Source organism: Hyperoodon ampullatus (genome assembly GCF_949752795.1).
Source record: "Hyperoodon ampullatus genome assembly, chromosome: 1".
NCBI classification, from domain to species: Eukaryota; Metazoa; Chordata; class Mammalia; order Artiodactyla; family Ziphiidae; genus Hyperoodon; species Hyperoodon ampullatus.
Genome location: NC_136914.1, coordinates 35688328 through 35760416, shown reverse-complemented (window position 1 = coordinate 35760416; position 72089 = coordinate 35688328). Strand labels below are relative to the sequence as shown.

The 72089-nt window shown below is 40.1% G+C and overlaps 1 protein-coding gene and 3 pseudogenes across 4 annotated transcripts; 2 read left to right on the top strand and 2 right to left on the bottom strand.

Moving 5' to 3' along the window:
- Nucleotides 1-6881: 6881 nt before the first annotated feature.
- LOC307057297 (protein enabled homolog) lies at nucleotides 6882-8627 on the top strand (annotated as a pseudogene). The gene is made up of 3 exons: nucleotides 6882-7793; nucleotides 7836-8346; nucleotides 8395-8627. The product of its transcript is annotated as a protein enabled homolog (transcript).
- Nucleotides 8628-36266: 27639 nt separating this feature from the next.
- TRIM60 (tripartite motif containing 60) lies at nucleotides 36267-37139 on the bottom strand (the record flags this gene model as incomplete). Its single annotated transcript, XM_079710425.1, is given in 5 exon segments — nucleotides 36267-36317; nucleotides 36441-36626; nucleotides 36628-36777; nucleotides 36781-36950; nucleotides 36953-37139. Coding segments are annotated over 5 exon segments (744 nt in total).
- Nucleotides 37140-52098: 14959 nt separating this feature from the next.
- LOC307057280 (tripartite motif-containing protein 60-like) lies at nucleotides 52099-53480 on the bottom strand (annotated as a pseudogene). The gene has a single exon. The product of its transcript is annotated as a tripartite motif-containing protein 60-like (transcript).
- Nucleotides 53481-57190: 3710 nt separating this feature from the next.
- Nucleotides 57191-63188, top strand: LOC307057272 (transcription initiation factor TFIID subunit 7-like; annotated as a pseudogene). Its single transcript has 2 exons — nucleotides 57191-57219; nucleotides 62146-63188. The product of its transcript is annotated as a transcription initiation factor TFIID subunit 7-like (transcript).
- Nucleotides 63189-72089: the final 8901 nt, after the last annotated feature.

Here is a 72089-nt window from a genome sequence, read left to right as displayed (position 1 = left end):
GAGGTGAGAGATGAAGGTGAGGGAAGAGGAGGCAGGTATAGCTCCAGGATTCTGGCTTAGACACTTGTTACAAGTGTCATTCTGTTAGGGAACACAGATGGGGTAGAGAAGATGCTAGGTTTTCCATGCGTTGATTTAAAAAAATCTATTTAACTGAAACTGGAGATAATCTAGGAGACTATGTAATCTAATTTAATCTTTTTATAGATGAAAAAACTGAGATTTCAGAAGAGCTAATTTGAATTACATTGAACAGTGCTCTTTTTGCAGTTCTAGGGTGCCTGTAATTATAGAGAAGACTATAAAAGTAAAAGGCACATCTCCCCGATTCTGAGGTTGACCTAGTCATCCCTAGACCAACCCCCCCCCGCAAAACCAAAGAACTCGAGTGGTCAGATTGGCTCTCAGGTCAAGTGGAAACTCCTATCTATTTGGGGGAAGGATTTGATGTCCAGTGTAGATTACGACTATTCCAATATTTTCAGGCTCAGCATTTTAATTTCAAGAAACTTTACCTATCTATCTATCTATCTATCATCTATCTCTCTGTCTATCTATCTATGTGGCTTGTCGGACCTTAGTTCCCCAACTAGGGATTGAACCTGCACCCTTGGCAGTGAAAGCAAAGAGTTGTAAACACTGGACCACCAGGGAATTCCCAATTTCAGGAAACTTTAGACTATGGTGATTTGGGGCCAGGCCTGGTTGGATTTTTTTTTAGGTGGAATAATTGGGCACCTGCATTGTAGTATTTTATTCTACTTAAAAATAATCCCAGATTGAATAGCTTCAATTGCCATCAGAGATTTTCATTGGCTGATTTTGGAATATTGTTTAAACATAAAGGAAAGCTTGGGTAAAAGTAGAGGTTGTATAGGGTGATGGTTCAACTCTCCAAGAATTCCACTGAGGCTGTAGGATAGTGAGGTCAGCAAACGTGGGTTCAAATCCTGAGCTTGACTTCTAAGTAGCCATGTGATTTTACGTGTTTGGTGAACTTCCCTGGGCTATAGTTATCTCATCTTTGAAATGGGGATAATGATGTCACACACACAGAATTGTCCAAGGAGGTAAATCTATCACCCAGCCTGGGAGAGGAGGCTCTTAATTGCTCCCCTTCCCCACTGTAAAATACTTATTGGCCGTTTACTCACTAGCCAGGTTGGTGTTGAGAAGGTACTGAGGGTCAGTTTTAACCCTTTTCTTTGGTCTGATTCCCCACTCTTTCTAACCCTCATTTCCATTAAAAAGTGTAGATTTCTGGCAAGTGAGAATGGTGGCATGGGGGCAGGGGCGGGGAAGAGTGTTTCTGAAGCAAGCATGGGAATATTCTCAAAGGGAATAGGAGAGAGGCTGGTGAGCCTCAGCAGTCCTATGGCAGAGCCCCAGCGTGATAGCAAGGGCTCAGAAGAAGGCTTTAGAGTGTGTCCAGGGAGGGTGGCTCACTGCCACAGTCAGGATTTCTGTACCCTGCAAAGGAGAGAGCCATCGGTCTTCAAGGTCCTAGTTTAGGACCACAGGGTACCATGACAGTTGACAATTGGGAGTCTTTCTGCATTTACCTGAAAACAATGTAAGCCTCTCTGATTTTGGTGTGACCCTTACAAGTAGCACAGTTGATGGCTGAGACGGATTTTCCCATTAAACTATTGAGAAGTGGGATCAGAGTTAGCATAATATCCAAGAAGTACCTTGCAAAAGAGAGAAGTAGTACTTATTTCTCACAATGGTCAATGCCAAAATTCATCCAAGTGCTAATTTTAGGGAAGTGTGTTAAGAGCCAAAGCAAGTTTATTGTGAAAAGAGGAAAGTTGTCCGTACATTTTGGGCCTCAGTTATTTTACTGAAGTTTCACTAAAGGCTTTCTCCTAGTCTATTGAAACTTGCCACTTGACAAGCTGGAATAGGTATAACTTAATCAAAAGAATAAACAATCTGTTTCAAAATGAGTTAGAAGATGACTATAACGGACTCTCCATCTTCTAGTGTCATTCTCTGCTAACATAATAGGGTCTAGGTAAATCCATAAACACTGGCGATTCACAGATACTCTAGTAGAACTAAAGTATGGAGAGGACTCCAAGTTACAATATTCAATATAATGATGTTTTGGAAAGCAGACCTTTTTTTTTTTTTTTGGCTGCACCATGTGGCATTCAGGATCTTAGTCGAACCCGTACCCCCTGCAATGAAAACACAAGAGTCTTAACCACTGGACCACCAGGAAAGTCCCTGGAAAGCAGGCATTTTTGACTCTGATATGTATTTACGTCAACTAACTGTAGAATACACATTTTGATGTATATTCTACATTTAGTTCTGATTCTCCATATTAGAAGAAGTTAGTTGATGGGAAAGAGGGAGAAATTTATTGTAGAAATACCTTCAGATGAAATTTACTTATATGTTACAGAATCTATAGTATAACTTTCCTTAAACAGAGTTCCAGATACTAAAAGAGAAAAAGAAAAAGACCTTGATCACATAATCCATTTTCCTTTCATTTGAAGGTTAAGCTATGTTCTGTTCAAAATAAAAAGATAGAAACACCAAAAGTTTAAGTTTGATCCATTTATTATTGTTGCTACTTATGGGTATATTCTCCCAATTCTCTGCCTCAAATCCCAATGATGCTTTTATCCTTGCAACATGTGTTCATCTCTAATTTCCTTGTGTTGAAATGTTTGGCATTGGAATGTGAGGTATTTCTCAGAAAACAGTAGTAATGTGTAGGCTGGAATGTTTGAGCAATAGTTCTTCTATCACATGAGATTCATTATGAAATACCATTAGATATAGTCCTTCATTGTATTTAGCGAGTTTGAAGTTTCCATTTTGATGTAGAATAGAAAAGGAAATGTGAATTATATAAAATTTAAGTGTAATTAAAAATAAAAATATATCTTAAATATTTTTAGTACAAACCTTGCAGAGCCTTCAATGAACCACAAAATCTTGGGAATTATTGTAAAACTGTTTCTCTTTTTCTTCATTTTTTCACAAAATCAGTTCCTAATATATTTCTGTGTATTATATGAAATTAGGACCTGCCAGAACCTCAAAAGGTCGTGTTGAAGAAAAAAAGGTAATTAGGAAAAGCAGAAGTCCAAACATTAAAATTCTGATTAATATTAGATGAAATCAACTTAAACTTTGTAAATCAGTTTTCAAAAGATCAAGCACTTATTTTTCTTTCATTTTATATCCAATAACTGCATCAAACCTAACATCAATCTTTCGTTTTAAAATTGCCAGGAAATGCTCAGGAAGGATCCTAAAAGAAAGATACATGAAAATCATTAGGAAATTAATATTAAGTACATTTGTAAAATATCTTTAAGAATACTTATATTTATCATATATCTTGTCCATGTTCATCTTAAATAAGATTAAGAACATTTACTCTGAGTCACTATTATATGTTCTTTCCAATGAAATCCATTTCCTTTTGAAAAGGAAAAGGAAGGAAGTTTAGCCTTCTTTAGGGTAGGAGTGACTTGAAAGATTTAGTCTTCAAAATAAATATACTTGAATATTCGTCAAAAGATCTAAGATACAAGGTGTATAGAACTGAATAGTTCAGATGCTAAAGGCTCTTAGAAAAGAAACCTGATATTGGAAAGGAAATATGAATAGGAAATAATTTTATACTTTATAATCCAGAAACTATTAAAATGTTCCACTAATTCTGCTTCCAGTTCTGGAAGCAGAATTGCTAAAAGAAAATGCAAACAGTATACTTGATTTTGAGCATAATGCTGAACAAGTTAACAAAAGGGTTTAAATTCCTTACATGTAAACGAAAGAGTTAACACATACCCCAGAGTGTTCTTGTGAAGAATCAGTGTGTTACCATAAATGCCTTAAATGGTGATGGACACATAGTAGGTTTAATTTTTTTCTCCCCACCCTATACTTAAGAATTTTGAGGAACTTGTCACATTCCAATGAGTCTGAGAGAAACTAAACAGAATATGTAAGTCAGTGTAACTATATACAGATATCTGCTTAGATGGCATTAAAATAAGGTTTGGAAATTGAGCACCAAACATTCATAGTCGGAGGAAAATCAGGGCAATATTAATAACAGTGATAATTACAATGATAGTAGTGCATAACATTTATTACTTATAATATACTATAATATTTTATAGTATATACAACATATATACTATATATAGTATATATTATATTACTTATATAATATAGTATACTGAATATTTTAAATGTATTATTTTGTTTATTCCTCACAGCGCTATAAAGACTTGTTGTCTCCATGAAGAAACTGAGCTTCAAAGAAGTTAGATAACTCATCCATGTTCATGTAGCGAGCAAGTCAGAAAAACACAACTTCATCTAACTCCAGAACACAAACTGTGAGTCTCTATGTTAAAGGTCTAGGTAATCTTTATTTAATTAACAAACATTTTGGTGCCTCCTATGTGTCCATCAACTCTTCAAAGTGCGAGGATATAGTGATGAAAACCGGGCAAAATTCCTTCCCTCAGAGAGTTACCTTCTAAAAGGACTGTGATCACCGAGAGCTTACATAATGTGACAAGTCAAATGTGAAACACTTCACAGGTTTTAATTCATTTATTCACCAAGAAGATCCTTGAGCTTTACTACCTAAACCTTTAAGGTAGTTTCAACCATAGTTCCTAGAAGAAGGGGCTAAAAAGCCTGACACAAGCCACTTAATGCTTTTGATCTCCTGAATTTTTTTTTTAAGGCTTTAGGTCAGTAGTTCTCAAAGTATGATCTTTGAACCAAATGCCTGTGACAGTTGCTTGTTAAAATAGAGATTCCTGGATCCCAATTCAAACATCCTATATTAAAATCTCTAGAGGTGAGATTTTTCTATTTTTTAATTTATTTTTATTTTTATTTTTTTGCACTACGCAGGCCTCTCACTGCTGTGGCCTCTCCCGTTGTGGAGCACAGGCTCCGGATGCACAGGCTCAGCAGCCATGGCTCACAGGCCCAGCCGCTCCGGGGCATGTGGGATCCTCCCAGACCGGGGCACGAACCCATGTCCCCTGCATCAGCAAGTGGACTCTCAACCACTGAGCCACCAGGGAAGCCCTATTTTTAAAATTGACTTCCCAAGTGATCCATGTCGGGGAAGCCTGACTTTAGGGACAGACAGGAGGAGGTTTTTTTCTTTTCCTGACCAAAGGCACCTCTTCACTTTACCCTGACCAGACTCACTGCCACACAGCCTTCCTCCCAGAAAAGTAATGGGGTAATGTGCTATGATGAGACAGTCTTTAAACCAGCAGTTTCCAATCTTGGCTGTACATTAGAATCACTTAGAAGGTTGTATCCCTCAGAGACCAGGCCACAGACCATTTAGATCAGACCATTTAGATCAGAATCTTGGGAGCAGGTATCAGGCATTAGCATTTTTTTAAATCCCAGGTGAATTCCAGTGGGCACCAAAGTTGAAAGCTACTGCTCCCAAGAAATGTTTCTCAAATTTGAATATGCATACAATCACCTGTGGGTCATATTAAAATACAAATTCTGATTCAGGAAATCAGGAGACTCTGCATTTCCAACAAATTCCCAGGTGATGCTGATGCTGCTGGTCCATGGACCACATCTGAAGTAGCAAGGCTCAAGGGTCTCTAAAATTATAAAAGATTATTTAGCAATACCTATGCTTCAGTATAATTTTGCACAAAGTAAGAGCTCAGTGATTATCTGTTGTATATTTAAATGAATATCTAAAACCTGACTATGGTCTCCTCCAAAATCATTGTCCCATAATTCCATTATGTAATAATGCTTAAAAACTATCCTCCTTCATATGCATTCATTTATAAGACAGGACTTCCAGAATTATACAAATTTCTTTCTTCAAAAAAAAATACAAAAAACTTTAAAAACATATGGAAATTATTCAGTTCCTTTACCCAATTGCTATACCAATCTTGCTTGAACGATTAACAAATGTGGTTGTAAAAATGGATGGATTCTTTAAGCCTATTATTTTTATTAATTTAATTACATTTAATTGTACTTTTTTTTAAAAAATTAATTAATTAATTAATTTATTTATTTTTGGCTGTGTTGGGTCTTCGTTTCTGTGCGAGGGCTTTCTCTAGTTGCGGCAAGCGGGGGCCACTCTTCATCGCAGTGCGCGGGCCTCTCAGTGTCGTGGCCTCTCTTGTTGTGGAGCACAAGCTCCAGACGCGCAGGCTCAGTAGTTGTGGCTCACAGGCCTAGTTGCTCCGCGGCATGTGGGATCTTCCCGGACCAGGGCTCGAACACGTGTCTCCTGCATTGGCAGGCGTATTCTCAACCACTGCGCCACCAGGGAAGCCCCTAATTGTACTTTTATCAAATTCCTGGTTTTAAATCTGAGTAAAAACATGTAATAGATAACCTTTATTTATAATGCTGACAAACATCACTGTGGCTTACCTTTCCACCACTGTTAAAAAGCTTATAGAAGATGGAATAAAGATGATTTTCTGCTCAGTCAGGATCCCATCTACCAGCTTGTTTACCACTGCCTCAGGTTCCAGGGTGGGTCCCAAACTGAAATCAGAAGCAGTCTTCAGAAACAAAACATTTCAATGACTTTTTAGCTTTGATTTGGTGCTAAGGGAGTAAGTTAAGTTACCATACAAACCATAACATAACTGACTTGTAGCATCTAGCCCAACACAGATGCTCAAAAATGATAGCTGTTTTAGCATTAATAATAACAAAAACAGGAGGAGTCTTTCAAGATGGTGGAGTGGAAGGACCTTGCGCTTACTTCCTCTCATGAACACACCAAAACCACAACTAACATCTGAACAACTATCAATAAAAAAGACTGGAACCTACAAAAAATCTTCTACATCTAAAGGCATAAAGAAGAAAGCACAATGAGACGTGAACAGAGTATCTGTCAGGCAAGAGCTGCTGTGATGGTTTATGATGATGCCAATAAAAAGTGGGTGCCAGCTGGTGGTTCAGTCGGGTTCAGCAGAGTTCATATATATCATCATACAGGCAACAACACATTCAGAGTGGTGGACGGGAAGATTCAGGACCATCAGGTCGTGATAAATTGTGCCATTCCTAAAGGGTTGCTAGACAGGTGTCTGGTCTCAACTTTGGCAGCAAAGAAGATGCCAATGTCTTCACAAGTGCCATGACGCATGCCTTAGAAGTGTTGAATTCACAGGAAACAGGGCCAATATTGCCTAGACAAAATTCACCTGCCCAAGTTCAGAATGGCCCATCACAAGAAGAACTGGAAATTCAAAGAAGGAAACTACAAGAACAGCAACGACAAAAGGAGCTGGAGCAGGAAAGGCTGGAGAGAGAAAGAATGGAAAGGGAGAGACTGGAGAGGGAGAGGTTAGAAAGGGAAAGGCTGGAGAGGGAGCGACTAGAACAGGAGCAGCTGGAGAGGGAGACAAGAAAGGGAACGTCAGGATTGTCTGGAGCGGGAGAGGCTGGAGAGGTTGGACCGGGAAAGGCCAGAAAGAGAGCGGCAAGAGCAGCTAGAAAGGGAGCAGCTGGAATGGGAGCGAGAGCCAAGAATGGCAAATGCCGCTGCCCCTGCCTCTGTGGAGACGACTCCTCTGCTTCTGAGCCAGGCTCGCAGGCAGCCTCTCAGCCGCGGAATCTCCGCCCCAACAGGGTATTGTCTTGGGACCACCTGCACCTCCACCCCCTCCTCCACTCCCACCAGGTCCTGCCCAGGCATCAGCCATGCTCCCTCCGCCCCCAGGGCCCCCTCCACCCCCTCCACTTCCGCCCCCAGGGACCCCCTCCTCCCCCTCCACTTCCGCCCCCAGGGCCCCCTCCACCCCCTCCACTTCCGTCCTCAGGGCCCCCCCTCCGCCTCCTCCACCACCTCTTCCTAGTCAGGTACCCCCCTCCCCCCCACCTCCTGCTCCTCCCCTCCCTGCAACTGGAGTTTTTTCGGGATCCATGTCTGAATACCGTGGCCCTTTAACTGGACTTGCAGTTGCAATTGCTGGAGCAAAACTTAGGAAAGTGTCACGGATGGAGGATGCCTCCTTCCCAGGTGGAGGGAATACCACTGTTGTGAATTCGACCTCCTCTAAAACAGATACGGGTGGTGGAAATGGACCCCTTCCATTAGAGGGTATTAATGGAAGAAACGAGTGCCCTGCTGGCCAGGAGGAGAAGAATTGCTAAAAAAAAGGGATCAACAATAGAAACAGAACAAAAAGAGGACAAAAATGAAGATTCAGAGCCTGTAACTTCTAAGACCTCTTCAACAAGTACATCTGAACTGACAAGAAAACCTTGGGAAAGAACAAATACAATGAGTGGCAGCAAGTCACCTGTTATTTCCAGATGGGATTCTCCAAGGTAAAATCAGGTTGTTTTTGACAACAGGTCCTATGATTCATTACACAGACCAAAATCTGTGCCCTTGTCACAGCCCAGTGCCAACAGAGTCCAGATGGAGGGACTGGACTATGACAGACTGAAGCAGGACATTTTAGATGAAATGAGAAAAGAATTAACTAAGCTAAAAGAAGAGCTCATTGATGCAACCAGGCAGGAACTGAGCAAGTCAAATACTGCATAGAGAATCAAACTAAGGAGAGACAGGACTTTAATCCGGAGAAAGGAAAAAAAAACCTACAAAGAACAACTGTGTTAACAACAAAACCCTTACATTTTGTGAGCTGTAAGAAGAAAATGGAGACAAACAGTCGGAAGGAGGGAAAAACCAGCATACTTTGAAAGACTTCAGGCACTATTACTCTGGTGGTAAGCTATTTCCCTCCCATTTTGCTGCTTTTTTCTGACCTTTACAACACGATGGAAGAGAGTCGTATAGGAGTTCCTGTATCAGTTATGCAGAAAATACTGAATTCGTCAGGCAAGATCACCATGCATTGAAATATTTTCATGTCAAGAGAAAATTGCACATTTTCCACAATCCATTGCTAAAATAAAGAGGAGAAAGGCTTGAGAAATTTTTTTCAGAGAATGGTGATGAGGAATTTAGCAAGTTATGCTTTTTTATTGTAAATGTTTCTCTCAGGTTTGTCTTCCTATCATATTTGATATTCCATGAATAATTGAGTTCAGCCCTATGTAGGTTAAGATCATAAAATGTGGAACAAATGGAATTGTATGTGCCTTCAAAGGGTGATATTTATAAGAAAGTGTCCTAAAAATGATTTGTTTGGAGTGAGGAATTTTAGAATGATAGGAAGTCTCTCGAGTTTAGCCTTCATGCAATTTTGTAGATTCAAACATAAAATTTGTCCAGAATTTAAAGATTTAGATGCCTTCCTAAATTGTTACAATGCTTTACCAAATCTGTGACTCCTACATAACACAAACCAGTGGTCAAATGTAAAACAGTATATTGTAGATTTACTGTAGGTTTTCAACCTTTTTTAGATTTATGCATGTGGACATTTTTATAATGTAATTACAACACCACAAAATTAGCTTTTTAAATTGCAGACGGTAATGCATGTCAAACTAATATGTAGTGGCCTTTTCAAGGCCTAGTCCCAGGGAAAACATTTTGTAGAGTATAGGGGAGCGGGAGGAAGGGAAGGAATACTTTTTTATTTAAAGTTAATTTCTGCACTATCTTCGTTCTCAGCATGAATAATAATGAGGAATATTTTGTGACTTTTATTGGTAAATATGTTAACAGCACCAAGTACTTAATCTTTTACATCATGTCTTCAGCTATTTGTGTTTTGTTTGTTTGTTTGTTTGTTTTTGTGGTACGGGGGCCTCTCACTGTTGTGGCCTCTCCCGTTGCGGAGCACAGACTCCGGACGCGCAGGCTCAGCGTCCATGGCTCACGGGCCCAGCTGCTCCGCGGCATGTGGGATCTTCCCGGACCGGGGCACGAACCCGTGTCCCCTGCATCGGCAGGCGGGCTCTCAACCACTGCGCCACCAGGGAAGCCCAGCTATTTGTATTTTAACTTGAGTAAGTTCAAAGGTCTGAAACATGATTCTGAGCTTCACATGAATTACATCTTACTGTGGAACTCAAAAGTTCCATCCCTGAATTTGGCAGTTATTACCTAGGCGCCCTGCAGTTATACAGGTGTTTAGGTACACATTCCTGACTACAAAGCTGCTTTTGAATCTTGTTATGTTGAAATACTAGAAAAATAACAACGATGGCAGCAATTAAGGTCACAGAAATCATTAAAGGGAAAACAAGGGGGGGGGTCCCCGCATAATTTTCTTTTAATAAATAAAGTGAGACTTAGGTGGTGGGAAGAAGGAACTAGATACTCACCACCGTGTGTGTGAGTGCGTGTTTGTGTGGGCACTCACGTGTGTGTATGTTATCCACTCCCTTTTCTTTGAAACTTCTAAGATTAAAATAGGGGAGGGCTTCCCTGGTGGCACAGTGGTTGAGAGTCCGCCTGCTAATGCAGGGGCCACGGGTTCGTGCCCTGGTCCGGGAAGATCCCACATGCCGCGGAGCGACTGGGCCCCTGCGCCATGGCCGCTGATCCTGCGCGTCCGGAGCCTGTGCTCCGCAATGGGAGAGGCCACAGCAGTGAGAGGCCCGCATACCACACACACACACACACACGCACAAAAAAAAAAAAAAAAATAGGGGAGAAATCCTGTATGTTGCGATGATAGAATTTTTTGAAATTTTAGGAAATCAAAATTCTCCAGGCTCTCCATCTTGATTTATGCTTGAGTTGTTATGTGCCATATTTGCTTTGAAACCTTTATCAGTAGTTTTACTAAAATTTTGAAGAAATAATCCACTTTCATTTGCTTTCTAGATTTCTTAATCTAAGTTCGTAAGACAGAACTTGTTGATAGCGTAGTTAGAATTCTAAGTGCTGCAAGTTTGCAGCCATTACCACTCAAAGAGGTTTGAATGAGGGAATTTTTTTCCCTTGTTAAAATAGTTCCTGTTTCTGTAGAAATTTCATTTTTAGATCTGTGATGGATAAGCTATCATAATTCAAGTATATAGTTCTTTTTTTCTATCAACTATTCATTGTCATCCAATAGTGAAGACATTAAAGATGCAGGCAAGCTTATGAAGTACTACTTTCTAAAAGAAATAGGAGGCATTTTCATCTTTATTTTTGTACTTTTGGTTATGCAAACCCTTTGATGATACAAATGTTTATGTCCCCCATAAATCTGGTCAGAAATCACTTTTGATTTTGTTGATTAAGTTAAACAGTCTATAGTAGGATAGAGTACTGGGTACAAGTGGTCCAAAGTAAGGTAAAAGACTATGGTAAAAATGCTAGATCTTAAAAAAGAAACTGGTTTATGCACTAAACGTTTTGTGCCTTGGTCTAATATTAACATGATGTCTGTGTAAAATGACAAAAAGAACCAGTGTTGAATCATGTTTTATTTCCTGTCGTTCTGCATTATCCCAGATTGCTAAATGTGTTCTTTCCAAGAAGTTTGATTGAATTACTGTATACATTTACTGTCCTATGTGACAGTTTTGTCATTGTTAGAGATTTCAGTAATTAAAATGGGAAACAGAAGCTTAGGTTATTTTCCTTATCAAAACTGTATTCCTTGGAGCCACAATATTATGATGGTTTTCGTGCTCTTGTATATTGGATGTCTTAAGCTGAGTGCAGTTTAGGGGATCCTTTCTAATTACAGGAAGGTACTTCTTTCCTTCAACACTGTGATCTGACCTGTGACAAATCTGTACTATACACTATGTAAATGGCTAACAAGTCAACTGCAAACCAACTGAATGCACAAATCTTAGTGCTGGTGCTGAAATCTCTTCAGAATAGTCATCATGATCTCAAAGTTTGTCTCAAAATTTGCAAGCATCAACTGTCAATCAAAACTGAAGATGAAACACTACTGAATGTTGAATTCTCATGCTTTAGGTGTACTTCCTTATTAGAATTGGTTCTCTGCTATTTATACTGTACTGTTTCATTTAAATTTCCTACATGCTAACTTCATTTGTGTGATTGAAATAAAATTACAGTATATAAAAAAACCAAACAAAAACAAAACCATTTATTTAGTGCTTATCATGTACTACACACTGTGTTAAACAATCTACATAAGTTATCTCACTAAAGTTTTCCAACAACCCTATGAAGGAGATACTATAGTCCCTATATTGCAAATGAGAACTATAGGAGTAACTAGGACTCAAAAATAATTTAGCTAGATTAGGACTGACAAATTTCACTTTTAAATTTCTAGAAGTCTTGGAAAAGAAGTCAGATGCCATTATACAAGTTTTATTATCCTATTAAGACTATTTAATGAACAATTTCTAGAGTATCAGAGTAATTAAAATATAGGAATATGCTCAGCTCTAAGTCCTTGATCTCCGTATGTAACCCTTATATATATTAGGTCTTGATTTAATTTTCAGCTTTTTTACTTAGTTCCATGTTACATCTTTACTGTGTAAACATCCTGGTATATGTACTATTGAGTAGCAAGTAGTCCCTAAAAAGTGGCCTCTGTTATCTGGGTGTTAGAATAAGGGCACTTAGGATGGAGTTGCACAAGAGTTGGTCCTGAGTTTTTTTTTTTTTTTTTACATCTTTATTGGAGTATAATTGCTTAACAATGGTGTGTTAGTTTATGCTTTATAACAAAGTGAATCAGTTATACATATACATCTGTTCCCATATCCCCTCCCTCTTGCATCTCCCTCCCACCCTCCCTATCCCACCCCTCCAGGTGGTCACAAAGCAACGAGCTGATCTCCCTGTGCTATGCGGCTGCTTCCCACTAGCTATCTACCTTACGTTTGGTAGTGTATATATGTCCATGCCTCTCTTTCGCTTTGTCACAGCTTACCCTTCCCCCTCCACATATCCTCAAGTCCATTCTCTAGTAGGTCTGTGTCTTTATTCCTGTCTTACCCCTAGGTTCTTCATGACATTTTTTTTTCTTCTTAAGTTCCATATATATGTGTTAGCATACGGTATTTGTCTTTCTCTTTCTGACTTACTTCACTCTGTATGACAGACTCTAGGTCTATCCACCTCATTACAAATAGCTCAGTTTCATTTCTTTTTATGGCTGAGTGATATTCCATTGTATATATGTGCCACATCTTCTTTATCCATTCATCTGATGATGGACACTTAGGTTGTTTCCATCTCCGGGCTATTGTAAATAGGGCTGCAATGAACATTTTGGTACATGACTCTTTTTGACTTATGGTTTTCTCAGGATATATGCCCAATAGTGGGATTGCTGGGTCATATGGTAGTTCTATTTTTTTGTTTTTTAAGGAACCTCCATACTGTTCTCCATAGTGGCTGTACCAATTCACATTCCCACCAGCAGTGCAAGAGTGTTCCCTTTTTTCCACACGCTCTCCAGCATTTATTGTTTCTAGATTTTTTGGTGATGGCCATTCTGACTGGTGTGAGATGATATCTCATTGTAGTTTTGAATTGCATTCCTCTAATGAGTAAAGATGTTGAGCATTCTTTCAGGTGTTTGTTGGCAGTCCGTATATCTTCTGTGGAGAAATGTCTATTTAGGTCTTCTGCCCATTTTTGGATTGGGTTGTTTGTGTCTTTGTTATTGAGCTGCATGAGCTGCTTATAAATTTTGGAGATTAATCCTTTGTCAGTTGCTTCATTTGCAAATATTTTCTCCCATTCTGAGGGTTGTCTTTTGGTCTTGCTTATGGTTTCCTTTGCTGTGCAAAAGCTTTGAAGTTTCATTAGGTCCCATGTGTTTATTTTTGTCTTTATTTCCATTTCTCTAGGAGGTGGATCAAAAAGGATCTTGCTGTGATTTATGTCATAGAGTGTTCTGCCTATGTTTTCCTCTAAGAGTTTGATAGTTTATGGCCTTATATTTAGGTCTTTAATCCATTATGAGCTTATTTTTGTGTATGGTGTTAGGAAGTGATCTAATCTCATACTTTTATATGTCCCTGTCCAGTTTTCCCAGTACCACTTATTGAAGAGGCTGTCCTTTCTCCACTGTACATTCCTGCCTCCTTTATCAAAGATAAGGTGACCATATGTGCATGGGCTTATCTCTGGGCTTTCTATCCTGTTCCATTGATCTATCTTTCTGTTTTTGTGCCAGTACCATACTGTCTTGATTACTGTAGCTTTGTAGTATAGTCTGAAGTCAGGGAGCCTGATTCCTCCAGCTCCTTTTTTCTTTCTCAAGATTGCTTTGGCTATTCAGGGTCTTTTGTATTTCCATATAAATTGTGAAAATTTTTGTTCTAGTTCTGTGAAAAATGCCAGTGGTAGTTTGATAGGGATTGCATTGAATCTGTAGATTGCTTTGGGTAGTAGAGTCATTTTCACAATGTTGATTCTTCCAATACAAGAACATGGTACATCTCTCCATCTATTTGTATCATCTTTAATTTCTTTCATCAGTGTCTTATAATTTTCTGCATACAGGTCTTTTGTTTTCTTAGGTAGGTTTATTCCTAGATATTTTATTCTTTTTGTTGCAGTGGTAAATGGGAGTGTTTTCTTGATTTCACTTTCAGATTTTTTCATCATTAGTGTATAGGAATGCCAGAGATTTCTGTGCATTGATTTTGTATCCTGCTAGTTTACCAAATTCATTGATTAGCTCTAGTAGTTTTCTGGTAGCACCTTTAGGATTCTCTATGTATAGTATCATGCCATCTGCAAACAGTGACAGCTTTACTTCTTCTTTTCTGATTTGGATTCTTTCTATTTCCTTTTCTTCTCTGATTGCTGTGGCTAAAACTTCCAAAACTATGTTTAATAAGAGTGGTGAGAGTGGGGAACATTGTCTTGTTCCTGATCTTAGTGGAAATGGTTTCAGTTTTTCACCATTCAGGATGATGTTGGCTGTGGGTTTGTCATATATGGCCTTTATTATGTTGAGGAAAGTTCCCTCTATGCCTACTTTCTGCAGGGTTTTTATCACAAATCAGTGTTGAATTTTGTCGAAAGCTTTCTCTGCATCTATTGAGATGATCATATGGTTTTTCTCCTTCAATTTGTTAATATGGTGTATCACGTTGATTGATTTGCATATATTGAAGAATCCTTGCATTCCTGGAATAAACCCCACTTGATCATGGTGTATGATCCTTTTAATGTGCTGTTGGATGCTGTTTGCTAGTATTTTGTTGAGGATTTTTGCATCTGTGTTTATCAGTGATATTGGCCTGTAGTTTTCTTTCTTTGTGACATCCTTGCCTGGTTTTGGTATCAAGGTGATGGTGGCCTCACAGAATGAGTTTGGGAGTGTTCCTCCCTCTGCTGTGTTTTGGAAGAGTTTGAGAAGCATAGGTGTTAGCTCTTCTCTAAATGTTTGATAGAATTCGCCTGTGAAGCCATCTGGTCCTGGGCTTTTGTTTGTTGGAAGTTTTTTGTTATCACAGTTTCAATTTCAGTGCTTGTGATTGGTCTGTTCATATTTTCTATTTCTTCCTGATTCAGTCTTGGCAGGTTGTGCATTTCTAAGAATTTGTCCATTTCTTCCAGGTTGTCCATTTTATTGGCATAGAGTTGCTTGTAGTAATCTCTCATGATCTTTTGTATTTCTGCAGTGTCAGTTGTTATTTCTTTTTCATTTTTAATTCTATTGATTTGAGTCTTCTCCCTTTTTTTCTTGATGAGTCTGGCTAATGGTTTATCAATTTTGTTTATCTTCTCAAAGAACCAGCTTTTAGTTTTATTGATCATTGCTATCGTTTCCTTCATTTCTTTTTCATTTATTTCTGATCTCATTTTTATGATTTCTTTCCTTCTGCTAACTTTGGGGTGTTTTTGTTCTTCTTTCTCTAATTGCTTTAGGTGCAAGGTAAGGTTGTTTATTTGAGATGTTTCCTGTTTCTTAAGGTGGGATTGTATTGCTATAAACTTCCCTCTTAGAACTGCTTTTGCTGCATCCCATAGGTTTTGGGTCATCGTGTCTCCATTGTCATTTGTTTCTAGGTATTTTTTTATTTCCTCTTTGATTTCTTCAGTGACCACTTCGTTATTAAGTAGTGTATTGTTTAGCCTCCATGTGTTTGTATTTTTTACAGATCTTTTCCTGTAATTGATATCTAGTCTCATAGCATTGTGGTCGGAAAAGATACTTGATACAATTTCAATTTTCTTAAATTTACCAAGGCTTGATTTGTGACCCAAGATATGATCTCTCCTGGAGAATGTTCCATGAGCACTTGAGAAAAATGTGTATTCTGTTGTTTTTGGATGGAATGTCCTATAAATATCAATTAAGTCCACCTTGTTTAATGTATCATTTAAAGCTTGTGTTTCCTTATTTATTTTCATTTTGGATGATCTGTCCATTGTTGAAAGTGGTGTGTTAAAGTTCCCTACAACGAATGTGTTACTGTCGATTTCCCCTTTTATGGCTGTTAGTATTTGCCTTATGTATTGAGGTGCTCCTATGTTGGGTGCATAAGTATTTACAATTGTTATATCTTCTTCTTGGATCGATCCCTTGATCATTATGTAGTGTCCTTCTTTGTCTCTTCTAGTACTTTATTTTAAAGTCTATTTTGTCTGATATGAGAATTGCTACTCCAGCTTTCTTTTGGTTTCCATTTGCATGGAATATCTTTTTCCATCCCCTTACTTTCAGTCTGTATGTGTCTCTAGGTCTCAAGTGGGTCTCTTGTAGACAGCATATACATGGGTCTTGTTTCTGTATCCATTCAGCCAATCTGTGTCTTTTGGTGGGAGCATTTAGTCCATTTACATTTAAGGTAATTAGCGATATGTATTTTCCTTTTCCCATTTTCTTAATTGTTCTGGGTTCATTATTGTAGTTCTTTTCCTTCTGTTGTGTTTCTTGCCTAGAGAAGTTCCTTTAGCATTTGTTGTAAAGCTGGTTTGGTGGTGCTGAACCCTCTCAGCTTTTGCTTGACTGTAAACGTTTTAATTTCTCCATCAAATCTGAATGAATCCTTGCTGGGTAGAGTAATCTTGGTTGCAGGTTTCTCTCCTTCATCACTTTAAATATGTCCTGCCAGTCCCTTCTGACTTGCAGAGTTTCTTCTGAAAGATCAGCTGTTAACCTTATGGGGATTCCCTTGTGTGTTATTTGTTGTTTTTCCCTTGCTGCTTTTAATATTTTTTCTTTGTGTTTAATTTTTGACAGTTTGATTAATATGTGTCTTGGCGTATTTCTCCTTGGATTCATCCTGTATGGGACTCTCTGTGCCTCCTGGACTTGATTAACTATTTCCTTTCCCATATTAGGGAAGTTTTCAACTATAATCTCTTCAAATATTTTCTCAGTCCCTTTCTTTTTCTCTTCTTCTTCTGGAACCCCTATAATTCGAATGTTGGTGCGTTTAATGTTGTCCCAGAGGTCTCTGAGACTGTCCTCAATTATTTTCATTCTTTTTTCTTTCTTCTGCTCTGCAGTAGTTATTTCCACTGTTTTGTCTTCCACATCACTTATCTGTTCTTCTGCCTCAGTTATTCTGCTATTGATCCCATCTAGAGTATTTTTAATTTCATTTATTGTTTTGTTCATCATTGCTTGTTTCATCTTTCGTTCTGCTAAGTCCTTGTTAACTGTTTTTTGCATTTTGTCTATTCTATTTCCAAGATTTTGGATCATCTTTACTATCATTATTCTGAATTCTTTTTCAGGTAGACTGCCTATTTCCTCTTCATTTGTTAGGTCTGGTGGGTTTTTATCTTGCTCCTTCACCTGCTGTGTGTTTTTCTGTCTTCTCATTTTGCTTATCTTACTGTGTTTGGGGTCTCCTTTTTGCAGGCTGCAGGTTCGTAATTCCCGTTGTTTTTGGTGTCTGTCCCCAGTGGCTAAGGTTGGTTCAGTGGGTTGTGTAGGCTTCCTGGTGGAGGGGACTAGTGCCTGTGTTCTGGTAGATGAGGCTGGATCTTGTCTTTCTGGTGGGCAGGTCCACGTTTGCTGGTGTGTTTTGGGGTGTCTGTGGACTTTTTATGATTTTAGGCAGCCTCTCTGATAATGGGTGGCGTTGTGTTCCTGTCTTGCTAGTTGTTTGGCATAGGGTGTCCAGCACTGTAGCTTGCTGGTCGTTGAGTGAAGCTGGGTGCTGGTGTTGAGATGGAGATCTCTGTAAGATTTTTGCCACTTGACATTACGTGGAGCTGGGAGGTCTCTTGTGGATCAGTGTCCTGAAGTTGGCTCTCCCACCTCAGAGGCACAGCACTGGCTCCTGGCTGCAGCACCAAGAACCTTTCATCCACACGGCTCCTCAATTTGGGATGATTCATTGTCTATTCATGTATTCCACAGATGCAGGGTACATCAAGTTGATTGTGGAGCTTTAATCCGCTGCTTCTGAGGCCGCTGGGAGAGATTTCCTTTCTCTTCTTTGTTCTCACACATCCCGGGTCTCAGCCAAAAAGGAATAGATGCCTCCTGTGTGTACTCTCTTCACACCTCGTCAACAAAGGGTAGAAGCCGTAGTGCACATCAGGGAGATCTAATCTAATTGGAGGGTCTCCCTAAGGAAGCGATGTCTGCGCTGAGTCCTACTCTCAGACCACCTTGTCTGGGTCCAAGTGTGGAGCTTGCTATGGTCCTGAGTTTTTAATATTAAAAAAAATTATTTATTTACTTTTGGCTGCGTTGGGTCCTTGTTGCTGCACGCGGGCTTTTCTCCAGTTGCGGTGAGTGGGGGCCACTCTTCGTTGCAGAGCATGGGCCCCAGGCATGCGGGCCTCAGCAGTTGTGGCTCGCAGACTCTAGAGCGCAGGCTCAGCAGCCGTGGCGCATGGGCTCAGCTGCTCCGCGGCACGTGGGATCTTTGCAGACCAAGGCTCGAACCTGTGTCCCCTGCATTGGCAGGTGGACTCTTAAACACTGCGCCACAAGGGAAGTCCCTAACATTTTTTTTAATGACTTAGAAAAAAGATACATAATCAAATTTATTCATGAAACTTGCTAATGTCACCAAACTGGGTGACTAACATTTTGGGGAGGCAGATTTTAAATGTGTACCATTAGTTGAGAGAAGTGAGGCAAAAAAAATTGGATGAGATTCTTTAGGAACAAATACAGAATAGTTCATTTAGAAAGAAGAACATGTAGTAAAGTAAAACTGGGACAACTGGAAAGTGTAGTATTGTACTTAAAAGTGAGCACGATAGGGCTTCCCTGGTGGCGCAGTGGTTGAGAGTCCGCCTGCCGATGCAGGGGACACGGGTTCGTGCCCCAGTCCAGGAAGATCCCAAATGCCGCGGAGCGGCTGGGCCCATGAGTCATGGCCGCTGAGCCTGCGCGTCCGGAGCCTGTGCTCCACAATGAGAGAGGCCACAACAGTGAGAGGCCTGCGTACCACAAAAAAAAAAAAAAAAAAAAAAAAAAGTGAGCATGATAATTGGATACATGAAGGAGAGCAGAGCTTAAAACATACATGATATAATCTTTCATTCTCAGCATAGGTCAGTCATTTATTAGAATACTGTGTTCACCCCAGCACCCCGATGCAACAGTGTTACATATGAAAAGCTTGGAGATGTCACTGCAGAGGAAATATAATAATGAAAGCGATGGCTTTTGGCTCAATAGAGGCAGAAATGAAAGGCAATGGAAACTTGACGAAGACTAAGCAGCCCGTTAGCCTGTGGGATAAGAAGGTAATGGGTGCTGAGGAGGGTGACTCTAGAAGTTGAAGGATACTTGTGCCTTGAGAAGTGTTCAGAGGGAAATTCACTTTCAAGCATATCGCTACCAGACTTCAATATCCCCAAACTCCATTAAAGCTCACAAACACCTGTGTAAACAGTATAGCATACTATCTCATTCACACTGTGGCCTTGCTAACCTACCAATCAAATGGTGTTGCATTTACTGAACTTTCCTTAGTTACTTGATTTCTTTACCTAAGGTCTTAGCCTCTGTCAGAAGAATTTTCATTAGACTTAAAGGCTGTCCAATATCATGATATTAAAAAGACCAAAAGAAAAGTCTTCCAGAAAAAATTCAATTTCTTGGCAGACTAAAATCTTAATCATTAAAATATCAGTATGAGGAAATATTTTATTCCCTGATAGTCTAATTTTAACAAGAGTTGCCAATCCTATTAAATAAATGTAGGTAACGGATTTTGTAGAAACTATCCCAAATCACTTCAGGCCAATCTGCTGGGGTTGAGAAGAAGAATCCATGTAGGATCATAAGAAGGGAGAAAGAGTACTTTCAGGTAGAAGAACTGTGTTTGATTATCTAATATTACCACTTAAGTAGCTGAATAATTTTGGGTATGACATCTCTACTCTTTAAAGCTCAGGCTTTTGTTTTTATGTTTAATCTGAAAAATGGAGATAATGCAGTGTATTAATGCAGTAAATGTGTAACAACTGGCTCTCCTGGGGACAGAATTACCAGTTTTGTAGCATTTTCCAGTTTCTGTGATATAAATACTCCCACCAAAATAGCCAATTTCAAGCTACCAACATGGTGTCACTGAATGAATATAAGCCAGCTTTAGCACTCTGTGGGTAACATGATGGTTAAATGGGAAATGTACATATAAGTACTTATACAGTTATACTATACAAATGTTACTTGTCACCTTCTTATATAACATCTTTTTTTACGGTACTAGCCAATGAAAACTAATATCTTTCTGTAGCACACACACAAAAACTAAATTTTTAGAGAAAGTAAATTTTGTTATGTATATTACATATAGGAGAGTAGACGTTTTAAAAGGATGAATCAGAGCATACAATTATTGTTAATCTAATAAATCCAGATTATGCTGCATTATTTATACACTAACAGAAAAGAAAAAAATAACTTATTTAAGGGAAAAGCACTTAACTAAAAATTGTTCGTTTATCTAATAAGGGAGCCCCAAAATAGATGAAGCAAAAAATAACCAAATTGAAGGGAGATATGGACAGTTTAAAAGTAAGAGTTGGAGACATTAATCCCACTTGCAACAATGGATTGAACAGCTAGACAGAAGATCAGCAAGGAAATATAAAACTTGAACAACAGTATAAATCAACTGGACCTAAGAGCGTCTATAGAACACTTAATCCAACAACAGTAGAATATGTATTCTTCTTAAGGGCACAAGAAACATTCTCCAGGACAGATCATATATTAGGCCACAAAACAAATCTCATTAAATTTAAAAATACTGAAATCATAAAAAGTACGTTCTTCGACCACAGTGGGATGAAATTAGAAATCAATAACAGTACACACCAATGTTCACTGCAGCATTATTTACAATAGCCAAGATATGGAAGTAATCTAAGTGTCCATCAATAGATGAGGGGATAAAGAAAATGTGGTATATAAATACAACAGAATATTACTCAGCCCTTAAAAAAAATCTTGCTATTTGCAACAGCATGAATGGATCTAGAGAGTATTATGCTAAGTGAAATGTCAGACAAAGAAAGACAAATCCCATATTATTTTACTTATATGTAGAATCTAAAAAACAAAACAAACAAATAAACAAAATAAAATGAAAACAGACTCATAGATACAGAGAACAAATAAGTGGTTGCCAGAGGGGAGGGAGAAGGAGTGGGGACAAAATAGGTGAACTGGACAAACCTCCAGTTCTAAAATAAGACATACCGATGTAATATACAGCATAAGGAATATGATCAATAATATTGTAATAACTTTGTATAGGAACAAATGGTTACTAGACTTATCATGATGATCATTTCAAAACGTATGTAAATGTCAAACCACAATATACTACACCTGAAACTAACATAATAATGTTCATCAGCTATATTTCAGTGAAAAAAAGAAATTAAGGACTTCCCTGGTGGCACAGTGGTTAAGAATCTGCCTGCCAATGCAGGGAACACGGGTTCGAGCCCTGGTCTGGGAAGATCCCACATGCTGTGGAGCAACTAAGCCCGTGCACCACAACTATTAAGCCTGCACTCTAGAGCCTGCGAGCCACAACTACTGAGCCCGTGTGCCACAACTATTGAAGCCCACATGCCTAGAGCCCGTGCTCCGCAACAAAGAGAAGCCACTGCAATGAGAAGCCTATGCATTGCAAGGAAGAGTAGGCCCTGCTCCCCACAGCTAGAGAAAGCCCGTGTGCAGCAACAAAGACCCAACCCTGCCAAAAATAAAAAAATAAATTTATTTTAAAAAATTATGTTAAAAATATAAAGCTAGAAGGGACTTCCTTGGTGGCACAGTGGTTATGAATCCACCTGCCAATGCAGGGGACATGGGTTCGAGCCCTGGGCCAGGAAGATCCCACATGCTGTGGAGCAACTAAGCCTGTGCACCACAACTACTGAACCCATGTGCCACAACTACTGAAGCCCGTGCGCCCAGACTCCATGCTCCACAACAAGAGAAGCCACCACAATGAGAAGCCCACTCATCACAATGAAGAGTAGCCCCCGTTTGCCGCAACTAGAGAAAGCCTGCATGCAGCAATGAAGACCCAAAGCAGCCATAAATAAATAAATAAATAAGTAAATAAATAAATAAAATAAAATAAAGCTAGGAATAATGAGGCTTTTGGGGTCAGGGACCTAGGTAAGAATTCTAGTCTGCAGCTCTGGGACTGTGTGACCTTGGGCAATTTTCTTAATTTCTCCAAGTTTCAGGTTCTTTCTCCATAAAATGAGCATAGTAAAACTTATCTTGCAGATTGTTATAAGGATTAGAGCTGGGGTAGGCAAACAATGGTGTGGGTCCAAATCTAGCCCTCTTGTTTTAAAGATTAGAGATAATTTATGTTAGGTATCCTAGTAGGGTACCTGGTATCTAGTAGGCTTTCAATAAATGCTTTTAATAAGATGATTTCTTGATATCCAAGTTTATTTAACAAAAATAACTCTTAGCTGTCAAAAAAATTACTTGGAGCACCTGATTATACTTAATTCCAATAAACTCATTATATTATTATGCTGCATTATAACACAGTAAACCAGTTTCTTTGCAGTATGTTAGATGTGTAAATATAACCAATGAACTACATCTTTGAGGTGCTTTAAAAGAGAATTTAAGTTCCAACATTAATATAATACAAATTACTTTGAATTGGTCATCTAGAGGTTGTTTCCTTTTCCCTCGAAGGCTATCCTTCTGCATAAAAAGGAAAGTTTAGTCTGAATCTCAGTTCTGCCAATTTAAGTCAAGTTACTTTATCTCTCTAAGCAAAGTATTGTTGTGAGGTTTAAGAAAATTACAGATTTTATATAGGGTCCAAAATATAAACTAAAGTAAGAATTTTTCTGTTCTCTAACTAAAACTAAGTTTCTATATTAAAACTAACTTCACCTTTGGCATCCACTCTAATATCAGCTTATCTTCAAAGGGCTTCGTGTGGCAGGACAAGCCCCAGACCCTTCCTTAGCCAGGTTATATTACTGTGACTAGGCTAGAATCAGGCCAACTTCTATTTATACTTCCCCTCCCCACCCCCCACAGCAAGCGTCCCAATGATTTTTTAAATTGCACTAGTAGAGCTTTGCCAGGAGAGGGCACCCTTGCCCACATGAAGGTTAACTGTGTGCCGGATTCTTCTGGGGGCAAGGGTAAAAGATTCAATTATAATTAAAAAACATATTCAATATAATGTCTGTTTTTAACTGCTTAAAGACAGTCTAAGTGAAAAACTTGACTCAAATATATTATTTTATTGTCTAAATATTGGCAAATTTTATCCTTGGGGATGGTACTCTCCTCCTCCTTGGATAACATCTTTCAGTTTCCTCTTTTTAAAATTAATTAACTAATTAAATAATTCTTATTGAGATACAACTGACATATCATATGATATAAGTTTAAGGTGTACAACTAGTTGATTTGATACATTTATATATTGCAGTATGATTGCCACCTTAGCATTAGCTAACACCTCTATCACATTACATGGTTATTTCTGTTTTGTGATGGGAACAATTAAGATCTATCTTCTTGGAGGAGCTTCAAGATGGCGGAGGAGTAAGACGTGGAGATCACCTTCCTCCCCACCAATACATCAAAAATACATCTACGTGTGGAACAACTCCTACAGAACACCCACTGAACGCTGGCAGAAGACCTCAGGCTTCCCAAAAGTCAAGACACTCCCCATGTACCTAGGGTAGGGCAAAAGAAAAAAGAATAAACAGAGACAAAATAAGGACGGGACCTGCACCAGTGGGAGGGAGCTGTGAAGGAGGAAAAGTTTCCACACACTAGGAAGCCCCTTCGCGGGTGGAGACTGCGGGCGGCGGAGGGGGGAAGCTTCAGAGCCACGGAGGAGAGCGCAGCAACAGGGGTTCAGAGGGCAAAGCAGAGAGATTCCCGCACAGAGGATCGGTGCCGACCGGAACTCACCAGCCTGAGAGGCTTGTCTGCTCACCTGCCGGGGCGGGTAGGGGCTGAGAGCTGAGGCTCGGGCTTCAGAGTTCGGATCCCAGGGAGAGGACTGGGGTTGGCTGTGTGAACACAGCCTGAAGGGGGCTAGTGCATCACAGCTGGCAGGGAGGGAGTCCGGGGGAAAAAGTCTGGACCTGCCTAAGAGGCAAGAGACCATTGTTTCAGGTTGCGTGAGGAGGGGGGATTCAGAGCACCACCTAAACAAGCTCCAGGAAAGGGCTTGAGCCACGGCTATCAGCACGAACACAAGAGACGGGCATGAAACGCTAAGGCTGCTGCTGCAGTCACCAAGAGTCCTGTGTGTAAGCACAGGGCACTATCCACACCCCCCTGGGAGCCTGTGCAGCCCGCCACTGCCAGGGTCCCGTGATCCAGGGACAACTTCCCTGGGAGAACACATGGCATGCCTCAGGCTGTTGCAGTGTCACGCTGGCCTCTGCTGCCGCAGGCTCGCCCCGCGTTCTGTACCCCTCCTTCCCCCGCCCCAGCCTGAGTGAGCCAGAGCCCCCTAATCAGCCTCTCCTTTAACCACGTCCTGTCTGGGTGAAGAACAGACACCAGAGGGTGACCTACACACAGAGGTGGGGCCAAATCCAAAGCTGAACCCTAGGAGCTGCGTGAACAAAGAATAGAAAGGAAAATTTCTCTGCGCAGCCTCCAGAGCAGCAGATTAAATACCCACAATCAACTTGACGTACCCTGCATTGGTGGAATACCTAACAATGAATCATCCCAAAATTGAGGTGGTAGACTTTGGGAGCATCTGTAGACTTGGAGTTTGCTGTATGCGGCTGACTAGTTTCTGATTTTTATGTGTATCTTAGTATAGTTTTTAGCACCTGTCATCATTGTTGGATTTGTTTATTGGTTTGGTTGCTCTCTTTTATTTTTATTTTTTTACTTTAAAAATATTTTTATTTTAATATTTTTTATTTAATAACTTTAATTAATTAACTTATTTATTCTTCTTTCCTTTTATTCTCCCTTCTGAGCCATGTGGATGACAGGCCTGAGCCTCTGAAGTGGGAGAGCCGAGTTCAGGACATTGGACCACCAGAGACCTCCCAGCCCCATGTAATATCAATCGGCGAGAGCTCTCATCTCATCTCCATCTCAACACTAAGACCAAGCTCCACTCAATGACCAGCAAGCTCCAGTGCTGGACACCCCATGTCAAACAACTTGCAAGACAGGAACACAACCCCACCCATTAGCAGAGAGGCAGCCTAAAATCATAACAAGTTCACAGACACCCCAAAACACACCAACAGACACAGTCCTACCCACCAGAAAGACAAATCTAGCCTCAGGCACCAGTCGCCTCCACAAGGAAGCCTACACAACCCACTGAACCAGCCTTAGCCACTGGGGGCAGACACCAAAAAAAACGGGAATTACGATCCTGCAGCCTGCAAAAAGGAGACCCCAAACACAGTAAGTTAAGCAAAATGGGAAGACAGAGAAACACACAGCAGATGAAAGAGCAAGGTTAAAACCCACCAGACCAAACAAATGAAGAGGAAATAGGCAGGCTACCTGAAAAAGAATTCAGAGTAATGATAGTAAAGATGATCCAAGATCTTGGAAATAGAATGGAAAAAATACAAGAAACCTTCAACAAGGACCTAGAAGAACTAAAGAGCAAACAAAAAATGATGAGCAAGAAAATAAATGGGATGAAAAATTCTCTAGAAGGAATCAGTAGCAGAATAACTGAGGCAGAAGAACAGATAAGTGACCTGGAAGATAAAATACTGGAAATAACTACCACAGAGCATATTAAAGAAAAAAGAATGAAAAGAATTGAGGACAATCTTAGAGACCTCTGGGACAACATTAAAGGCACGAACATTTGAATTATAGGGGTTCCAGAGGAAGAAGAGAAAAAGAAAGGGACTGAGAAAATATGTGAAAAGATTATAGTTGAAAACTTCCCTAATATGGGAAAGGAAATAGTCAATCAAGTCCACGAAGCACAGAGAGTCCCATGTAGGATAAATCCAAGGAGAAACACGCCAAGACACATATTGATCAAACTATCAAAAATTAAATACAAAGAAAAAATATTAAAAGCAGCAAGGGAAAAACAACAAAGAACATACAAGGGAATCCCCATAAGGTTAATAGCTGATCTTTCAGAAGAAACTCTGCAAGCCAGAAGGGAGTGGCATAAAGTGATGAAAGGGAAAAACCTACAACCAAGACTACTCTACCCAACAAGAATGCCATTCAGATTTGATGGAGAAATTAAAACGTTTACAGTCAAGCAAAAGCTGAGAGAGTTCAGCACCACCAAACCAGCTTTACAACAAATGCTAAAGGAACTTCTCTAGGCAAGAAACACAACAGAAGGAAAAGACCTACAATAACGAACCCAAAACAATTAAGAAAATGGGAAAAGGAAAATACATATCGCTAATTACCTTAAATGTAAATGGACTAAATGCTCCCACCAAAAGACACAGATTGGCTGAATGGATACAGAAACAAGACCTTTATATATGCTGTCTACAAAAGACCCACTTCAGACCTAGGGACACATACAGACTAAAACTGAGAGGATGAAAAAAGATATTCCATGGATATGGAAATCAAAAGAAAGCTGGAGTAGCAATTCTTATATCACACAAAATAGACTTTAAAAGAATGTTACAAGTAACAAAGAAGGATAATACATAATCATCAAGGAATCAATCCAAGAAGAAGATATAACAATTATAAATGCACCCAACATAGGAGCACCTCAATACATAAGACAAATGCTAACAGCCATAAAAGGGGACCTCGACAGTAATACAATCATATTAGGGGACTTTAACACCCCACTTTCACCAATGGACAAATCATCCAAAATGAAAATAAATAAGGAAACACAAGCTTTAAATGATGCATTAAACAAGATGGACTTAATTGATATTTATAGGACATTCCATCTAAAAATAACAGAATACACTTTCTTCTCAAGTGCTCATGGAACATTCTCCAGGAGAGATCATATCTTGGGTCACAAATCAAGACTTGGTAAATTTAAGAAAACTGAAATCATATCAAGTATCTTTTCCAATCACAATGCTATGAGACTAGATATCAATTACAGGAACAAATCTGTAAAAAATACAAACACATGGAGGCTAAACAATACACTACTAAATAACCAAGAGATCACTGAAGAAATCAAAGAGGAAATAAACAAATACCTAGAAACAAATGACAATGAAAACATGAGGACCCAAAACCTATGGGATGCAGCAAAAGCAGTTCTAAGAGGGAAGTTTATAGCAATACAATCCTACCTCAAGAAACAAGAAAAATCTCAAATAAAAAAACTAAACTTATACCTAAAGTTATTAGAGAAAGAAGAACAGAAAACCCCAAAGTTAGCAGAGGAATGAAATCATAAAAATGAGATCAGAAATAAATGAAAAAGAAATGAAGGACACAGGACTTCCCTGGTGGCCTAGTGGTTAAGAATCCACCTGCCAAGGTGGGGGACATGGGTTCGAGCCCTGGTCTGGGAATATACCACATGCCACGAAGTAACTAAGCTCGTGCGCCACAACTACTGAGCCTGCGCTTTACAGCCCATGAGCCACAACTACTGAGCCTGTGTGCCACAACTACTGAAAACCACGCACCTAGAGCCCATGCTCTGCAACAAGAGAAGCCAACACAGTGAGAAGCCTGCATACCACAACAAAGAGTAGCCCCTGCTTGCCGCAACTAGAGGAAGCCAGCGCACAGCAACAAAGACCCAATGCAGTCAAAAACAAACAAACAAATAAATAAATAATAAATAAATAAATAACTCTATAAATAAATAAATAAAAAGGAGATGGGTCTGTTAAAAGAAAAATAAATGAAGGGCACAATAGCAAAGAGCTATAAAACTAAAAGCTGGTTCTTTGAGAAGATAAACAAATTGAATAATCATTAGCCAGACTCATCAAGAAAAAAAGGGAAAAGACTCAAATCAACAGAATTAGAAATGAAAAAGGAGAAGTAAAAACTGACATTGCAGAAATACAAAGGATCATAAGAGATTACTACAAGCAACTATATGCCAATAAAATGGACAACCTGCAAGAAATGGACAAATTCTTAGACAAGCACAACCTTCCGAGACTGAACTAGGAAGAAATAGAAAATATAAACAGACCAATCAAAAGCACTGAAATCGAAACTGTCATTAAAAATCTTCCACAAACAAAAGCCCAGGACCAGATGGCTTCACATGAGAATTCTATCAAACATTTAGAGAAGAGCTAACACCTATCCTTCTCAAACTCTTCCAAAATATAGCAGAGGGAGGAACGCTCGCTTCCAAACTCATTCTACGAGGCCACCATCACCCTGATACCAAAACCAGACAAAGATGTCACAAAAAAAAGCCACTACAGGTGAATATCTCTGATGAACATAGATGCAAAAATCCTAAACAAAATACTAGCAAAAAGAATCCAACAGCCCATTAAAAGGATCATACACCATGATCAAGTGGGGTTTATTCCAGGAATGCAAGCAGTCTTCAATATATGCAAATCAATCAATGTGATACACTATATTAACAAATTGAAGGATAAAAACCATATGATAATTTCAATAGATGCAGAAAAAGCTTTTGACAGAATTCAACACCCATCTATGATAAAAACTCTCCAGAAAGTAGGCATAGAGGGAACTTACCTCAAAATAATAAAGGCCATATGCGACAAACCCACAGCCAACATTGTCCTCAATGGTGAAAAACTGAAACCATTTCCTCTAAGATCAGGAAAAAGATAAGGTTGCCCACTCCCTCCACTATTATTCAGCATAGTTTTGGAAGTTTTAGCCACAGCAATCAGAGAAGAAAAAGAAGTAAAAGGAATCCAAATCAGAAAAGAAGAAGTAAAACTGTCACTGTTTGCAGATGACATGATACTATACATAGAGAATCCTAAAGATGCTACCAGAAAACTACTAGAGCTAATCAACGAATTTGGTAAAGTAGCAGGATATAAAGTTAATGCACAGAAATCTCTTGCATTCCTATGCACGAATGATGAAAAATCTGAAAGAGAAATTAAGGAAACACTCCCATTTACCACGGCAACAAAAAGAATAAAATACCTAGGAATAAATCTACCTAAGGAGACAAAAGACCTGTATGCAGAAAACTGTGAGACACTGATGAAAGAAATTAAAGACAATACAAACAGATGGAGAGATATACCATACTCTTGGACTGGGAAAATCAAAATTGTGAAAATGACTATACTACCCAAAGCAATATACAGATTCAATGCAATCCCTATCAAACTACCAATGGCATTTTTCACAGAACTAGAACAAAAAATTTCACAATTTGTATGGAAACACAAAAGGCCCTGAATAACCAAAGCAATCTTGAGAAAGAAAAAAGGAGCTGGAGGAATCAGGCTCCCTGACTTCAGACTATACTACAAAGCTACAGTAATCAAGACAGTATGGTACTGGCACAAAAACAGAAAGATAGATCAATGGAACAGGATAGAAAGCCCAGAGATAAACCCACGCACATATGGTCACCTTACCTTTGATAAAGGAGGTAACAGTATAGAATGGAGAAAAGACAGCTTCTTCAATAAGTGGTGCTGGAAAAACTGGACAACTACATGTAAAAGAATGAAATTAGAACACTCTTTAACACCATACACAAAAATAAACTCAAAATCGATTAAAGACTGAAATGTAGGGCCAGACACTATAAAACCCTTAGAGGAAAACATAGGCAGAACACTCTATGACATAAATCACAGCAAGATCCTTTTTGACCCACCTCCTACAGAAATGGAAATAAAAACAAAAATAAACAAATGGGACCTAATGAAACTTCAAAGCTTTTGCACAGCAAAGGAAACCATAAAGACGATGAAAGGACAACCCTCAGAATGGGAGAAAATATTTGCAAATGAAGCAATTCAGAAAGGATTAATCTGCAAAATATACAAGCAGCTCATACAGCTCAATCTCAAAAAAACAAACAACCCAATCAAAAAATGGGCAGAAGACTTAAATAGACATTTCTCCAAAGAAGATATACAGATGGCCAACAAACGCATGAAAGGATGATCAACATCACTAATCATTAGAGAAATGCAAATCAAAACTACAATGAGGGGGCTTCCCTGGTGGCGCAGTGGTTGAGAGTCCACCTGCCGATGCAAGGGACACGGGTTCATGCCCCGGTCCAGGAAGATCCCACATGCCGCGGAGCGACTGAGCCCGTGAGCCATGGCCGCCGAGCCTGTGCGTCCGGAGCCTGTGCTCCAAAACGGGAGAGGCCACAGCAGTGAGAGGCCCACGTATCGCAAAAAAAAAAAAAAAAAAAAACTACAATGAGGGGTTTCCCTTGTGGCGCAGTGGTTGAGAGTCTGCCTGCCGATGCAGGGGACACGGGTTCGTGCCCCGGTCCAGGAAGATCCCACATGCCGCGGAGCGGCTAGGCCCGTAAGCCATGGCCACTGAGCGTGCACGTCCTGAGCCTGTGCTCCGCAACGGGAGAGGCCACAACAGTGAGAGGCCCGCGTACTGCAAAAACAAACAAACAAACAAACAAACAAAAAACTACAATGAGGTATCATCTCACACCAGTCAGAATGGCCATCATCAAAAAATATACAAACAATAAATGCTGGAGAGGGTGTGGAGAAGAGGGAACCCTCCTGCACTGTTGGTGGGAATGTAAATTGATAAAGCCACTATGGAGAACAGTATGGAAGTTCCTTAAAAAACTAAACATAGAACTACCATACGACCCAGCAATCCCACTACTGGGCAAATACCTGAGAAAACCATAACTCAAAAAGAGTCAGGTACCACAATGTTCATTGCAGCACTATTTACAATAGCCAGGACATGGAAACAACCTAAGTGTCCATCGACAGATGAATGGATAAAGAAGATATGGCACACACATACAATGGAATATTTCTCAGCCATAAAAAGAAACGAAATTTGAGTTATTTGTAGTGAGGTGGATGGACCTAGAGTCTGTCATACAGAGTGAAGTCAAAAAGAGAAAAACAGATACCATATGCTAACATATATATATGGACTCTAAAAAAAAATGGTTCTGATGAACCTAGGAGCAGGACAGGAATAAAGACACAGATGTAGAGAACAGACTTGAGGACAGGGGGAGGGGGAAGGGTAAGCTCGGAGAAAGTGAGAGAGTGGCATTGACATATATACACTACCAAATGTAAAATAGATAGCTAGTGGGAAGCAGCCACATAGTACAGGGAGATCAGCTCGGTGCTTTGTGACCACCTAGAGGAGTGGAATAGGGAGGGTGGGAGGGAGGGAGATGCAAGAGTGAGGGGATATGGGGATATATGTATACATATAGTTGATTCACTTTGTTATATAGCAGAAACTAACACAACCTTGTAAAGCAATTATACTGCAACAAAGATGTTAAAAAAGAAAAAGATCTATCTTCTTAGCAACTTTGAACTTTTTAATACAGTATTGTTATCTATAATCATAATGCTTAGGGAAGCAAGCAGTTTACTTACTGCTTCCAGAATCCCATATGTAATATATGCTAATTATATGAAATTTAGACATTTAATCTGTACATAAAGAGATGTCCAAATGGATGTTCTTCAAAATGTTGAAAGTAGTTTCCACTGGATAGAGGGTTTTAAGGAAATTTAAAAAGAAACTTTATTTGTATTTATGTGTATGTTGGAAGTTTTTTTTTAAAAGTATGCATCATGTTTACAAAAACATTAAAGCTATTCCCAGAGGAAACATTAAAAATAAACCTCAGCACCGATCCTTTGTAATTTTATTTTTTAACCAAGAACAGAATATGGTCTGCTACTTATTTGGAGGATAACCTCTAGATTACCAAAGGAAAGGCCTTTTTTAACATTGTGGTCCTGGATCACCACTATCAGAATTACTTATGAGGCTTGCTAAACATATAGAGTTCCAGGCTCCCTTCCCCGCCACTACTGCATCCCAAAGAAAGTGAATAAATCAACATCTCTGTGGGGTGGGACCCCTACATGGTTCCCAAGCGCTCCTGGAGAAATGTATGTATACTTAAGTCTGAGAACCACCAGACTTAAAGGAAAGATTAGCAACTTCACTGTGTCATTCATATCTATAATTATATACATTCTCTCCCTCTCTACGTCTCTCCACCTATTTTCCCACAGTCTACAGAAGCTGAAACTGAGATGAGGTAAAGGCCTCGAATATCAGGTGTTTCAATGATTAAAATACTTAGGAAAACCCACAGAACTGTTGATATTCATAGCAATCCCCAATCTTTTTTTGTCCATTTCTGTCTCAACTTACCTGGTTCTTGGGTTTCTGATGAAGCCAGTGTTTATGAAATTAGGGCAGAGACATGTTGTTTTGACTCCAGTTTTTTCTAAGGCAGCCAGTTCTTCAGTCAAAGCTTTATGAAATCCAACAGCAGCAAACTTGCTTCAACTGAAAATAAACAGTTCAAGAGAGAGTTCACAAGATAATTCAGGAAAGCTGCTGCATCTATTTAATGGCGATGTCTGTTTTCCTTAGTTAAATGTGGTGCTCTGCCAGGCAGCACGGCCACATCTGGATCTCAGTGTCTGGCCCAGACCTAGTGAATCAGAATCTGCATTCTAGATGACCCTCAGGAAAATTTATAGGCACAGCAAAGTCTAAGAAGTGCTGGCATAGAACATTTACTGCATCCCAGCATCATTTATCAGTGTAAGAACTGAGTAGGTTTAAATATCTTGTTAGGAAAATTGGTAGGGTGTTTTTGTTGTAGCTGTTCCCCTAAAATTTAATGTTGCTATAGGCTGTTCGTTATTTACTATAGTATGTTCATGGAATTCATTGGGAAGTTCTCCAGCATAAGTCCTATTCTTCCCTGAAGCCTTAGCTTGATTTCCTCAAAGAGGCCTTTCCTGACCCCTAGTCTAAATTATTTTCCCATTATACAGTAATCTTCAGTTTTCCAAGAAGCACATCTTGGACTTATAATTAAATATTCATTTGGGTGAATTTTTTAAATGTCTGGCCCCCATACCTTTACTATAATAATCTCCATGACTGTTTTGGTCTCCAATGAATCCCCAGGGGCTGGCACAGTGCTTGGCCTATAATAGGTACTCAGTAAATATTTGTCAAATGAATGAATCAAAATGCAAAGCAATTCTTATTGTCATAGTGCCTTCATTTGGAAAGAGAAGGGAAATTTGTCATATTCTAAGTGGACATTACTTTTCCAGCTAGGCTTTTAAAGAAAGCAGCATTATTGAGATATAAATTCACATACCATATAATTCACTCACTTAGGTGTACAATTCAATAGGTTTTGGAATATTACATTATTAATTTTTAAAAATTATACAAAAATATTTATAATATAAAATTTACTATTTTAACTATTTTTAAGTGTATAATTCAGTGGCATTAATTACCAGATAGTTTTTCTCTAAGACTGTACAGATTACCAATTTTTTAAAATGAATTTTAAAAAATTTATTTATTTTTGGCTGCGATGGGTCTTTGTTGCTGTGCGTGGTCTTTCTCTAGTTGCATCAAGCAGGGGCTACTCTTCGTCGTGGTGCGTGGGCTTCTCATTGCGGTGGCTTCTCTTGATACGGAGCATGGGCTCTAGGCGCACGGGCCTCAGTAGTTGTGGCACACAGGCTCAGTAGTTGCAGCTCGCGGGCTCTAGAGTGCAGGCTCAGTAGTTGCGGCACACGGGATTAGTTGTTCCGTGGCATGTGGGGCCTTCCCAGACCAGTGATCTAACCCGTGTCCCCCGCATTGGCAGGCGGACTCTTAACCACTGCGCCACCAGAGAAGTCCCCAGATTAGCAATTATACAAAGCAAATTCTTGCCAATTAATCTGTGCTTTGGATAATAAAAAGTTGTGGAAAGTTCTTTTATCTTTTTTTTTTAAAGCTTAGACACTTATTGAAGGCTTAAAAGAAAGATTGCTAGATTCAATTACACAAAATGTAAATCTTCTGTACATTGAAAAACAACACAAACAAAAATAATATCTAAAATTGATCACTATATACCAGACACTGTCCTCAGCTATTCAGATGCATTATTTCATTTAATCCTCAGAGCAATTCTGTGAAATAAATACTATTTATGATCTCCATTTCCCAAAAAGGAAACTTAGGCAGAGGCAGGGTTATAGAACTTGCCCAAAGACACAAAACAAAGTGGTGGAAACAGGCTTTAAACATGGGCAACAAACCAGGCCTCTATATTATAGACTCTAAACTTTATTAGCTTCTAACCAAGTTAAGAGGTAAATGCAACATATACGACAAAGATTAAGGGTGAATACATGACAACTTTTATAAATGGATAAGACAAAACTCTAATGGATAAATGCCTAAGGACATTAGCAGAAAATTTACAGAATAAAAATACCAATAGATATATGTATATATAATTTTTTAGGAGTAATTAATATAAATACAAAGTAAAAAAAGATGAAATTTTTGCCTAGCAGTAATGGTAAAGATATGAGGAAACTTTTTATTTGTTTGAGTTGTTTTTCAATGTACAGAATACTTTCATTCTATATAATTGAACTGGCAATCTTTTTAAGCCATAAATATATGTCTAAGCTTTAAGAAAAAAAAGTGAGAGAGAAATTTCCACAGAGTTTCCTATTTTCTAAAGCACAGGTTAATTGGCAGCATTTTCTGGAGGGCAATTTGGCAAAAGGTATAAAATTCATTAAAAATATACCATGCTCTTAGATCTGGTAATTTCTCTTTTAAGTATATATCCCAAGGAAATAATCAATCATGTTTCTAAAGATTTATGTTCAAGGATAGTCCCTGGGGTATATAGTCCATGAAGGCAAATAGTTGCAAACACTGAAAATGTCTGTAGTGGACAGATGCTGTTTTTGCCCATCAGCATTCATATTCCCTCATTCTGGTAAGATCACTCTGATTTTGTTGGGTTACACCCAGCTCCTCCTCTCCATACAGTGGTCGAATCCAAATTGGTCTAGTTAGAGTGAACTCTAGAACTAGAACATTTGAAGGCATGGCTTTTCCTCCACCTGCTGAACTTGGAGTTGAAAGGATATTATTCCAGAACTGCTGGTAGCTATCTTGCAAACACAGGACAGCCTGCCTAAGACTTTTCCTCTTTTAGTCTGGGGCAGTTTAAGTTTTGTGTTCCTTGCAACTGAAAGAGTCCTGAAAAATAAATTATCCAACAATAATGGATAAACTGAATAAACAGTGGCACATGTATACCATGCAACAATTGAAAATGATGTTGCACATATATATTTATTAACATGCAAAATGTTCATTTTAAATTTAAAAAAAGCAAATTTACGTATGCAATTTTTTTCAATGCATGACTATATATCTACATTTAAAATGTCCTAAAAAATGATAACAAATTCTTATCATGTTTATTTCTGTGTGGTGAGACTATCAGTAAATATTCTTTTTTTCCTTTACTAAACTGTATTTTCTGATTTTTCTTAAGTGAACCAGAAGTGCAGGGATATGTTAAAACTCATAGGGCTTCCCTGGTGGCGCAGTGGTTAAGAGTCCGCCTGCCGATGCAGGGGACAAGGGTTCGTGCCCCGGTCTGGGAAGATCCCACATGCTGCAGAGCGGCTAGGCCCATGAGCCATGGCGCTGAGCCTGCGCATCTGGAGCCTGTGCTCCGCAAGGGGAGAGGCCACAACAGTGAGAGGCCCGCCTACCGCAAAAAAAAAAAAAAAAAAAAAACTCATAGTTAATGATCTTGAGTGTGTTAAAGGAATTTTATATTTTTGAACTTCAGAGTGAATTTTAGACATATATATGAAAGCTAACAGTGAGTGTATTTTTTTCTGTACTTTGTGACATTACACCAAATTTCTTCTTACTGTCAATAATCTGAATTAATATTTCTCATTCCAAATTATTCTTTTAGATAATATATCATTACAAGTTAATGATCAGGACTCAGTTTTGCCATGTCTTCCCATACTGGTAACTTTCATGCTTATAAATTGGCTGAGTTGACAAAATACATTAGCCAGAGTTTATAGGTGAACAAAAAGAACAAACAGGTTTACAAGGATAGTCTAACCACATCCGCAGAGTGGTTGTTCTTATGTCATGGCAAGATTCCCCTACCTCCCTCAGCAGTTGTTTCAGTATGGAAGCATGATCTGTAAATGTTACAAAGTTTTCATAGAGTTTTGTTAAAATGTCCATCTCTTCATCTTCCATCTGCCTAAGAATATCCTCTTGCTGATTCTGTAGAAACAGTCTAAATTGCTCACATTCAGAATTTATTTCTTCTCTCCTACATTTAACCTGGTTTCTCACGTTCAACTGATTGGCTGGCTTGCAGAGTTATCACTTTTTCAACTTGTTCCATATCACTCTTCAAGGGCTCAATGGTACATTCTAGAATTTTCCTGTGATGAGAGGCAGCTTTCATGATGGGGCAATTGTAGTGTTTCTGGTATTAAATGGAGAAAGAGCACTGTGTACATAAAACCTCTAGGTTCTTCCCACAAAAAAGGGTCAGAAACTGATTGTGCTTCTCACACACAGAATTCTCTTCCTGCCCCTTCCACGTGCTCCTTCTGATCTGGAGTAAATTAGCAATTTCAGTCAAATGACTGAGCTGAGTTTGCTCCTGATGTTCTTGTCTCCAAACCAAAAATGGCAGATAGGACAGGGGAAGGTATCACCTAGGTCCTTCCAAGTCATGTTGATGCATGAGCAACAGAAGCTGTGCCCACAGTTGATGGTTACTGGATCTTTCAAGTTATCCACACAGATGGGGTAGCTAGACACCTCTTGTGCCTGTACCAGGGCTGTCATGAACTCCACTGAGTTGAGAACAAAAGTGGTGGATAAGAATGCTCCCTCTGGCAAGGCCTGCCTCAAGCTCAAGAACCAGTGAGAAGTGAATATCTTCCTCCAGAGATCACAGATTGACCTGCTTTACATTGCACTGGACCGGCATGCTGATGACAGCCACCGAAGTCTTGCTGAGTCTCCTGCACCTACCTCAACTTGAAGGGCAAGAGAGATTTACTGCTTGTAGCTGTATCGCAAATTAGCCCACCCAAATTTAACATTAATGAGTTTCTTCTACAAGTAAGTAGCCACAGGTTCAAGAAAGCAATCATTCCTATGGGGGAGAAAAGCTTTTAATTTCAAAATTTACTAGACTGGAAATCACAATATAATAATTAATTCAGGCAAGAATCATCAATGACTGCAAATACTGTAAGGTAAAATTTCATGGGAAATAATATATTCACACAATCTCAAAATATTATTCTAAGAATTATAGTTCATGTGTAGAGAGACAAAATAAGTGCCTTTACAATGTAGAGACTAGAGAACACCTCCTGACCAATGAATGGATAAACTGATGGCCTGCGATGGGAAGAAAAACAGCACATATGGAAAAGTTCTGCCCCCCCATTACTCAAATCTAATCACAGGGAAATAATCACCAAAATTGAAACCATGGAACATTCAATGGTCTTAAACACTGCATAAACAAGAATGACACTGAAAAAAATACATTAAGAGAGACTAAAGAAACAACTAAGAGAAATTCATGATCTTAAGCTTTGATTCTAGATAGGCAGGAAAACTGCTGTAAAGTGGATAGTATGGGACAATGGGGAAAATCGGAATATGCACTACTTATTAGATAAGTGTATCATAGTTAACCTTCTTGAATTCTAAAATTACACTTTAGCTACATAAGAAAATATTGTATTCTTAGGAAATACATGATGAAATACTTATAGATGAGGGGTCATGATCTTTGAATGTTACTCTGAAATACTACTTCACAAAAAGCGGGTGTCATGGTTTTGGTATGATGTGGGAGTGTGATGGCTGTGACTATAAGACTTCATAGAGATGGAATAGTTCTCTATTTGGTGGTGGCTACATGAATCTGCATGTGATAAGTTTCACAGAACTATACGTACTCATTTGACCAATATTAAATTCTTGGTTTCCATATAATATTGTTAAGAAACATGGGAACGTAGACAGTGGGTCCATGGGACCCCTCTGTACTAACTTTAAAAGTTCCTTGAATCTATCATTATTTCAAAGTATTAAAATTTTAGAAAAATCACCTGCAGGCTCATCCAAATGGTTAACTTAAATGGAAGTGGTTTCATTCATTTTGTAGTACACTGGGATATAAATCACTATATCCCTTGCTTTTTCTACTCATTTATTGTTCTGTACCTTTTGGGGGCAGTCCCCTACCTTGTGAGATATATGAATGCAGTACAGAAGCCTAACCTAGACCAAGCCACCAAGAGCTCTCCACTTGGTTGTGGTACCACCCTTCTACCTGGTCAGCCTGCTTCCACTCTTGCTCCCTTGCATCCATTCCCACTCAGTAATCAAAATTTTCCATTGAATAGACAACTTATATCCTCTCTTCCCAGTGATTAAATTTTTCCAGTGTCTGAATGCACTTTAAAACCTCAACTCCTCAACATGATATACAAAATCTTAAGTACTGATCCTGACTAGTCACTTTGAGGTTGAATCCTATCGTTCTTTCTTCCTTGGTACATTGCAGCAAAAATTAACTTTTTTTGGTTGAATATGGTGATTACAAAAATTTAATTAACAATCAAGAAGAAAAAAGGGGAAATTTTATTCGAGCCAAACTGAGGATTATAATCTGGGAGACAGACTCTCAGAAAGAATTGTTCCACCTATTAGAAGTTGGAAAGCAAAGTCATATACATTTTCAAGACAAAGGATCATATATCAAAATGATATACTGATATTTTACATAAAGTTCATGAAGGATACATAGTCCAGGTAAGCAGGTCCAAAGTGAGCAGCAAGTCACTATGACCTCCTACAGAGTTGGGAAAGAATGCTATTCTATTTTTTTTTTTTTTTTTGCGGTACGCAGGCCTCTCACTGTTGTGGCCTCTCCCGTTGCGGAGCACAGGCTCCGGACGCTCAGGCTCAGCGGCCATGGCTCAGGGGCCCAGCCGCTCCGCGGCATGTGGGATCTTCCCGGACCGGGGCACGAACCCGTGTCCCCTATATCGGCAGGCATACTCTCAACCACTGCGCCACCAGGGAAGCCCCGATGCTATTCTTTTAAGAAGTTAAGTTGCTAGGGTCAGATGAACGGGAAAACAATTGATCTTTAAGGTTGAGCAGGCAGTCCCATCTTTGAGGAGCTCTGGTTTATGTGTAATGCAGAAGCACCCTGCACATTGGGGAGGTAGAGAGGTGGCCCAAACAAACACAGAAAGAGAATTTTATGTTTAAATTTTCTTGTCCTGCCTTAAAATATAAATTTTATTTCATCGATGCTGAGGTCATTGCTATGGAGTTAAGCATTCTCCGCAGGAATCTTTGTACACCTCTGTGTTTTCTGTCAGGTCTCCTCTCTCAAATGCTATCTCCTCGAGGAAACAGTTTCTACTCACATAGTTTGACTGTCTTCCTCTCCCTGAACTGTCTTGCTATCCCCTCTATTTTCTTTCATAGAATGCAATCATAATCTAAAATTGTCTACTTCATGTGTGTGTTTGTTGGTTAGTTTCTCTTTTGTCCATCAATAGTGAGTAAGATAAGTAGGTTCTTAGTCTACCTTGCTCATTGGCCTGTAGTAGATATTCAAGAAGGGCTTTTTATTAAAAAATAAATAATAATAATAAATACAAAATGAATAAACCCTAAAAAACATTAATATTAAAAATGTCAATGTTATATAAAAAACAAAAGTGGGGAGACTGTTCAATTACAAAAAATTAAAGAGAAGCAACAACCAAATATAATCTGAATTTCTCTGGGAATAGAGAGAAAAAATTATAAAGGACATTGTAGGTGCAACTGAGAATATTTATACATGAAGTGGTATTAGATGGCCTGGTTGAAGGGAAGTCAGGGCCCTGCATTCTTGGCATACATAAAAGACTTCAAAGGCCTATGTTGAAATTCCTCTCCCAGCACTAATTTCATAGTTGGTGTGAGGGTTTAATTGAGAATCAATGACTGTGTGGAAGGCACTTACCACAGTGCCTGATGCACAGCAAACCTTACCAGAGAAGGAGACTCAAGCTCCTTCCACAAAGCCTCAACTCAACCCGGGGAAAAGTAAGGAAAGGGTCACCTAGTCAAAGGGAATAATATTTATACAGATGAGACACTAATATAGAAGGGTTTCAGAAATACTGAGCCCTGCTAGATCAGAGGAAAAGGAGACAGGAGTTGTGAGTCAGTCTGTGTTTGAAAACCCACCTTCTATCAGCCCATTCCTACCATTTACACACACCACACAAACCCTGCTATCCAAACACACACATGCGGATAACAGTGGCCAGAATATTTGGCAAGTAATTCCTACTCAAGGTGAGTGTTAGCTGGGGTGGGGTGGGGAGTGTGATTTACCTCTAGAAGAGGATTACCTGCATGTATATTCAGGAAGGCAGGCCATACACAGTCCAATTGGCTTAAGTTCCTTCAGGACCCTACGCCCAATGTTCTCCTAAAGTGAGCTGGATTATGGGCAAGGAGGGATGATAAAATGCATGATAAGTATATACAACCATATTTTATTAATTCTAAGATGCATATTTCTTTTCACATTTTAATAATTCTGAAATAAGATAGCGTAGAAGTTATGAGTCAGAATGGGGTAATTTCCCCTTGGTTATAAGCACAAATCCAGCATTAAATGTGAAATCGTGACAATTTTACTATGTTCAAGCATCATTTATGTGAAATGTGAACAGCAGAAAAAGTTTAAAAATGGTGCCTGATAATGTGGGGGAGAAGAAAAAGGAATAGTGTACTGATGGTTGAGTAGCCACTATTTGAGAGAATAATTCTGCCTGGAAATTAGGCATGACAGGACAGAATAAACCAGCCAGAGGTTTCTCTAACTTTTCCTTTTGAAAGTCTTCAAAACTACAGCGATATTGAAACAATAATGTAGTCACCTCCCTTATTCCCTTGCTTAGAGTGTCCAGTTTTTAAGATTTGGTCTGACCAGTATTCTTTCTCACTACATGTCAGGGCAAGAATGTGTATGAATATATACATGTGTAGAATATATTATTTTGAACAGTTTAAATTACAGACATCATGTCAGTTTTCCCTTAAATATTTAAACTAATATTTCTTGAGAATATGGACAGTCTCCTTTTTTATTATAAAACTTTATTGTACCCAGTTTACACTAATATACTTATACCATTAGGGCCATTTCTCAGGGTTGTGTTTGCAGAAAGCATCCTTGAAAGGGGAGGTAAAGTCTCCCTGTGGGAGCAGAAACAGGCTTGCTATGAAAGGGGATCCCCCAAACTCAGGGATCTCTGAATGTGTTGCAAACCTGCAGTGTGCACAGCATCCACGTGGCCCCTCCACATCACCTCTGTGAGACTTGGGAGGTATGGGGAACTGACACATCATGATGCTCATGCTGCTGGCTGTGCCAGTAGTAAGAGTCCTCTGTCTCTGACCCAGGAGTTTGTGTCATCTGGCACCAACTATGAAACATTAACAGGCTAACTTATTAACTTCCCAGTAGCGTAAAACTCTAAACCATTAAGCACACTGTACTTCTTGTTACTTCTGTACCTAATAAATATATATTTAGTTTTTATCCCAGGTTCCTGACACAGGACTCTTAACAACCTTGAAATCTCCCTAGTGTTAAGAGGGTCTTTCGTATGCTAATGAGATGAGTGATGGCCAAGGACCCAGAGACATCACCAGAATGGAGGCAAGTCACCAGAAAGATCAAGGTACGATTAGAGGGTTGGGACTTTCAGTCCTAACCTGCTACTTCCTGGGGAGAGGCACTGGAGGTTGAGGTAATCACCAATGACCAATGACTTAATAAACAATGTCAACATAATGAAACCTCCGTTAAACCCCCCCCCCAAACCCCCCTGAATGTTAGGGTTCTGGGTTGATGAATACACCATGGTGCTTTGGGGATGACATGCAGTACCTAACCCAGAACAGATGCTCAATAAGTGGCACTGTACAAAAAAGAGTTAAAAGAGCAGGCTTAAGACTGCTGTCCTTAGAAAGGCCTACTTAAAAGGCTGGCCCTTGGGTCCTGTCTGGGAAGGTGGATTCTGTAAGGGTTACCACTATTTCCTGATAATGGCTCACTGTGCTAAAGTGTAGGTACAAATGATGTGGTTTATGCTAACCACCAGTATTCCTTCTGGGAATCTGGAGATCTGATACATGCTAGGCAGAGGCTGGCTACATGACCTGTTTCCCCCAGATTTGGGGGCAACAAGCCTCTAAAGAGCTTCCCTGGTAACAACATTTCACACACGTTGTCACAACTTGTTGCTGGAGGTATTAAGTGGGTCTGTGTGACTCTCCTGGGAGAGGACTCTTGGAAGTTTGCCTTGGTTTCCTGAGACTTCATCTCATGCATCTTTTCCCTTTGTTGATTTTGCTGTATCCATTCACTATAATCAATCACAGGTCTGAATATACTTTAGCCTGAGATTTCTGAGTCCCCCTAGTAATAGCTGTACCTAGGTATAGTCTTGGGGATTCCTAGACACAAGTAATAGCTGTACCTAGGTATAGTCTTGGGGACTCCTAGACACAAGATCTTATACATTTTCAAAGTGAAAAAAGCTCTTAGAAATCTATCTCAACTGCCTAGATTTTTATTATATCATGTAACATTGTATTAAAGTATATATGATAGCACTATTTCAGTCTAAAAGCTACTATAAATTTTGGTACTGCTAAATCTTTAGTCAGAAGAAAAAGTGTTAACTGCTCATGGCAGTAGTTTGGCAAAGAAAGTTTGCATGCATTCTAGTTTTGAAGGAGCTGTAAGGTATTAGTGCATTAAAATTCTTTTTTGTTATATTGTAATTAAAGGATAACAGAATATGCCACCCCAAAATATGCCCATTTGGCATAAGGATGATTTTGAGCAGACTATTTTGAGAAACTGTTGACACAGAAGCTCAGAAAACAGAGTAGAATTTAGGGAAATTTACATTAGAAAGGGAGACTGTACCTGGAAGTGCTCTATTTCCAGAGATCATTCATCTACCTGACTTATTTGCATGGCAGAGCAAACTTTACCAACAATTTCCTCTACTCACCTTCCAGTGAACTGCCTTCCTCCCATTTGAAACCCAGGTCCCTATCCCTTTGCTCTTCTCAGTCTGGTATATAAGCCTCAGTTGCCGGGCTGCCTTTTGAGTCTCATTCCTTTGTGGGGCTCCTACATGACCATATGTATTTAAAGTTGTTTTGTTTTTTCTCCTGTTAATCTTTAATTATGGAAGGGAAGAGGGGTGTCTCAGCCAAGAACCTAGCAGAGTAGAGGGAAAAATATTTTTCCTCCTCTATGGTATAAAAAGAAATGTATAAAGTAATGAAAATGTGTCTTCCAACTCTTCTGACCTTCCAATCTAATGTTCATAAATAACACTGTCATGTCATGGATTCCTAATCCTTGTTTAAAATTCCATATTTTACAAATGCATTTTGGCTGATTAAATATATAAGGTCTTAAGAATATTGCCCAAGGCTATACAGGTAGTACATTACAAGTATGGCTAAAGAAGATGGGAGAGTAGAAGGATGCAGAGTTTGTGTCTCCCCACAACTAGGGCACCTACCAGATGCTGGGGGGACCTCAACACCCAAGGGGATAGGAGAAACCCCTGAGTGACCAGGTAGGACATGGGGGGTAGTAAGCGAGAAGGAGGGGTGAAGGCCAGATGGAACCGGTGCCATTGAGGGGTGGCTGGGAGAGGGAGAGCTTCCCACACCTGGAGGGACCCTCAGGGGTTTAGACGATCAGGGGGGAATGCAGCTGGCATTTCCCCTGCCCAATCAGGTTCTGGGAGGCCTGCTGGGGTCCCGGGGGTGTCCTCCAACCTCTGGGGCCCCCCTGGCTGCAGAGATCCTAGGGGCATAGGAGGGAGGGAGGGGAAAAATGGAGGAGGGGCAGATGGGGAGGGACCCTCTGGGATCTGAGGATGGTGGGGGAGGGAAGGCATAGATGGAGTTTTCCCCACCCACTGGAGCCTGCTGGGTTCCTGGGCCTGATCATCCACATTCCAAGGCCTGAGGCACTCAAGGGCCCCTCCTGATGACCCTAAGCCCTGCCCCCAGCCCTCCAGGGTCTTTTCTGCCTGCGCCCTAGGCATAGGCCGCCACCTACACCCCGCCTGTGCCAAAGCCCTGCCCCCCACATAAGCCCCATCCCCCACGGCCAAGTCCTTTTGCAGCTTTTTTATTTTTCCTCATTTTTGCTCTTATGGTTCTGTTTTACCTTCTGGTCATATTTCATCTATATTTTTATTTTTTCTAACATATTTGTTAGTTTTCTAATCTTATTTTAATTTTTACTGTTTGTTATTGTTCTGCTCCTTTTTTTTTCTTCTTTCTTTTTTTTTTTTTGCTGCCCCACATGGGTGGTGGAATCTTGGTTCACGGGCTGGGCATAAGGCCTGAGTTCCTGTGGTGATCTCCGAGTCCGAACCAATGGACCAACAGATAACCTCAGATCCCAAGGAATATTAATTAGAGTGAGGTCTCCTGGAGATCCTCATCTCGGCACCAAGACCTGGCTGTACCCAACAGCCTACAAACTCCATGCTGGAAGCCTCAGGCCAAACAACCAGTAAGACAAGAACACAGTCTACCCATCAGAAAAAAAAAATGAGACAACAAAAAAAATATGTTACAGATGAAGGAGCAAGGTAAAAACCTACAAACCCAAATACATGAAGAGGAAATAGGCAAGCTACCTGAAAAAGAATTCAGAATAATGATAGTAAAGACGATCCAAAATCTCAGAAATAGCATTGAAGCACAGATCGAGAAAATACAAAAATGTTTAACAAAGAAGAACTAAAGAACAAACAAACAGAGATAAACAACACAATAACTGAAATGAAAAATACACTAGAAGGAATCAATAAGAGAATAACTGAGGCAGAAGAATGAATAAGTGAGCTAGAAGACAGAATGGTGGGAAAAAATGCTGAGAAGCAGAACAAAGAAAAAAGAATCAAAAGAATTGAAGGCAATCTCAGAGACCTTGGGGACAACACTAAAGGTACCAACATCCGAATTATAGGGGTCCTAGAAGAAGAAGAGAAAAAAAGAGGTCTGAGAAAATATTCGAAGAGATTATAGTCGAAAACTTCCCTAACATGGGAAACAAAATAGCCACCCAAGTCCAGGAAGCCCAGAGAATCCGTACAGGATAAACCCTAGGAGAAAAACACCAAAAGACACATATTACTCAAACAAACAAAATTTAAAGTCAAAGAAAAAAATATTAAAAGCAGCAAGGGAATCCCCATAAGGTTATCAGCTGATTTTTCAGCAGAAACTCTGCAGGCCAGAAGGGAGTGGCAGGATATACTTAAAGTGATGAAAGAGAAAAACCTACAACCAAGATTACTTTACCCAACAAAGATCTCATTCAGATTCGACAGAGAAATCAAAAGCTTTACAGATAAGTAAAAGCTAAGAGAATTCAGCACCACCAAACCAGATTTATAACGAATGCTAAAGGAATTTCTCTAGGCAGGAAACACAAGAGAAGAAAAGGACCTACAAAAACAAACCTAAAATAATTTAGAAAATGGTAATAGGAACATACATATCCATAATTACCTTAAATTAAATGGACTAAATGTCCTAACTGAAAGACACAGACTGGCTGAATGGATTCAAAAACAAGACCCATATATATGCTGTCTACAAGAGACCCACTTCAGACCTAGGGACACATACAGACTGAAAGTGGGTGAATGGACAAAGATATTCCATGCAAATGGAAATCAAAAGAAAGTTGGAGTAGCAATACTCATATCAGATAAAATACACTTTAAAATAAAGAATGTTACAAGAGACAAGGAAGGACACTACATAATGATCAAGGGATCAGTGCAAGAAAAAGATATAACAATTATAAATATTTATGCCCCTAACACAGGAGCACCTCAACACATAACACAAATGCTAACAACCATATAAGGGGAAATCAACGGTATCACAATAATTGCAGGGGGCACTAACACCCCACTTACACCAATGGAAAGATCATCCAAACAGAAAATAAATAAGAAAATACAAGCTTTAAGTGACCATATAGACCATATAGATTTAATTGATATTTATAGGACATTCCACCCAAAGGTGGCAGAATACACTTTCTTCTCAAGTGCACACAGAACATTCTCCAGGATAGATCACACCTTGGGTCACAAATCAAGCCTCAGAAAATGTAAGAAAATTGAAATCATATCAAGGATCTTTTCCGACCACAACGCTATGAGATTAGAAATCAATTACAGGAAAAAAAACTATAAAAAACACAAATACATGGAGGCTAAACAGTGTGCTACTAAATAACCAAGATATTACTGAAGAAATCTAAGAGGAAATAAAAAAATACATAGAGGGCTTCCCTGGTGGCACAGTGGTTGAGAGTCCGCCTGCCGATGCAGGGGACACGGGTTTGTGCCCCGGTCCAGGAAGATCCCACATGCTGTGGAGCAGCTGGACCCGTGAGCCATGGCCACTGAACTTGTGCGTCCGGATCCTGTGCTCTGCAGCGGGAGAGGCCACAACAGTGAGAGGCCCGCGTACCGCAAAAAAAACCCAAAACAAACAAACAAAAACCACATAGAAACAAGTGACAATGAAAACATGGCAACCCAAATCCTCTGGGATGCAGCAAAAGCAGTTCTAAGAGTGAAGTTTACAGCAATTCAATCTCACCTCAAGAGACAAGAAAAATTTCAAATAAACAATCTAATCCTACACCTAAAGCAATTAGAGAAAGAGAACAAAGAAAACCCAAAGTCAGTAGAAGGAAAGAAATCATAAAGATCAGAGCAGAAATAAATGAAATAGAAATGAAAAACAATAACAAAGATCAATAAAACTAAAAGTTGGTTCTTTGAGAAGATAAACAAAATTGATAAGTCTTTAGCTAGACTTATCAAGAAAAAAACAGAGAAGAAGCAAATCAATATAATTAGAAATGAAAAAGGAGAAATGACAACTGACACTGCAGAAATGCAAAGAATTATAAGAGTCTACTATAAGCAACTATATGCCAATAAAATGGACAACCTGGAAGAAATGGACAAATTCTTGGAAAGGTACAATTTTCCAAAAGTGAACCAGGAAGAATTAGAAAATGTAAACAGACCTATCACAAGTAATGAAATTGAAACTGTAATTAAAAATCTTCCAACAAACAAAATTCCAGGACCAGACGCCTTCACAGGTGAATTCTATCAAACATTTAGAGAAGAGCTAAAACTAATCCTTCTAAAACTCTTGCAAAAAATTGCAGAGGAGGGAACACTCCCTAATTCATTCTATCAGGCCAGCATGACCCTGAAATGAAAATGAGACAAAGATATCACAAAAAAAGAAAATTACAGACCAATATCATTGATGAACATAGATGCAAAATTCTCAACAAAATATTAGCAAACAGACTCCAACAACACATCAAAAGGATCATACGCCATGATCAAGTGGTATTTGTCCCAGGAATACAAGGATTCTTCAAAATATGCAAATCAATCAATGTGATATACCATATTAACAAATTAAAGAAAAAATCCATATGATCATCTCAATAGGTGCAGAAAAAGCTTTTGACAAAATTCAACAATGATTTATGATAAAAACTCTCCAGAAAATGGGCAAAGAGGGAGCCTGACTCAACATAATAAAGACCACATATGTCCAAGCCACAGCAAACATTATTCTCAATGGTGAAAAATAGAAAGCATTTCCACTAAGATCAGGAACAAGATGTCCACTCTCACCACTGTTATTCAGTTTTGGAAGTCCTAGCCACAACAAGTAGAGAAGAAAAAGAAATAAAAGGAATCCAAATTGTCAAAGAAGAGGTAAAACTGTCACTGTTTGCAGATGACATGATACTATACATAGAAAATCCTAAAGATGCCACCAGAAAAATATGAGAACTAATCAATGAATTTGGTAAGGTTGCAGGATACAAAATTAATGCACAGAAATCTCTCGCATTTGCATACACTAACAACGAAAGAGAAATTAAGGAAACAATCCCATTTACCATTGCAACAAAAAGAATAAAATACCTAGGAATAAACCTACCTACGGAGGCAAAGGACCTGTACTCAGAAAACTACAAAACACTGATGAAAGAAATCATAGATGACATAAACAGATGGAGAAATATACCATGTTCTTGGATTGGAATAATCAATGTTGTGAAAATGACTATATAACCCAAAGCAATCGACAGATTCAATGAAATCCCTATCAAATTACCAATGGCATTCTTCACAGAATTAGAACAAAAAATCTTACAATTTGTATGGAAACACAAAAGACCCTGAATAGCCAAAGTAACCTTGAGAAAGAAAAACTGAGCTGGAGGAATCAGGCTCCCCAACTTCAAACTATACTACAAAGCTACAGTAATCAAGAAGGTATGGGGCTTCCCTGGTGGCGCAGTGGTTGGGAGTCTGCCTGCCAATGCAGGGGACACGGGTTCGAGCCCTGGTCTGGGAGGATCCCACATGCTGCGGAGCAACTGGGCCCGTGAGCCACAACTACTGAGCCTGCGCGTCTGGAGCCCGTGCTCCGCAACAAGAGAGGCCGCGATAGTGAGAGGCCCGCGCATCGCGATGAAGAGTGGCCCCCACTTGCCACAACTAGAGAAAGCCCTCGCACAGAAACGAAGACCCAACACAGGATAAATAAATAAATAAATAAATAAAATTTAAAAAAAAAAAAAAAAAAAAAAAAAAAAAAAAAAAAAAAAAAAAAAAAGAAGGTATGGTACTGGCACAAAAAGAGACATATAGATCAATGGCACAGGGTAGAAAGCCCAGAGAAAAACCCTAGCACATATGGTCACCTAATTTATGACAAAGGAGGCAAGAACATACCATGGAGAAAAGACAGACTCTTCAATAAGTGGTGCTACGAAAACTGGACAGCTACATGTTAAAGAATGAAATTAGAACACAAAAATAAACTCAAAATAGATTAAAGATATAAATTTAAGGGTGGACATTATAAAACTCTTTGAGGAAAACATAGGAAAAACACTATTTGACATAAACCACAGCAAGATCTTTTTTGACCCACCTACTAGAGTAATGAAAATAAAAGCAAAAATAAACAAATGGGACATAACTAAACTTTAAAGCTTTTGCACAGCAAAGGAAACCATAAACAAGATGAAAAGACAACTGACAGAATGGGAGAAAATATTTGCAAATGAAGCAACAGACAACAGATTAATCTCCAAAATATACAAACAGCTCATGGAGCTCAATATCAAAAAAACAAACAACCCAATCAACAAATGGGTGGAAGACCTAAATAGACATCTCACCAAGGAGGACACACAGATGGCCAAGGGACACATGAAAGGATGCTCAACACCACTAATTATTAGAGAAATAGAAATCAAAACTACAATGAGGTATCACACCAGTCAGAATGGCCATCATCAAAAAATCTACAAACAATAAATGCTGGAGAGGGTGTGGAGAAAAGGGAACCCTCCTCTACTGTTGGTGGGAAGGTAAACTGGTACAGCCACTACGGAGAACAGTATGGATGTCCCTTAAAAAACTAAAATTAGAACTACTATATGACCCAGCAATCCAACTACCAGGCATATACCCTGACTATACCATAACTCAAAGGGACACATGTACCCCAATATGCATTGCAGCACTATTTCCAATAGCCAGGACATGGAAACAACCTAAATGTCCAACAACAGATGAATGGATAAAGAAGATGTGGCACATGTATACAATGGACTATTACTCAGCCATAGAAAGGAACGAAATTGGGTCATTTGTAGAGATGTGGATGGACCTAGAGTCTGTCATACAGAATGAAGTAAGCCAGAAGAAAAAACCCAAATATCATATATTAATGCATATATGTGGAATCTAGAAAAAGGGTACAGATGAACCTATTTTCAGGGCAGGAATAGAGACACAGACATAAATAATGGACATGTGGACACAGTGGGGGATGGGGAGGGTAAGACCAATTAAGCAGATTGGGATTGATATATATATACACTACCATGCATAAAATAGATAGCTAGTGGGAACATGCTATAAAGCACAGGAAGCTCAGCTCAGTGCTCTGTGATGAACTAGATGGGTGGGATGGGGGGTGGGGTGGGAGGGAGGTCCAAGAAGGAGGGGATATATGGATACACGTAGCTGATTCACTTCATTGTACAGCAGGAACTAACACAACATTGTAGCAATTATACTCCAATTAAAAAAAGACTAAAAAGAAGAAAAAAGGGAATTCCCTGGTAGTCCAGGGTTTAGGACTCTGCACTCTAACTGCCTAGGGCCCAGGTTCAATCCCTGGTCAGGGAACTAAAATCCCACAAGCTGTGTAGCACAGCCAAAAACATAAAAGACTGAAATTTCTGGAACCATACTATTGTTTCATAAAGACGATTTCATTTAAATCAAGCAGGTACCCTGGAGTTCCCACACATATTCCTAATGGGTTCTCCCCTCCCCCATACTTATCTCCCCAACCCCACCTTCTAGACTCAGGCCTTGGAGTGAAAAGAACAGTTTTGGGGGCCACTTTTCCAGTCCAGGCTACATACACAGGCTGACTATTCTGACTACCGTCTTCTACTCCATGCCGACCATCAATTCCATAACTCTACAGCACTCTACACTCAAATGTAATCCTCTTACTCTCCAATGTTCATTACTGTTAAAACAGCGAGATCCTGAGGATGTGACCCTCCGGCCCCTCTGCTTGCTTCCTGCCACCACATATCTGTCACACCACAAATCCCACTTGAGATTTTACATTTATTTTTGTCAGCCATTGGTTAATGACACTAGAGTGTATGGTTCATGGTCTGAATTCTTTGCTATTTTTCCTCAAAACTGATTATCTACTCCATTCTTATAGCTGTTGGAAAGCTCGGCTAGCGTGGGCTCAATAAACATCAGGCTAAGAAATTAAACCTGTGGCTGATTCCTAGCTCTCAAGATTCGACCTGTGACTTTTCTTAAGAGACCACTAAGTCTGGCGCCAGGAGATGCCCAGAAAGCCCCCTGCTCAGCTAAGCTCCCTCCGCCCTTCCTCAGGGCCCTCCCGGCTCACCTGGAGCACGTGGCTCAGCCCTCTCAGGCCCGAGGCTCTGAGCAGTCTGGAGGCTCCAGGGCAAGGCCCACATCTCTGGCCCCTGAGAGGCCAGTCCCTGGAAACTCGCTCGAGGACATGGTGATGGGTGGTTGCACCGGAAGTGGGCGCGGATGGGCCTGCGCATGCTCAATGTCTAATGGTGGGGACCTGGAAGAGCCTGAGCAAGATGGTGGGGAGGGGTCGTTTCCCAGGTGACCGGGCAGTCATTGGCTTCTGCTGATCCTCTAATTCCGGAGCGACATTTTCATGTTATTAGTGCTTTGAGGTTGGTTTGAAAAGCTTTACCACCGCGTCTTCCTCCTTCCCTGCGCAGTAGAGGAGTGAAGAGCACAACTCCAAAGGCTTCATGCGAGCTGGGGTCACAGGGTGCAGCGGGGGAGGGGTAGTTTTGTTTCTGAAACCTAAGAACAATCAGTCACCTCTTTGGATCAGTTGCTTCTGGGTGGGTGAAGATTGTGCCCGGCCTCCCCGAGGAAGTAACATTGTTTTGTTTTTTTGTTTGTTTGTTTATTACTGTTTATTACAAGGATGTTCTCTGAACACAGGGAGAAAATAGAACATACACATTGTCTTCTAAGGCGGCTCAGTACTCATCTTCAACTAGACTTAGTGTAAGTGATTTTGAAAAAGGTCCAATAGAGAAATAGGGCATAGGTTTTTCTGTAAAAATGTCACTGAATAAATATAAAGGAGATCTCTTTTTCAAATTATAAAAAGAAATTTCTCCCAACTCGGAGTCCAGAAAAACGCCAATCCGACATGGGTTTCCTGAATCCCCTGTGTTAGGTGTACTACCCCAGAGCTGAATTTGCCAGCAGCCATTGCTTGGGTATGATGATATAGGAGCATTTCTGGGGAAAGATTCTTTACACACACCTAAGGAGCAGTCACCTAGGCCTCTTACTTCTACCTGCCAAAAATGCCTGCCAGCATCAAATCCCTCAGAACTCAGGACTTCTAGGTGAGAAGTAAATGCCTCAGGATTATGAACACAGTTTGGTTCCATCCTTCGAAATGTTGCAGTTTTCCTGTCTTGTGAAACTTTGAGACTGTGGTGAGCAGTTTCAGCATCTAGTGTCAGATGTACCTGAAATGTGCAGATCATTTTGTGGAGGCCAAAATATTGTGGGGGGAGAGTGAAAACCACCTTCTTTAATTTGTAGGAAAAGGCTGCCGGGCTCTTTAGGTTTCCATATGTGCTGTGGATCCTTTCAATGCCTGTCAGTAAATCCAGGTCAGGTTGCAACACTTACCATTTATTTCACCAAGCAGATTTTTCAACGTGGATCCGTGGCCCGATATTTGGTGTTTTTTTTCAATTATTTTATCTTGAGCATCCTTCTCTTCACTTAGTAACCTAACATGAATTTCATCATGCTCTGTTCCCAAGAAATGCTTAATGCATTCAACTTCGGAGTGCAATTCCCTCCTTTGATTGTTCACCTTCCGCACCAAATCAAATGATTTTGAGGCTTGCATTTCTAATGACTTTTCAGTATCTTCAAGCTGCTTTGTCAGGGGCTCAATGTGGACTTTGAGCCTCGTCCTGTGACAGGCTGCAGCCTGCTCCATGGGTGCCAAGGGGGTGATCGCGGTGGTCAGAGGAGACCCTGCACTGAAGACACAGCAGCTCCAGGTCCTTCACAGAACAGGCTCAGAACCTGCCTGTGCTTCTCACATGGGGGTTTCACTTCCAGCCTTTTGCTCTTGCCCCTTGTGTTGGGGAGCAGCTTTACAAAATCAATCATGTGACATAACTGGCTGTTCTTCCTGAGGCCCTTGTCAGGGCAGGGCTGGAGGCAGACAGGACAGGGGAAGATGTCGTGGAGACCCTCCCAGCACTGCTGGATGCAGGGGTGACAGGAGTTGTGCCCAGTCAGTGGTCACTGCATCTCTCAGGTCATCCAGGCAGATGGGGCAGCTGGCCTCTGCTTGGAGCTGTGCCAGGGAAGATGCCAGGACCATCGTGCAGGGAGGGTTTCTGTCTGAGGAGACTCCCTTCAGAGAAACCTGGCTCTCCAGGGGTGGGGACAAGTGAGAAGTTTCTGACCTTTCAGCCTTCTCTCTGCTCCTTCACGGCTGCCAGTAGGTTTGCCAGGATCTGCAGGGAGCTGTGGCCACTCAGGCCTATTTTTCCCCCTTCCCTTCAACCCTACAGCAGCCACCAGGAGGACTGAGAGCCCCAGTCAGTCTCTGCGTCCTTTGGCACTTCTGTCCCTGTTACTTAATGGGCTGAAATCGAGCTTGCTAGGTGGTCCTCTTCTTCACAGAGAGCCACTGCTCCCAGTAGTGACGAAAATCAACAGCACAGGGACACAGTCGGGAAAATCCAGGTGTGGGCAACTCTATGACACAACTCACCAGGCTCCTTCAAGAAAATGGTAACAAGAGGGAAAAGAATGTATATTAGAGATTAAGAACATACATACAATCAACAATATTTGACAAGGCTTTTGTTCTGAATTCAAATACATACATCCAAACAAAAAGATGGTTGCAGCCAGTTGGGATTCTGGATATCTGATGATTTTTTAAAGGTTATTAATGAAAAGATATCCTATACGTGAAAGACACAGAGTACACTATTTACATTGAAAACACTATGATATGCCGGATTTGCTTCACAGTGATGAAGAGCAGGGATGGCTGGGGGCATCACTCACTGGATGTGTACATGGGATGTTGTAGGCTAAACTGTGTGCCCGCCACAGTTCACAAGTTGAAGCTGTAACTCCCAGTACATCAGAATAGGACCCTATATAGTAATATAGTCTGTAATGTGCTGATTAAGGTAAAATGAGGCTGCTCAGGGAGGTCCTAATGCAACACTGATGGGTGTTCTTAGAAGGCGAAGAGACATCAGGGACGGGGACCCACAGAGAAAAGGCCATGTGAGATCACAGCCACGAGGAGGCCACCTGGGAGCCAAGGAGAGAGGCCTCAGGAGAAAGTGAACCTGCTGAACCTTTGGTATTCAACTTCCAGTCTCCAGAACTGGGACAATGAGTTTCTGTTGCTGAAGTCACCCTAATGTGTGGTGTTTTGTTGTGGCAGCCCTTGGAAACTGATACATTAGGTTTGTTCTACTATTTTTCTATTAATTTACAAGCTGAACATGTTCTATGTAAAAACACTTTTCACAAGGCTGACCAATGTTCTCAGTGTGCTCCTGTCCCAGCCAGGCCACGCCAGCTTCTCTCTTCCTTCTTTGAGCCACAACTCTCCCTCTCCCTCCATCCTAAAGTGTCCACATCCCTTCAGTCTCTATCTCCAAGGGAAATTTAGAGATTACAGCAGACTCAAAAGGCGTACCAACCTGGGAATGTAAGTTGGAGTAGCCGATATGCAAAACAGCATGCAGTTTCCTCAAAAAAACTAAAAATGGAAGTGCCATATGATCCAGCAATGTCTCTTCTAGGCACATATTGAACAAAACTATAATTCAAAGTGATACATGTATCCCTATTTTCATAGCAGTGCTATTCACAATCCCCCAAACATGGAAGAAACCAAAATGTCCATCAACAGAGGAATGGATAAAGAAGATGTAGCACATGTATACAGTGGAATACTACTCATCCATTAAAAAGAACAAAATAATGCCTTTTGCAGCAACATGGATGGAACTTGAGATTATCATACTAAGTCAGAAAGAGAAAGACAAATGCCATATAATATCACTTACATGTATAATCTAAAATATGACACAAATTAACCTACCTATGAAACAGAAACAGACTCACAGACATACAAAACAAACTTGTGGTTCTAAAGGGGGAGGGAGGGGGTGGCAGAGGGACAGAGTGGGAGTTTGGGGTTAGCAGGTGCAAACTATTGTATATGGAATGGGTAAACAACAAGGTCCTACTGTACAGCACAAGGAACTATATTCAATATCCTGTTATAAACCATAATGGAAAAGAATATAAAAAAGAATGTATGTATATGTAATGTGAATTACTCAGCTATACAGCTGAAATTAACAAAATATTGTAAATCAACTCTACTTCAATTAAAAAAAAAGACGTACCACCATTACAAGTAATTGATGTGAGTTGGCTGCAAGTTCAAACACATGAAAATAATACTATTATTCTGAGACAGGAAGACAAGAGCACAGCCATTCTGGAAAAAGACCTAGGAATGGCCTTGGGCAAAACAGGCACTGCAGGCTAAAGAACAAACTCCCTGGGGTCTGATTCCCAAAAGAAGGAAAAAAAAAAAAAAAAGAAGAAGAAACAGGGCTTAAAAGGTTGACCTTATCTCTATTATGATAAAACAAATGTCACAGGTGATTACAGTATAAAAAGAAACTGTGTGTATATATGTCCAGCAAATATTTATCTTCCATAAAGTAACCACACAGGTACATACATAAAACCTTAACTAAGGAGCCCATATATTGAGAAGAAAATGGAACAGCAGTGAGCAGGGTGCCTGGCACACAGCAGGTCCATCCCACAGGAGCCCCTAAGACTTGCCCGCACCTCCCGCAGGTATGGTCCAGGTGACAGGCAGATTCCAAGTCACACCCATACCCACAACTGGGGCTTCCTTCCCCCTACTGCATCTTCCTCTGAACCCATGGAATTTCCCACTCTGCAGGCCAGAGAGTCTGTTCCAAATGAATCCAGTGAGAACCTCCTGCCCTCTAGTACCTCCCAGACCATCCTGTCTTGGCCCTTCTCCATCAGAGTGTGGTCACCCAGTGTCCCCTGGGCAGCTATGTTGTCCCTGCTCAGGCCCACCTGAGATTCTGGCCCCAAGTCCATGCTCACCTGTCCATGCTTCTCAGTCTTGGCTCTGTGCTGCAGGAGCTGCTCTGTGTCCTCAAGGCCTAGGGGGCATCCTGGCTCCACCCACTGGGGCTCTGGCCTTCTTCCTCACAGAGCAGAAGGTCTTCCTTGATCCAGGTCTTGATCCAGGTCTGAAGGCATGACACAGCCCACCTTCTCTGTTCACTGCTGGGGTCAGAATCTGGCCCCTTGGGCCTTAAAAGCCTGAAGGGAGACTCCTTTCCTTTATCCCATTAGACAGACTGCAGATGCAATCAGCCTGGGAAATTACAGGCTGCTGAGGACACCTCTCATCTTCCTCTCTGATTGAATCTTCTGTCCAGGGAGTGGCAGACTCTCCCCCTAAATCCCCTTCCTCTAATTCTATCAGTGATATAGTTTCTGGCTCCTTGGAATACTTTTTTTTTCCCCAGAAGGCCATAAGTTTATTTTTTCCAGTTTTATTGAGATATATTTGACACATAATATCATATAACTTTAAGGTATACAATATAAGAATTTGATATATGTATATATTGTGAAATGATCACCACAATAAGTTTAGTTAACATTTATCACCTCACATAGTTAGAATTTTTATTTTTACTTGTGATAAGAACTTTTTAGATCTACTGTTTTAGCAACTTTCAAATATACAATACAGGCCCACAGGCTGCCTTCCCTGGGCAGGGGTGCTGGACCCAGCTGGGTTGAGGGCACTGATATGCAGTTCCCTTCCCACTGGCTGTCCTGCTTGGGTGCCAAGTGCCATACGGGATTTCATGGATTGGTAGTTTTGCAGGCTGGGGAATCTGACACCAAGGAGCTGGAAGATTCAGTGTCTGAATCAAAGTACCAATAAAATGATGTCCCGTGAAAGCTGAAAGTCTCCATGTGAATATGACGGACAGACAGTGCATCTTCATTCAGTGAGCAGTTCTGAGCAGCTGCCACACCAGGTGTGTGCTGGTTGCTGGAATCCCTGGCTGTTTGGGATGAGGTTCCTGCCCACGAGAAGTTAAGAATCTGGAGGCAGGCGGAGTTAAGATGGTGGAGTAAGAGGACGTGAAGTTTGCATCTCCCCACAAGTACAACAAGAATGCATCAGAGCAATTCTTGCAGAGCACCTAATGGGTGCTGGTAGGGGACCTAAGGCACAGAAGAGGACGGGACAAATCCCCACATGACCAGGGTCTTTGTTCCAAGGCCAGGGGTCAGGCCTGATCTCCTGTGGTGGGAGCTCTGAGTCCAAGCTGCTGGGCTAACATAGAATTTCAGGCCCCAAGGAATATTCATTGGTGTCAGATTTCCCAGAGGTCTTCATATCAGTACCAAGACCTGACTCCACCTAACTGCCTGCAAACTCCAGTGCTGGACGCCTCAGTCCAAACAACCAGCAAGACAGGAACACAGCCCCACCCATCAAGAAAAAAAAATGAGACTATAGAAAAATATGGTACAGATGAAAGAGCAAGGTAAACACCTACAAGTCCAAATAAATGAAGAGGAAATAGGCAACTTACCTGAAAAAGAATTCAGAGTAATGACAGTAAACATGGTCCAAAATCTCAGAAATAGAATGGAGGCATGGATTGAGAAAATAAAAGAAATGTTTAACAAAGACAAAGAACTAAAGAACAAACAGTGATAAACAACACAATAGTTGAAATGAAAAATACACTAAAAGGAATCAATAGCAGAATAACTGAGGCAGCATAATGATTAAGTGAGCTGGAAGATAGAATGGTGGAAATTACTGCCAAGGAGCAGAATAAAGAAAAAAGAATGAAAAGAAATGACAGTCTCAGAGACTTCTGGGACAACATTAAATATACCAACTTTCAAATTATAGGGGTCCCAGAAGAAGAAGAAAAAGATAAAGGGTCTGAGAAAATATTTGAAGAGATTACAGTCAAAAACTTCCCTAACACGAGAAAGGAAATAGTCAGTCACGTCCAGGAAGAACAGAGAGTCCCATACAGGATAAACCTAAGGAGAAACATGCCAAGACACATATTAATCAAACTAATAAAAACTAAATACAAAGAAAAAAATATGAAAAGCAGCAAGGGAAAAGCAAAAAAGAACATAGAAGGGAATCCTCATAAGGTTATCAACTGATTTTTCAGCAGAAACTCTGCAGGCCAGGAGGGAGTGGCAGGATATATTTAAAGTGATAAAAGGGAAAAACTTACAACCAAGATTACTCTACCCAGCAAGGATCTCATTCAGATTCGATGAGAAATCAAAAGCTTTACAGACAAGCAAAAACTAAGAGAATTCAGCACCACCAAACCAGATCTACAGCAAATGCTAGAGGAACTTCTCTGAAAGGGAAACACAAGAGGAGAAAAAGACCTACAAAAACAAATCCAAAACAATTAAGAAAATGGTAATAGGAACACACATATTGATAATTACCTTAAATATAAATGGATTAAATGCTCCAACCAAAAGACACACAATGGATACATTCTGGCTGAATAGATACAAAAAGAAGACCTGTATATATGTTGTCTACAAGAGACCCACTTCAGGCCTAGGGACACATACAGACTGAAAGTGAGGAGAGGGAAAAAGATATTCCATGCAAATGGAAATCAAAAGAAAGTTGGAGCAGCAATACTAATATCAGACAAAATAGGCTTTAAAATAAAGACTGTTACAAGAGACAAAGAAGGATGCTACATACTGATTAAGGGATCAACAAGGAAGAAGATATAGCAATTGTAAATACATATGCAGCCAGCACAGAAGCACCTCAATATATAAGGCAAATATTAACAGACATGAAAGGAAAACTTGACTGTAACACAATAATAGTGGGGGACTTTAGCACCCTGCTTACATCAATGGACATGTCATCCAGACAGAAACTCCGTAAGGAAACACAAGCCTTAAATGACACAATAGACCCGATAGATTTAATTGATATTTACAGGACATTCCATCCGAAAGCACCATAATACACTTTTTTCTCAAGTGCACATGGAACATTCTCCAGGATAGATCACATCTTGGGTCACAAATCAAGCCTAGTAAATTTAAGAAAATTGAAATCATATCAAGCATCTTTTCTGACCACAATGCTATGAGATTAGAAATCAACTACAGGAAAAATAAAAACCCACAAACACGTAGAGGTTAAACAATATGCTACTAAATAACTGGGAGATCACTGAAGAAATCAAAGAGGAAATCAAAAAATACATAGAAACAAATGACAACAAAAGCACCATGACCCAAAACCTGTGGGGTGCAGCAAAAGCAGTTCTAAGAGGGAAGCTTATATCAATACAATCCTACCTCAAGAAACAAGAAAAATCCCAAATAAACAATGTAACATTACACCTAAAGCAACTAGAGAAAGAATAAACAAAACCCAAAGTTAGAATGAAGGAAACTGTAAAAATCAGAGCAGAAATAAATGATATAGAAATGAAGAAAACAATAGCAAAGATCAATAAAACTAAAACCTGGTTCTTTGCGAAGAGAAAAAAAATTGATAAACCTTTAGCCAGACTCATCAAGAAAAAAAGGGAGAGGGTTCAAATCAGTGAATTAGAAATGAAAAAGAAAAATTACAGTGGACATTGCAGAACTACAAAGGATCATAAGAGACTACTACAAGCAACACTATGCCAAAAAAATAGACAACCTGGAAGAAATGGACAAATTCTTAGTAAGGTACAACCTTCTGAGACTGAGCCAGGATGAAACAGAAAATATAAACTGACGAATCACAAGGAATGAAATTGAAATTGTGATCAAAAATCTTCCAACAAACAAAAGTCCAGGACCAGATGGATTCACAGGTGAATTCTATTAAAACATTTAAAGAGCTAACACCCATCCTTCTCAAACTCTTCCATAAAATTACAGAGAAAGCTTGGAAAAACTCCCAAGCTCGTTCTACCAGGCCACCATGTCCCGGATACCAGAACCAGACAAAGATATTACAAAAAAAGAAAATTACAGACCAATATCACTGATGAATATAGATACAAAAATTCTCAACAAAATACTAGCAAACAGAATCTAACAACACATTAAAAGGATCATACAACATGATCAAGTGAGATTTATCCAAAGGATGCAATGATTCTTCAATATATGCAAATCAATCAATGTGATACACCATATTAACAAACTGAAGAATAAAAACCATATGATCATCTCAACAGATGCAGAAAAATGTTTGGACAAAATTCAACACATATTTATGATAAAAACTCTCCAGAAAGTGGGCATAGAGGGAACCTACCTCAACATAATAAAGGCCATATATGACAAACACACAGCAAACATCATTCTCAATGGTGAAAAACTGAAAGCATTTCCTCTAAGATCAGGAACAAGACAAGGATGTTAACTCTCACCACTATTATTCAACATAGTTTTCAAAGTCCCCGCCATGGCAGTCAGAAAAGAAAAAAAAACAAAAGGAATCCAAATTGGAAAAGAAGAAGTAAAACTGTCACTGATTGCCAATGACATGATACTATACATAGAAAATCCTAAAGATGCCACCAGAAAACTACTAGAGCTCATCAATGAATATGATAAAGTTGCAGGATACAGAATTAATGCACAGAAATCTCTTGCATTCCTATACACTAACAACAAAATATCAGAAAGAGAAATTAAGGAAACAATCACATTTACTATTACCACAAAAAGGATACCTAGGGATTAACCTACATAAAGGGGCAAAATTCCTGTACTCAGAATACTATAAGTTACAGATGAAAGAAATCAAAGATGACACAAACAGTTGGAGAGATATACCATGTTCTTGGATTGGAAGAATGAATATTGTGAAAGTGACTATACTACCCAAAGCTGATTCAACTGCATAAAGGTTCAATGCAGTCCCTATCAAATTACTGTGGCATTTTTCACAGAACTAGAACAAAATATCTTAAAATTTGTATGGAGATACAAAAGACCTCGAATAGCCAAAGCAATCTTGAGAAAGAAAAACGGAGCTGGAGGAATCAGGCTTCCTGACTTCAGACTATACTACAAAGGTACAGTAATCAAGACAGCATGGTACTGGTGCAAAAACAGAAATATAGATCAATGGAACAGGATAGAAAGCCCAGATATAAACCCATGCATCTATGGTCACCTAATCTATGACAAAGGAGACAAGAATATATTGACACAATGGAGAAAAGACAGCCTCTTCAATATGTAGTCCTGGGAAAACTGGACAGCTACATGTAAAAGAATGAAATTAGAACACCCCCTAACCCCATACACAGAAAATAAACTCAAAATGGATTAATGACCTAAATGTAAGCCCGGACACTATAAAACTCTTACAGGAAAACATAGGCAGAACACTCTTTGACATAAATCCCAGCACGATCTTTTTTGACTCACATCCTAGACTAATGAAAATAAAAACAAAAATAAACAAATGGGGCCTCATTAAAATTAAAAGGTTTGTACAGCAAAGGAAACCATAAACAAGACAAAAATACAACCTTCAGAATGGGAGAAAATATTTGCAAAGGAAACAACTGACAAGGGATTAATCTCCAAAATATACAAACAGCTCATGCAGCTCAGTGTCAAGAAAACAAACAACTCAATCAAAAACTGGGTGGGGCTTCCCTGGTAGCGCAGTGGTTGGGGGTCCGCCTGCAGGTGCAGGCGGCACGGGTTTGTGCCCCGGTCCGGGAGGATCCCGCGTGCCGCGGAGCGGCTGGGCCCGTGAGCCATGGCCGCTGGGCCTGCGTGTCCGGAGCCTGTGCTCCTCAACGGGAGGGGCCACAACAGTGAGAGGCCCGCGTACCGCAAAAAAAAAAAAGGGGTGGAGCGTGACGTAGCTGTTTTTTCTCGGCTAGGTCCGCTGCAACGGACGGAGGCCGGCTGAGCTGCGGTGTTCGGAGCTGCGGTTCTTGGCGAGATTTTGCGTTGCCCGTCCTCAGCCATTTCACCGATAATCAGCGGATCACTTTGCCAAGTGCCGGGAAGAACAAAGGAATTCGGAAGGAGACTCTCGGCTCCCGGCCGCCTTGCTCTGAGTGGCTTCCTTTTCCGCTCGCGCCTGTCCGGAGAAACTGGACTTATAACCGTCACTGGATTATGCTTGCCTCTACAGTTGATGGTGATCTCTATCCTCCTGTTGAGGAACCAGTTGCCACTGCTTATACCAAAGCAAGCAAGAAAAAGGATAAGGCCAAAGAGAAAAAGTTTATATGGAACCATGGAATTACTCCGCCTCTAAAAAATGTCAGAAAGAGAAGGTTCCGTAAGACAATAAAGAAGAAGTATATTATATCTCCAGATGTGGAAAAAGAAGTAAAGCGGTTGCTGAGAGCAGATGCTGAAGCTGTCAGTATCCGTTGGGAAATAATTGCTGAAGATGAAACAAAAGAAGCAGAAAATCAAGGCCTTGATATCTCTTCCCCAGGAATGTCTGGCCACAGGCAGGGCCATGACTCATTAGAACATGATGAGCTTCGGGAGATATTCAATGATCTCAGCAGCAGCAGTGAAGATGAAGATGAGACACAGCATCAAGATGAAGAAGATATAAACATCATGGACACTGAGGAAGATCTGGAAAGGCAGCTACAGGACAAGCTAAATGAGTCAGATGAACACCAGCAAGAAAACGAGGGAACTAATCAGCTGGTTATGGGAATTCAGAAACAGATTGATAACATGAAAGGCAAGCTCCAAGAGACCCAGGACAGGGCAAAGCGACAGGAGGATCTCATCATGAAAGTGGAAAACCTGGCTCTCAAGAACAGATTTCAGGCTGTGCTGGATGAACTGAAACAACAGGAAGAGCGAGAAAAGGAGCAGCTCAGCTCTTTGCAAGAAGAGCTAGAATCACTCCTAGAGAAGTGAGGAGAGTTTTGATACTGAATTTCATTCCTGACAGTGGTCAGCCTTGAAAGAAAAACTTTGTTTTCATCCCCTGGACTAGATAGTAAAACTTTGCAGTAGTTCCCAATTTCCTCCACTGCCTTCTATTGGATTTGTCTTATAACTGTGAATTTCTATCTCATTTGTTTTTTGGAACCACTTTGGTGGGTGTTTGTCCTGTAGTAAGTAGGAATGTATAGACAGATAAATGTAGGGAAGTTGTAGGATTAGTGGAGTGAACAGTTCAGTTTGGTAATTAATCACAGCTTCACTGCAGGACTTTGCTGCTGTTTCTCCGTTTACCAGAAGCTGCCATTGCTACTCTGTGATGCCATCTGAGATAAATTAGTAGAGTCTAGTTTGGTGGCAGTGAAGTTTGTTTACATGTGTTTTCCCATGCTGTAGCTATTTTCCCAGTTATTCAAAGCAGTTTTCCACATTTTGCATTGTAAATCATTTCATAAAGTTGTTTTAACAATAAATAAAAGCAAGTAATTTTCACCTTAAAAAATGGGTGGAAGACCTAAATAGATATTTCTCCAAAGAAGATATACAGATGGCCAACAAACACATGAAACGATGCTCAACATCACTAATTATTAGAGAAATGTAAATCAAAACTGCAATGAGGTATCACCTCACACCAGTCAGAATGGCCATCATCAAAAATATCAATAAATCTATAAACAATAAATGGATGTGGAGAAAAAGGAACCCTATTACACTGTTGGTGGGAATGTAAATTGATACGGTCTCTATGGAGAATAGTATGGAGGTTCCTTAAATAACTAAAAATATCACTACTATATGACCCAGTAATCCCACTACTGGGCATATACCCTGAGAAAACCATATTTCTAAAAGACACATGCCCAGTGTTCACTGCAGCCCTATTTACACTAGCCAGGACACGGAAGCAACCTAAATGTCCATCGACGGATGAATGGATAAAGACGTGGCACATATGTACAATGGAATACTACTCAGACATAAAAAGGAACAAAATTGTGCTATTTGCAGAGATGTGGATGGACATAGAGGTTGCCATACAGAGTTCAGTAAGTCAGAAAGAGAAAAACAAATATCATATATTATTGCATATAATTGGAATCTAGAGAAATGGCACAGATGAACTTATTTGCAAAGCAGAAATAGAGACACAGATGTAGAGAACAAATGTATGGAAACCAAGGGGGGGAGGGGGTGGGTGGGATGAATCGGGAGATTGGGACTGACTCATATACACTACTATGTATAAAATAGATAACTAATGAGAACCTGCTGTATAGCACAGGGAACTCTACTCAATGCTCTGTGGTGACCTAAATGGGAAGAAAATCCAAAAAAGAGGGGATATATGTACACATATAGCTGATGCACTTCACTGTACAGCAGAAACTAACACAATATTGTAAAGCAACTATGCTAAAACAAAAAGAATCTACAGGCAGTGAAAGACAATTTCACACACACAAAAATACAATAGTGTTGACTATAGTCAGGCCACCACTTTATATTAAACTATATTGCCCAGGACTCATACAAGTTCTCCTTGACATTGGGTAGCAGCTGAATCATAGTTTAAAATAGTTTGAACGCAACCTCTGAGCTTTTATGGTAGGAAGAAATTCAGCATTGTCTGGAAGCTAAAGTGAATGCCCTATAGATCATTTCCACATATGAATTTCCTTTGTTCAAAACAAATCCATATTCATTCCAATGATTTCCCCTTCATTCGTTTCAAACTCCCAAGCAGAAAAGATTGAAGTTTCCTCTCATAAATTACAGTTTTAACTCAGTAAATTTGCATAAGCCTTGAATACCAAACTTCCTACAACTAGTTGAAAAAGACACAGCATTTATGTATCACATTATCTATCCATAGATTTTCAAATTATAAATTATCTGACTTTTGTAGAATACAACTATGAGAAAGGTTAGCTTCATTTTCCACAACAAAGATAGAGCCAGAGGGTTGTTCTAGTTAATGAGCCTGAGATCTATGAATTAGGGCCCAAGGAAGCACTCGGAGAGTTGAGGAATAGAATAGAATCCCAGAGGAGCCAAATTTAAAACAAAATAACCCTTTGGAGGAGTGTCTCAACATGAAGCCTTGTGTTAAGCACAAGATCCAAGCCATCAGCTCATGGTCACTCCATACCAAGCCTGATATCTGATATTCTGAATTGATGATGAATTCCTCTAAGGGAGTGTGGGGAGCCTCGCCTGGAGATTGGATGGACTCAGGGTGTTTAGTTCATGTGGCCGGCAGAGTGGAGACAGGTTTCTAGTTCCTGTCCCGTCTTCACTTCATTGCCCTTCACTCTGTTGCTTCTGCCCATCAGATGTTCTCATTCCTCTCCTCCTCATGCCTTTCATTTCCCCCATCAAATGTAAATTAATGGGCTTATTGTCTTTATTGAATCAATTTTAATCTTCTGAAATAACATCTCTCCTTTTCTTCTAACCAGACCATACCCATTCTTCTCGGACCTTCCTGAATTCTCTCTCCTTCAAAAAGCCTTTTATGACTGTCATTCAGCCTTTTCTTCCTCTTTTCCTTTTTCTCTGAATATCTATTGTTCTTAAAATCAAAGCACAAAATTTCATGCCTAACTGTTGTGAATTTTTTTAAATAAGGAATTTGGTGCATCTCTTTAATGAGCTATAAGTTTTCTTCAGACAGGGACCATGCCCTATACATTTTTCACTTGTTGAACTGGGTTTAGCTGGGCATAAAGCAGGTACTAAAAACCTATTGACTAATTATATTGCTTTCTCTTTTCTTCCTGTCAGGATTGTGCTGTACTATTTGAGGTTTTTAGTACAGTTGCTTCTGGGAAAATTTCACTGTTACAGCATGGGTCTTTCCAAATGCATTAAAATAAAACAGTGCAAATGAATTCTAGTAATATGACAAGTGAATTCTCAGTTTTATTCATTTCACTTATGTGAAATCACACCATTTTCTAAAATAATGATTAATAATTATAAGTATATTTCAAGGTACAGGTGATTTTCATGTCTATTTTATTTTTATGTATTTTGCTTGTTGAATTATTTTTTTACTTTTTTTACTTTTTAACTTTTTATTTTATATTGGAATATAGCCGATTAACAGTGTGATACTTTCATGTGCAAAGCAAAGCGACTCAGCCATACAAATATATATATCCATACTCCCCCAAACTCCCCTGCCATCCAGGCTTCCACGTAACCTTGAACGGAGCTCCCTGTGCTATACAGTAGGTCCTTGTTGGTTACCCATTTTAAATATAGCTGTTCCTTGGAATACATTGAAAAGTCCTCATTTTTCTTTTCTAAAGTGAAATTGCTGAACATTCTTGGCCTGTCCCTTCAGAGGTTATTTGAATTCCATCTGCCCCTTAAAGGAGGTGTTTCCCAAATGTATCCTAATCTCCGTTTCTGGATTTCCAAAGCCCTTCTGCAGTTCTCAACCTCTCAGGCCCTCAGGCAGCATACAAGCTCTCTCCTTGAGGTGCAGCTGCACCTCTCCTTCAGGAGGTGAGGGCTTTGTGGGAGTGTTGTAGCAGGTGGGCGAGGGGCTGTCACGGGGCAGCCACCAGGACAGGTTTAGGGACAGGCTTCCCTGGATGGAATGAAATAGAAGTTGGCCTTGAGGAGGCCTTGAATGTACTTTAAATACATTTCCCGGGAACTCCGTATGTTTTGTAAGTTCCGAAGTAATCCTGAATCTCCACTTCCAGATTTGATCTTTCTCACATCTTTATATTCATAGAAGACTAAGGATCTTTGTATTAATATATAATGAATGCCTGCATGATGTCCTGTTCATTGATGGCTCAATCATGCCTATGTTAATCCATCAAACCTGTCCTCAGTATCCCTTATCTCTGGATGCTGACTAGCATCCAGGGACACTAGGACCCCAGCACACTCCCCACAAGCAGGCAGTTATGGTGCTCACGGAGGGAGATGGGTCTCAGGTGAAGGTGCTCCTCTTGTCTCCCTGAGGATCGCCATCTACTCCCAGGAGAGCAGAAAGCTGTTCTTAAACAGGAGCACATATGCCTGCACTCCAGAAACATCTTCCTTCAAACGTTGAAGGGTAAAATGATGGGATGTGCGTTACAGAAAAGCCTTCCCAGGTAGAATGGTCACATGGGGAACCTCCTTTCCTCTGTTTCCCTTTCTAGAGGAATCCTGCTTAATGGCTTTTTGATGAACCTTTCCAAGTAGCCTACATATAAAACCCAACGTTTATATGATGAATACTTTATGTGTATAGAACCTTCCCCTGGGTATATTTGCAATGAGGGCAATCTATCTCATCTTAAATGCTTATTTTCCACTTATTTTTGTCCTATATCAGCACATCTACTTCATTGTTTTAAAATGTGTTGTCAAGGACAACTCAGGAAATAGTTTAAATAGGCACTTTTATGAAGCACCTACAAGCTATCCACTCCTCTAAAATAATGTTTCCAGTGATGATTTGCCTCTCTAGTTTGGTCCCTGAACATAGGTAAACAAAATAAAATGTAAAATCATAGTTGATTATTAAAATAGTGTTTTTGTGGATTTTATTCGGGATTTCATTGAGGCAGCAATCCAAATTGGAGAGACGTGAAACTTTTAGTATGAGTCATCCAATCCATGGAGGTGGGGTATATTCTTACATTTATAAAGGTCTTCCTTAATCTCTTTCATGAAATGTTTATGATTTTGTTCATACAACTTCTGCATTTCATGTCTCAATTCATTCAAATGTATTTTACATGTTGATGCAATTGTAAAAGATTCACTTTCAACACTATATTTTTGTTTCTCACATGTGGATATACTTAAAATATGTATTAATACTTTATACAATAATCTTGCTAAAATCCCCTTTAGGCTATATCATTTCTCTTCAGGTTCTTCGAGTTTCATAACAGACAGTTTTGTCTTTTGCAAATAATGACAGTTTTCTTTCTTTCAGTGTTTAAGACTTTTTCAGCATCTCCTTACTGAGCTGGTAGACCCTCTGGTGGGGACTTTACACTTGAGCACCAAGGCTTCGGCACCTTAACCTACTGATCAATCATAGCATCACTAAACGGGAGCAACTACACATTATGTGTACAGTTATTTGCTGGTGTTTTTGAGCTACTCTGCATCACCTATAAATCATCTAACCACAAAACATTGAATCTGAATTGGATGAGCATTTGTAGCGTCCTTTCACTTTATGGTAAATTTAGGGAGTAGAGGAGGAATATGTTAATGACCTTAAAAGAAGCAGCACTTGAATGTGGGAAATTGTACAGGTCAATGAGTCAATGCTGGCATAAAAAAAAAAAAAAAGAATAGAGTTGAAAATGAAAAAAAAAATCCTAAATGTGAAACTGAAAGTTCTTTGGATCCACATTTGAATAAACCGACATAAAAAAAGACATTTATGAGGCAGCTGGGGAATTTTGACTATAAAGTATTAAATGATATCAAGGCATTGTTGCTTGTTTTCTAGGTATTATAAAGGTTTTAGTAAAAAAGGTCCACATTTTTAGTGGGGTATGATGTATACAAGTATGAAAGCAACCATAAAGGGAAGAAAAAAGATGAATTAACAAAATTTTGACAAATGTTGAATGTTGGTTGATGGTAATATTTTTTAATGCAATTGTGTCTGCTTCTCTGTATCTTTGAAATTTTTCATAATAATTAATTTTGAAGTATACTGAAAAGTACAAACTAACTTGAGCCGCATGAAGAATGATTCTGGGGTACCTCAAAATTATCTGTAACACTAATTTTTTCCTTAATATAAAATATTGAATCAAATATGACAAAATATAGCAGGCATTAGTAATACATGAATTAGTTATGCATGAATTTGGCAAGAAATTGTTTATGAAGGAAAAATCAGTAATACATATCCTATCTTTAAGATTTTGACATTTTGTTCATCATGGACATTTTGCTTTAATTTTGACTTTTTTTTTTTTTTTTTCGTTACGCGGGCCTCTCACTGTTGTGGCCTCTCCCGTTGCGGAGCACAGGCTCCGGACGCGCAGGCCCAGCGGCCATGGCTCACGGGCCCAGCTGCTCCGCGCCGTGTGGGATCTTCGAGGACCGGGGCACGAACCCGTGTCCCCTGCATCGGCAGGTGGACTCTCAACCACTGCACCACCAGGGAAGCCCTAATTTTGACTTTTAAAAATACTTAAAGTAGTAGTGGTCTTGATCCCTGCGTGTTTTGGCACCCCTTAAATTGTGCACCTGAGATGAGTCCCATGTTTTCCTCCCTGTAGACCCAGTCCTGCCACTCAACACATGGAGCTGAGCTGGAGCCGTGGCTCGAGAGTAGCGATTCTGGACACATGAGAATCTTGTTTTTCATAACTATGAGCCCACCTCCCCCAGTGCAACCCCTACACTGAGGAAACCTGGCTCTGCCTTCTCTTCCCACAAGATCTATCTCTCCTCTGTCCCTGTCAACACTCTCAAGCCAAAGGGATGGGAACCACTTTTATTTAGCACCTGGGCTCACTACTCTCAGCAAGGGAGGACACACCATGGGGAACCCTCTAGCATTTCAGGGAGGGGGTGTTATTTTGGTGGTGTTGTGTTATGGGGTTTAGGAAAAGGCTAAGGAAGAAGGACATTGCTCTGATAAGATATTGCCAGTAGGGGATTCATTCTGTGACGGGGTATCTTCATAAACCTCATGCAGAAGGAGGGAAGACTAGACTGAGGCTGAAGATGTGATGGGCACAGTAATAGCCGTCACTCCTATTAGCGAAGAGAGGCAGGTCCTGTCCTGGGTGTTGGGTCATTTTTGTGGTTTGAACGATGTTCATGTTTTGTCTGCGTCCAGACCTGCTTCAAGAGTAGTCTTGTGTTTGTCTTGTTGATCAAAGTCACAGAGTGGCCCTGTCGGATGATGTTGCTGTTCTGTGAAGCTGTTTACGTTCATCAGGAGAACAGCAAGACCTAGGTGAGGGTGCCGGGCCAGCTCCCATTCATGGGGGGCAGGGGTGGGCATTTCTTTCTCCAGTCTCCCCAGTTCTGAGGATCACTGGGCAGGGATGAGAAATGAATGTGCTCTGTTGCATAGCAGTCTGTGGGACCAGAACACAGGTGGAGAGACGCTGGTGGAAAGTGAGAGGCAGTCAAGGGCAGAACCCCAGGGACCACAGTCACAGAGCAGCCAGGAAGAGGAAAACAAAGCAGAAACAGCCATTGAAAGAGCACCTGCGACTGGTTGACAGAGTCCAGGTCCTGAGCCCTCAGGTCATGAAAGTGTCAGTGGTGTTGGAAACAGAATCACCATGAGGAACCATCTGAGTAGAAAGGCAGGACTGAAACCTTGATGAGAGAGTGAAAGTTTGATTGTAGGGAGGTGGATTTGATGACTGTAACTCAGGCATTTATTCCAGATGAGGTCATCAAAGTTGAACACTTGACTGTTTACATCAGTTCTTTCAGGCTGGGGAGCTCCAACTAAGGTCTGCCCCTCACTAGTGTGGAAATATTGATTGTGCCCCCAAAATGTCCAAGGGAATGAACTGCTGGGAGGGCTTTAGAGCCAAAGTAAGTGCGGGACCTTATCCTGAAGAATGAAGAAGAAATGTATCTATAATTATGTGAACACTGGTAAGCAATGACTCACCTACTATGTTCAATATCGATAGAATAAAATTTATATTTTAAGGCAGGACAAGAAAATTTAAACTAAAATTCACTCTCTCTGTCCCTTTGGGCCTCCTCCCTCTCCCCCTAATGTGCAGGGTGCCTCTGCATCACACATAACCCACAGCTCCTAAAAGATGGGAGAACCTGCTCGAACATAAATATCAATCTTTTCCCCTTTCTTTGATGCTAGCAATGCGACTTATTAAAAGAATAGCTTCTTTCCCAGCTCCGTAGGGAGTCATGGACCTTGCTGCTCACTTTGTACGTGCTTACCTTGGTGAACTTTATGTAACATATCCATATGTTATTTATTTTTTATTGCCCCCCAGAAGTCAAGGGGATCAGTGTGCTGGCCTGACAGATGACCTCCAAGAAGTGGAGGCATGGGAAATGGAGAAATGGGGGCTCAGAACAGAAGGAAACTGAGATGTGGCGTGGCGGGTGGGGGGAGGGGTGGGGATGGGGCCAGAAAAGCAGCAGAGTTCCTGGAGGGGACAGCACCCTCCCCCCTCCTTCTGGCACCCCAGACCAGGCCAGAGAGGAAGAACAGCAGCAACAAGCACCTCTGAGGGCTTCCTAAGTGCCTGGAGCTGTGTTAAATGCTTTAAGGACATTATCTTATTTCATCCTGGTAAGTAGACCCATTTTGCAAACATGGAAACTGAGGCATGGAGGTCTCATGGCCACTTCAAGGTGGAGCCTGTCTGACCCCAAAGCCAGAGTTTAACGGCTCCTCTTGTCTCCCACCTCACAACAACCCCCTCACCCTTCACCAAAGTGGCAGCCCTGAAAGAACCAGCAACGCTTTACCGCCCAGAGGGAAAACTGAGGCCCAGAGAGAGGAAGGTTATTGGACAAATACTGGGGTTTAGGGCAAGTTGAGGTGGGGCCACCTCAAACATTTTTAGCTACGAAGAGAGAGACTCCAACTATGGGGCTTGGGGGAGGGACGCCTCCACCACCCCTCGGTCAATGTAGGGACCTCCATCTTGCTTCCCACAAGCAGCCCAGCCTCCTCCCTCCAGAAGCATTACCTGAGCTCAGGAGTTAACCTACAGCGTCCATATGTTATTTTGATGGACGATCCTGTGTCTCAAACACGTACATGACTATACCTTCAACTTCTAACAGGTGGAACTTCGGTTATATTCCTCAGTGTGGCTTGAATGAAATTCCCTTCTTAATGTCATTGTTAACTGAATTTTTGTGGACAACACGTACTATTGATTTGTTTCTTTGGTAAAAATCTAGTAAC